At 53.2% G+C, this 52,060-nt stretch overlaps 2 protein-coding genes across 2 annotated transcripts; both read right to left on the bottom strand.

The window, feature by feature from the left end:
* Window positions 1-5,857: 5,857 nt before the first annotated feature.
* HEYL (hes related family bHLH transcription factor with YRPW motif like) lies at window positions 5,858-20,744 on the bottom strand. Its single transcript, XM_036102788.2, has 5 exons — window positions 20,611-20,744; window positions 14,328-14,394; window positions 13,216-13,299; window positions 11,844-11,925; window positions 5,858-8,792 (listed from the first exon to the last, which is right to left on the bottom strand). The coding sequence occupies exons 1-5, from the start codon at window positions 20,688-20,690 to the stop codon at window positions 8,119-8,121; spliced, it is 987 nt and encodes a 328-aa protein (XP_035958681.1). The 5' UTR covers window positions 20,691-20,744; the 3' UTR covers window positions 5,858-8,118.
* Window positions 20,745-31,352: 10,608 nt separating this feature from the next.
* NT5C1A (5'-nucleotidase, cytosolic IA) lies at window positions 31,353-51,514 on the bottom strand. The gene is made up of 6 exons (XM_036102785.2): window positions 51,251-51,514; window positions 45,148-45,315; window positions 44,590-44,719; window positions 42,818-42,940; window positions 40,358-40,542; window positions 31,353-38,845 (listed from the first exon to the last, which is right to left on the bottom strand). Exons 1-6 carry the CDS (start codon window positions 51,374-51,376, stop codon window positions 38,480-38,482), a joined length of 1,098 nt encoding a protein of 365 aa, XP_035958678.2. The 5' UTR covers window positions 51,377-51,514; the 3' UTR covers window positions 31,353-38,479.
* Between the last annotated feature and the right edge of the window lie 546 nt (window positions 51,515-52,060).

Raw genomic sequence — 52,060 nt, 5'->3', positions numbered from 1 at the left:
CCTTGCTCCATGGACTTCTCCAACATGGCCACTGACTTCATCAAACCTTCAGGGAGAGTCCCTTTCTCCAGATGGCTAAGACAGAGTCTTACGTAAGGTAAGAAAATCGTGGGGGGACATCCCATCACCTTTGCCATATGATGTAGCTTCACCATGAGAGTGACATCCCTCACCTTTGCCATATTCTATTGATTAGAACCAAGTCACAGGTTCTACCTGCACATAGTAGATGGGATTGATTGTACAAGGTATGGACACCAGGAGGCAGGGGGTCATGGGGTCATGGGGGCCATTATAAAGTCTGTCCCCACACCTGGTGATTGCAATGGAGGGAGGGATGGGACAAGGACTGAGGTTATTTGAAGGGGTGCCCTCTTAGCAAGGTAAGGAAGGAAGTGAAACCAGGAGGTGACCAATGGCTGGGAGGGGGTGGTGGGGCCAACGATTTGAAGAACTCTGTGAGGTTGGAGAATTTCTGCCATGGGAAAGCTGAGCAGAGGGAACTTGAAGGAGAGCACATGGTGGCTGGAGGATGGGATGTTTGAAATCAGGATTCTCCAGAGGAGACGTTTTTGGTGATGGTGGGTTCTGTGGGGGTGGGCAGTTGAGGTGGTGTGAAGGTGGTCACTGGAATTGGGGAGGTCTACATGGCCTGCCTGCTCCCACCCTTGTCACTCTCAGTCTCAGTCTGTTCTTCACACCATGACTCCTAATATGTATGCCAGATCAAGAGTCTTCTGGACACTAATTCTTCCATGCCTTCCTGCCTCACTCAGAATAAAATCTAACATCCTCTCATGACCTGTTCCCCACCTCTCTCCGACTTTATCTCCTGCCACTCTCCCCCTGCTGTCTACACCCCAGCTACACTGGCCTCTGGGACTAGACCTTGACCCTCCCTGCCTAGAACACCCTCCCCTCTGATGGTTGCGTGGCTCCCTCCCCCTTCCTCCCCTCCCTCCCTCCCTCTCCTTCCCTCTTCCTCCTTCCCTCAGCCTCTTTCCTCTCTCCCCCTCTCTCCTTCCTCCCTCTAGTGTCAGTTCAGACTGTCATGCTAGGTAAAATAGCACCTTCCCCCCATCACTCTCTGTTCCCTTATCCACCCCATCCTTCTTCCCCATCCAGCATTCCATGTATTTATGTATTTGTCTAGGTGTTTATCATCTGTCTCCCTCCATGAATCTGGGGCTTTGTTTTAGTTACTGCTGTATCCCAACACCTAGATGAGTGCCTGCCACACAGTCAGCACTCCCTGTGTGTTGTTAAGAAGGCAGACAGAGCTGGTTTCTATGTCCTGAGGGGTGGCTGTGTTGATACTGATGGGTGTGAAGCCAAAGCCTTGAGGTGTAAGCCAGGAGTCGTTGTGGAGGCCTGGGTACCCCTCCCACCCCAATATGGGGAAGGGGTGAACACAGAAGATGGAGCACTTAGTAGGCACTTAAGAGCTCTGCCACCTATCAGCTGTGTTACATTGGATGCGTCACTTAATCTCTCTGAGCTTCTGTTTCTTCATCTGTAAAATGGAGATAATAATAGAAACAAAACCTAAACTGTGGAGCTGTGCAGATAAACTCAGACCCCACATGTGAAGCACTTGGTACCAGGCTTGCATATGGCAAGTGCTCGGTAATGGTTGGATAATGTTACAGGACTTCTGTGTGCCTACTTATGATCCATGACTCTCTGCTGCTGTCCAAACAAGCTCTGCCATTTGCTGTTTTTCTGATCTGGGGGCAAATTATTTTGCCTGAAATATGACTGGGTTTTTTGTCTGCGTTACAGAGATAATAATTCCTGCCCTGGCTCCCTTGACCAAATTGTCAAGGGGCGTGAGTGAGGTAACCCCCTTGAAGGCACTTGAAATGTAATGTGCTCTGCCTTATGAAGCATTCCTACTGTTCCTTCTCGTTGAGTGATTCCTTTTAGCGTTGCTGGAGTTGTTCATTATTTTACTGGGGCTCCAACAGAGCATCTGGGTGCCTGGGCTGGAGTGTTACACACTGGAGTTCCTTGAGCAAAGCAGGGCAGTCCAGATCTTGCCCAAAGGCCTGAGCCAACGCTGACTTTAAAATGGCCCTTGGGCTCAGGGTTGGCCCCTGAGGTTGGCCAGACAGCCTCAGCCTTTCTGAGATTCATGGACTGAATGACACTCTTGCTTCTTTCTACTCTGACATGAAGTTTAAAAAAAAAAAAAGTCCTGAGAGCTGGGGTCTTTGGAGACCCAACGCCTGGCCCCTCTTCACCCACCACTGTCAAGTAATTAATGAGGGCCCTCTCAGCAGCCCTATTCATGAGAGACTTAACTTCCACAAACAGAGCCCACAGCTCTGTGAGGCCCCACATTTTACCAGAGCTCCAGGCAGGCTGTGTCAGTTGGAAGAGAAGCAAGCAGGACAGCCAGTCTGGGTCAGGGAAGGTATGAACATCAGTCACATCCTCCTCCCCAGTGGGGAGCCAGGATGCTGGAAGGAGGCCCTCAGGGCCCCATATGGCACACAGTCCCCCCAGGGGAGGCTGATCAGTTGTGGGTGAGGCCCACTGGTAACAAGCCCTCCTACTCTTACACTGTGTTTTCTGGGGGAGTTCTCTAGAGCACTGGGCCCAGTACAGACACAATTCCATTTGAGGGAATCTAACCTACCCTTGTGGAATCAGAGAATGGTAGGTGGAATATCTATACTTGGTTCCTTAAACTCAAAGTAAATTGACCTCCAGATCATGGGTGTGCATGTGCGCGCGCACACACACACAGACACACACACAGCAGTCATAGCTTCCAATGGCCCTGCCAGGCTGGGTGGTAAGGGCCAGGTGATAGAGACTATCTGTCAACATCCATTCACACCTATTTCAGAGAACAGGGCTAAAATGCATTTCCCAGCCTCCTTTGCAGTTTGATGTGGCCAACCATCAAAGTTCTCACCAAGAGAAAGTTGATGCACATAGACATGCCACTCCTGGGTCTAAGTTTAAAAAGACTGGTCATGCCTATACCAGACTCTTGTTCCCTTCTTGCTGGCTTGAACCTATGGAGACCTCACTTCAACCAGGTAGACCCAATGCCCTAGGGGATGGCGAGGAATCAAGATGGCAGGAATCTGGGTTCTAGAATGTCTGCACTGAGCAGAGTTTCTGGCTGACTTGCAATATTCACCAGGCATTTACACAAGAAATAAATAAGCTTCTGTCTTCTTTCATCCACTGAGTTATTGCTGGGCCTCTTTGTTACAGCAGCCAAGCTTTACTCTCCCTAGCACCGGGGAGAAAAGCATGGTGGGATGAAGGCTTCCCAGGCTAACATAATAGTCCAGCCCAAGTCCTTAAGGCCTACCACTGAATGTCGTTGGCTTTGTAACAGGAGGCATCTTGGGAAGGAAGCAGTGTACTGTACTGGTTAAGACTGAATCAGATAGACCTTCGTTTTCATTTTGACTGGAACATTGATTAGTATTGCAAATTTTGGATGCTTTCACTAACAAACTGAGTCTCAATTTCCTCTTCTGTAAAATGGGGGATAATAATGTTCTTGCTCTCTGGGCTATAGGGAAGATTATATGAGATAATGTAAGTCAAGGGCTCAAAATGTTTACTGTTATTAATGGAATCAGCTGATATTCAGGCCTGATTTTTCCTACTCTCTCTCCCCAGGAAAAAGAAAAGGAAGCTAATATCTTGAGATTTTCACAAAGTTAAAAAATACTCAATGACTCTTGATTGAATTACAAATCCCCAAAGCTTTCAACACAAAATGTTTCTTAGGGATCTACCATGGGCCAGGGACTAGGAGGGGCTTGGAGGACAGAGATGCCCTTGTGGAAACTAATTTCTGCTTTGCTTCTCAGAAAGTATGAGTTCTTTTTAGGCTCACAAACTGGAGTCCAATTCACCTACTGAATGGAAATTTATGTTGACTAGGAAAGAAATCCCAACTCTTCTTCACACCTCCTTATGGGATGTCTGGGCTCTGTTGCACACAGGTTAAATCATCATCTCTGGGGCCTGGGCAATGATGTTTTTAAAAAGCATCTAAGTGTTTCCAATGAACAGGTAGACTTGAGTCTGAAAACTCCTTCTCCCAGTCACTACCCCAAGCAAGACTTTCTTAAACGGGTCTGATCTTGGCATTTACCTTGGCATTCACCTGGCAAAACCTTCCATGGCTTCCATTGCCTATAAGCTAAAGACCAAACTCTGCATGGCACCCAAGGTTTCCCCCAGTTTGGATCTGGTCTCTTTCCATTAATGACACTAATGGGCTAAGATTGACTGTTTCATATGACCCAAGCTCTGGGGTGAAGGCTTTCTGTGTGCTACCCCATTCGATCTCCCCTAACTTTAGGAGATGGTGTCTTGGCTTAGTTTTCTCATCTGTAAAATGGGAACACTCCATGAAAAGCATTACCAACAGTGCCCAGTACAGTTACCACTCAGTTAATAGCCATTACTGCATTATCCCTATTCTATCGATGAGGAAGTTGAGGGTTAGGGTTGTTAAGTAACTTGCCCAAGACCACAACCCTGATAAGTGACAGAGGTGGAGGCTGAACCCAGGAAGCCTGGCTTCAGTGCCCAGGCTAGCCCGCCTTCCCTTTGTTCCTGAAGGCCCGTGCTCAACTTAGAACCAACTCGCAGGGCGCCCTGCAACGTCTCCAGGTCTTTGCACCGGGGTTCCCTGTTCTGGTAGAATGGCTCTTCTGGTGCTCCTTCAGGAAGTCTTCCTCCCAGCTGTCCCCCCTCCCCCGTGGCCACCCCAGGCAGAGGCAGACATCCCCCCTGGGTCCCCTCAGCCTTCTCATCACCCCTGGCTCCACCACGCCTGGCCTGGTGTGGAGCAGGCCTCTGCAAATGTGTGTAGGATTGATTGCAAGCCAGATCCATCAGGGCAGTAGTGGAGAACAATACCTGCTGGAGGGACGCCTCCCTGGTCTCAGCTGTCAGTGTGCGCTCCAGCGCGAGCACACTCGCACTTTTCTCTGGCCAGAGCCTCCCCACCATTTGCCAGAACTTCCAGTCCCTTGGCCCTGCCTCTCACTTTGCTCTCCAGCCTCCCTGCAAAGTCAGCCAGTTGGGGGGGGAGGTTCACCGCTCAAGGGCCTGTATCATCCAGCAGAGTCTGGAAGATTCCTCACCTCCCCAGTTCATTTATTCGACGAATATTTATTAAACACCAACTTAGAGCCAGGTACGGTGCTTGGCACTGGATCCAGGGTGGAGAGCAAGCCACACATAGTCTCTGGGCCCACAGAGCTTACGTGCTGGTGGGGGAGATGATCAACCAAGAAGTAAACACACATGGATGTGCAATGGCAAGTGCCTTAAGGAGGGAAAGAATATGGGGCTTGGAGATTGATGAACTAACTATTCAAGCACAGAAGTCAAGGAAGCCTTCTCCGAGGAGGTGAGTTTAAGCCAAGGGTATAAAGAGCTCAGTCATGTAGAAGGTAGGGGAAGGGCATTCTGGGCATGGGAAGAGCATATGCCAAGTCCTGGAGGTGGGAACAGGCTGGAATGTTGAGGAAATGAAGGAAAGCCAGAGTGGCAGAAGCACAGTGAGCAAGATTGGAATTGGCTGGAAGTGAGGTTGGGACAAGAAGAGGAAGAGCTTGCATTTTATCTTGGGAATAATAGGGTAATAGTGTAAGGGTTTTACACCAGAGTTGGTATGATACGATTTGCATGTTTAAAGCTCTCTCTGGTTGCCTTGAGAACTGAGTGACAAAGCAAGATGGAAGCAAGATGACCTTGTGGAGGGCAGTGATCTGGGGACAGGTGAAATGGCCAGACCAGGGTGATAGCCGGGGGCTTGGAGAGAAGTGGATGGACTCCAGAAATCTCAAGAAGTAGAATCTTTCAGAGGTTTTTAGAAGAACTAAAACAACTTTATTGGATGCCTGCTACAGCCCCAGCAAGGGGGTAGGAGTCGGGGACACCAGAAAGGCTTGGGAATAGAAACAAAAGATACAAATCCTCAACCACGAAAACAAATACATAGTCACCTTTCTCATTCACCATCTCTTGGGGAGAATGAACTCAAGATCAACTCAGATGCTGAAAGTTCTGGGCCATTTCCACCTCATTCGATGGTGTCAACAGATTCTCCTGGAATTGGGTCCTGGAAATGTGGAAATGGGTTTCCCATATTCTCAGGCTATGAAATTGCCGAACTGTGGGACTGCAGCACTGACCTGGTACCCTGGAAGCAGGGAGCCGCCAGCTGGGATAGCCCGGGAGAGGAGGAGGAGGGGCGGGAGGAAGATTAGGAGCAGAAGCAGTTCTTTCTGCCCTCTGTGACGAAGGTGAAGTTGGGCTCTTCCCTTTGTCACCTCCCTGTGCCCACCTCTCCCAACTCCTGGGAGCCTGCTGACTTGCCCTGCCCTCCCTGTCTGTCTCCGTCAGGAGCACCCCTGGCCGGTGACCCACTCCCTGGAATGCTGCCCTCGCTCCCCACAGCTGCACATCTCAGATGCATCCAGGAGGACAGAAATCTGATCGAACAAACACTGAGGACTGAAAGAATACATTAGCTCTTCATGCCTCCTGGAGGAATTTGCCTTTTCAAAAGAGATTTCTGGGTCGTTTAAATGATCTCTGCCCTCTGCCCCATTTCTCCAAAAGGGCCCTTTCCCCCAGGGTTTTAGCAAACTCTATGTCTGAGCCCAAGGATCTCCTCAATTTAGTCTCTGGGGACAGTAGTTCCATCAAAGGGTGGGCGTGAAAGAATCTTCCCAGGGGTGACATTCGAAAGAAGTATTTACCAACCAGCGTGGGGGCCTGGGGGAAAGCCACATGGGGCAGCGGGGCATTTAGAGGCCCTCAAGGGAAGCAGATATCTGCCAACAAGCACAGAAGTGGCTCTACATTTTAACGGCGGGTCTGGCAACATGGGTCCAGCTGAACGTCAGTCCCCGGGCTGCCCCAGTCCTGTCTGGCCTCTGCTGTTCTGCTGGGAATGGTGGCCACAGGCCATTTGATCCCTCCGTTAGAGGATGAGCGGCCAGGGCTGGAGCTGGGTCCTGAAATGGCCTCTGAGCAGAGCCAGCTGCACGGCATCCTGGGTGAACAGGATCTCAGGACCTTGACCCGCCGTGTGACCGTGAAGGGCCCAGCCGCCTCTGACTGTCCTTCCTCTCGCCCCTCCTTGCAGTTATTTTTGTCCAGCTGACAGCCCTTGGCTGTCCCACAGTCTGGGCTCTGCGAGCCGGATGCAAACCAGGCAGCACAAACGTCTGGTGCTGAATCCCAAGAGGGCCCCTCCAGGGGCGCCATCACATGGGAACATGACCCTCCACGCTGTGCACCCAACAGGGACCAGGCATCTGGAGGATGGTGATGGTGTGAGAGGCAGGGAGCTGGGTTCTCTGCTCAATCCCAGCTCTTGTCTGGGAGCGCTGTCCCAGGCCTGGTGGTAAGGACCCCCTGTTTTGGAGCCTTATTGCTGCCCAGAAACCTCCCATCCCCATGCAGGGAACTGGGGGTCAGCCGGAGTGTAGGTGTCTGCAGCGGGGAAGACCACCCGAGCAGGCCCTACTGGGCCCCTAACTGCTGGGCCTTGGTTGCAGTGGCAGGGGGGCCTGTCCCGTGGTTCACTGCAACGGGGTGGGCAGGGGCAGACGGGGGTTCCCCAGAGACCGCTTTGTGGTCCCTGCTCTGTTACTGTCTCCGGAAGTGAGGCAGACACTAAGTTCTGGCCCTGGGGGCCTGGGAAGGCTGCACCAGTCAATCACTGCTCAGGCTGGGTTCTGAACTCTCTAGGCAAGCAGCCGGCCTGAGGCCATTGTGCCTTTTAGGGTCAAGCTTAGTTCCCAGACCTTAGATTCATGCCTGCTGCCCCCAGGAAAGGGTCTGGGCAAAGCTTGTAGGGGCCCTCCCAGGGCTTATTTGTCCCAGGTAAGAAATGAGACCAGGCCTCTGAGATCAGAACAGCTCCAGGAGAGCTGGGTCTGCAAGCTGGGATGGGCAGTGAGGAGGGGAGATGGGCCAAAGGAGGAAGGGGCCTCTGATGGGTGAGGAAGATGCCTTCGCAGACAGATGAGCCAGGCCAGGAAGCAGGGCAGAAAACAGCACTGTTTTTAGAGCTCCTGGAAAAAGAACCCTCCTCGCTACTGGGGAAAAGCCAGCTCAGAAAGCCCCGATTTCAGTGATTTCGGAGACCCAGGAGTGGCAGAGCACGGCTCCTGCCGGCCTCCCAGCTGCCCCTGGGGAAGAGGGCCTGGGGGCAGGAACAGCCACATAAGCAGGGGACCCCACGATGCTGGGGGGCATGGGGGAAGAAGATCGTAGGAGGGGTGCCATGTGGCTGCTCCTGGCAGCCCTGATGCTGGGGGCCACGGGCAGGGGGGCGGCTGGCCTCTCCAGGGGGCGGGCCCTCCGCGTAGAAGATGCCCCTCGACTGGGCAGCAAATTCCTGCGGGCTGGCAGGACGGTACCAGCAGCTCTGCGCACAGGAGTGGTTCGGAGGGCCGGGATGGGGTAAGCGAGAGAGGAGGCGCTGGGGAGGATGGGACCGGGCACTCTTCCCAGGATGGTGAGCTGGTTGCTTGGGGCTGACAGCCCTGGACAGCTATGGAAGAAGGACCAGGGCCAGGCAGGGAAGGCCAGGGGGCCAGCGGGCGTGGGAGAAGGCTCCATCTCGGCTGCATAGCTGTTGAGGTGCGAGAGAAGACGAATCCGGACGGGGTCTGCACGGCTGCTCGGCCCTTCCAGGACCCCCAGGTACCTGATGACCTCGGTGAGGCACTCCCGAAAACCGATGCTCCGGAAGTCCACTGCCAAGGCTCGGGCATCAAAGAATCCTGCAAAGTGAGGCGTGATGAGGGTGTGTGCCAGGCGAGGGCCAAGTGCTGATCTGGGCTCAGACCTGTGTGACCTTGGGCATGCCACCTCACCTCTCTGAGTCCCAGTCTCCACATCTGTAAAGTGGGAATAATCACCCCTACCTGGGATAGAGGGGGGGGCACTGTGATGATCAAATGAGTTCACTGAACTACGAAGCATGATAAAATGTAGAGTGCCGTTTTCATTGAAATTCACGATGAACGCAGAGAAGAAACTTGGCGACTAAGATAATGTCATTTAAGTGGACACTTGCCAGGTGTGAAAGACCTGTGCCCATGGGAGGTGGCGACCACAGCCGTCAGGGCCGGGGGGGCCCCCCCCCAGAGAAGGCAGCAGAGTGTCATACTGAAGCCTGAGGTCTCTGGAAGCCAGGAGAGCTGAGTTCAAATCCCAGCTCTGCCACTTAACTAGTGGCCTGACCACGGACGGGTCTCTTAATCTCTCTAAGCCTCAATTTCCTTGGCTGTAAAATGGGCACATAGTAATACTTACTGCACAGGGCTGTGAGGGTGAAACTAAATGCAATGGTGCACAGAAATAGTCCATGAATTCAAAGTTAGCCATCATTTACACTTGACCCTTGAACAGCATGGGGATTAGGGGCACCGATCCTCCCCCAGCACAGTTGAACACCTGAGTAAACTTTTGACTCTCCGCCAAACTACTAGTAGTGAGAACCACCAGAGATCACTTTTACTGTGATAGCAATTTCCTGGAGAGAAGGACTGCTCTGGCAGAGATGATTAGTGCCACATGGGGTCTTAAGCAGATACTCGCAACCCTTGAGCTCACCACAAGGGCAACAGGAGGGGGCTAGGAAATTATTACTGGAGTACGGTATGTATATGCCACAGTTAACTTCATGCAGTTATGATTCTACTACATCTTTACATTTACATTTCTCCCCACTGCAAATGGCACCATGTGCAGTCTGAAAGGGTTTGTATGAGGAAGTTTTGCTAAATTTTAACTTCAGTAATGGATGTGTGTATATTTTATGGTAGTGAGTGATAAAACAGACTTGTATCTACATCTACTTTATGCATTCATGACATACCTAACTTTTTCTTAATTTTTTCAATATTTCTAGGCTATGTGGTGTGTCTACAATTTTTTTTCAAATGGTTGCAAATCTCCAAAAATGTTTCCACTTAATGCAAAAACTCTGCATGTAAGTGAACCTATACTATTCAAACCTGTGTTGTTCAAGGGTCAACTGCATATTACTGGCTTGGCCCCTGAAGGCATGTGAGTTTGTCCCCTAGCCTGAAGGGCAGTCAGGAAAGCAGGACCCCACTCTGGTCCTCAGCTGCCGACATCAGTCTGGGATCCTCAGTTTGGCTGGTTTCAGTGACGTCTGACCAGGTGGCCTGGCCACAGAGGTATTCGGTTCTCACTGCCTTTCCACCTGCCCCTCTCTCAATCATCTTCTATGCACAGACAGACCAGCCTCAATGGGCACTGACCTCATGACTCTGGCTGCAAATATCTGGTCCCTGGTTCATGGCCGAGGCTCCCATAGAGGGACAACTCTGCAGGGGATGGTGTTTGGAGTCAGGCCTCCTTGGAGACAAGACCTTACTCGGCTGTATACTTAGTTTCTGTGTTTGCTGTTCTTTTTCAGCTAACATTTTCTGAGTTCTTATTAAGTACTCAAATTTACATTATCTGATTTAATTCTCAGAAAAATCCTATCATTATTATCATTCCAGAGATGAGAACATTGAGGCATAGAGAAATTAAATCACTTGTCAAAGGTCATAAAGCTAGCAAGTAATAGAGCCAAATTCACAGTTCATGGGATTTGAATCAATTCAATTCAGGATTCTAACCCAAAGCCATGCTCTAAGCCAGTCCTGTCCTCCCATTAGCCCTTGGCCGGAGAAGGGTGATGCCAACAACCCCCAGTCTCGAGATTCTTGTGAGAATCAAATGAGATAACATTGGTGAAAGCATTTTGAAACTATAGAATTCTGGCCAAAACATTAGTCACTATTTTTCTTTGAATTGGATACCCATAAATGTAGCTGGAGAGCTCTCCCCCACTGGTTGATTAGAATCAGTTTTCACTGTTGGCCATGCATTCCTTTGGCAGAAGTTCTCCCAGTGACCACCTGCACCAGGGTCATCGGGCGTGCTTGCTAAACTTGCAAATTCCTAACCTTCAGGCCAGGCCTCCTGGCTCAGAATCTCTGGGGTGTGCCCTGTGACTGTCTGCCCCCAGATGATACTGTGGCTCACTGAAGCCTGAGAAGCACCAGGCTGGGTCACTTGAAATGTGACTGCCCCCTCCAAAGGTGGTCAAGTTAAGGTTTTAGGACTTAGGTCTTTGTGGCCCAGGTTTGTGGAGATTTCAAGATTTCTCAATTGTGAAATCGCCAAAATACACAGTGAGGCTTCATGCAAACAGAATTTCCATTTGTTCAGAAGTCTTTTTAAGGCCACAGTTCCATGACTTCACTGCAATGGCCCAGCCCAAAATAACGGCACGAGTTACATTTGGGTTCTACTATAATCCCACGACGGGTCTTCACTGTGAGCATGACCTCAGCACCAGTGCAGCTAAGGACGCGCATGACCTCAGCACCAGCCCAGAAGGCACACCAGTGAACATCTGTGGCTAAACATCTCAGGCAGGCCCCTCCCAGGGTTTCCAATGGGATCCCAGTGGGAATGAGTTCATTCGGGCTAAGGCTTAAGGAGGGTGGGGGTTAAGGTGGGGAACCCGTAGGGACAGGGCATCTATGCAGACCCCCTCCAAGGGCTAACTAAGGCTGGAAGGAGTGGAGTAGAGGACCAGGTGGGGACCACTGGGGACACTGACAGTGGAGAGGGTAATGCTGAAAGGGTTTGGGACAGCTGCACCTGGACCTGCTTCAGCCCCACCATAGACCGTGAGTTCCTTGAGGCCAGGGACCATGTCTACTTTGCTCACCAGTGGATCCGCAGGGCCTAGCCCCCAGATATGTGTTTCATGAATGACTCCCGGGAGAGAAGAGCATCGGTACCTGTCCCACCAGTGGCGTGGAGCATTTTCAAGTGATCCACTGTCATCTGCAGGACCTCGGCCTTCTCCAGCTTGGAGGAGCCCTGCGTGTACAGAAGACAGAAGAGTGAAGGCCTCCAGCTGACCTCTCGCTCCCCTCCCTATGGTGTCATCAGCCCTCACCGGCTCCCTGTCCCCATCTTCTTCCCACTCCACCATGGCCTGCGGGGGGGCTTCTGCTTCGGCCAAGGTTTCCCAAATGAACAGATTCTCTTCAGTTCCCATTTTAGTCCGTGTGCGCCCGCTGCATTGCTGAGCAGCCTTCCCGAAACCCCTCCTTCCCTTGACTGCCGTGACACCACTTTTTCTAGCTTCTCCTTCCACCTTATTCTGCCTGTTCCCTTAAAATGGGGCTATTCCCCAGTGGGCACTGGCTCCCTTTTCTCACTTGGCACATTGTACCCGGCAGGTCTCATCGACCTCCATGGCTTAGCGCGCCATCCCCAGAATGCCACTCCCGCGTACCCACCTGCCTCCTAGACCAGCTTCCCTGGGAATCCAACTTCACGCTCACCACGCCCCAGATCTAGCTCATCCTCTTAGCCCCACAGCACTTGCTCTTTTTCTATTCTCTCTCTTGAGCAATGCTTGCTACGCCTATAGCATCACCTGGTCTCCCAGGAGAAACCTGAGGGTCAGACTCTCCCCGTGAGCTCCTGAGGGCAGGTACCAGGTCTAGGTCACAGCTGGGCCTGTGGAAGTGTCAGTGAACGTCTGTGGAATGACCGACTTGTTCTCACCAGCATAAAGGAAGGCGCATGACCCATGACCGTGCATTGGAGCACAGGGTGGAGAATCTTTGAGACTGTCTGATTGATTCACCGTCCGACTCCCTTCCCACTGTCACCTGCTCCCCACCCCCATGGGCAGCGGCAGGGTGTTCACACCCCAGCAGCCCGTTCTGCTTTCAAACGGCTCTGGAACTGTCAGCAGTGCAGAGGGCGAGGGGGCTCTAGACTCACACAGTTCTGTGGTCCGGTTCTGTTCTGCGACTTCCTAGCTGTGTGATCGATCAAGTGCAAAGTACTTCACCTCTCTGTGCCTCAGTTTCCTTACCTGTGCAACGGGCATAATCATCCCTAACATTCAGGATCATTTTAAGGATTTCTGTCAAGGGGATGAGGGACAGAAAGCCACAACACTGGAGACACCAGAGTAAATATAAATTTCCATGCCCTTTCTCCCTGACAGATATCAGCAGGTGACAGATAGCAGCAAACGAGGTGCCAGCACTTCAAGCAGCTGCTACCAGTCAATACGACATACCACGAAGACTGGGCCGTATCTGCCACCTGCGTGGGGTGTCCTCTGGTACCATCAGGAATATCACATACCTGTTTCTCAAAGGCGGTGGGGACCAGGCGTCGCAACTCAGAAAGGCTGCTGTTGATGCGGTCTCGGCGCCGCTTCTCTATGATCTAAAACACAGTGACAGGAATTTACTCGTGGGCACTTCGCCAGCTTCCAACGTGCTTTGAGGGACATGGATTCGTATCTTCCTTCACAATATTTTTGTGAGGGAGAGAAATCTGTTCTTACTTAATGGAGGAGGAAATCGAGGCTCAGAGAGGGGCAATGACTTGCTTAAGGTCACACAGTAAAGAAGTGCAAAGCTGGGAGCGGAACTCCAATCTCTTGTCTTGGTCTGCAGGGCTGATGTTCAAAATGCACAAGGGCAGGTACAACAGGAGACCGGCCCATCAGAACAGGGACACCAGCCACAGCCCTGCAGCAGGCCCTGGAGGTTCCTGTGGGCCAAAGTTACCCCTTCAGGTGCTGGGTGGTGAAGAGGCATTGCTTCCAGCTGGGGAGGCCTCTCATTCACACGACCTCATTCTCACCTCACCCTACTGGTAGCCGAATACTGATAGCAGGGCAGACATTATGACCCCCGTTTTACAGATAAAGATGAGGGCTGGAAGGAATGGTTTGCCTAAGTGAGGGGCAGGGCTGGTCTCTGCCACATTCCCAGTCTTTGGACCCCCCGGGCAGAAGCACAGCTACATCCTGGGGACAAAGGGCAGGGGGCTGGGATGAGGCAGCAGAGAGCCAGCCAGGGAGCCTCCTTCTTCTGTTCCCCTCCCCCACCCCTCAGCACCCTGAGAGGAAATGAAAGTTCTGGGCTTGGAGAGAAGAGGGGGAAGGCTGGAATAAACAGTAAGGGCTAACTGTGAGTCAGGTGTTGTCCTGAGTGTAATTCATTTAACCTCCAAAACCGCCCTGTGAGGTACGCACCCTCATTGGTTCGGTTACACAGTCGAAGAAATGAGGCACAGAGAGGTTAAGTGGCTTGCCCAAAGTCTCTCCGCTAGCTACTGGCAGAGCCAGGACTGGCCCTCAGGCAGTCTAGATGGGGGTGAGGTTTCTGACCAGGGTTCTCGGGGCCAGGCCCCTGGGGACTCAGGGCAAAGATTCGACGGGCAGCTCTGCCGAGACAGACACTCACCCCTCTGCGTTTCTTCCTGGCTTGCATCTGCGAAGGGCTGGGGGTGGACAGCGGCCTGGCCATCTGGCTGCAGGAGAAGAGAAAGGCTGCTTTTTCAGAGCTGGGGGACCATCTCCCTGGCCTCGGCTGACCTTGGAGGAGGTGGGGATGTGGGCGGGCACTGCCCCCTCCCAGGAGGGCCGTGGTCTCCCCGGCGGCAGAGGACTCCCAGGCCGGGAGGCGGCGCAGGGCAGGCGTGGGTGGGAGCCCATCGCTCCCCCCCCCCCACCACCACCCCGCCAAGTCGCCCCTGCGCTCGGTTTCCTGCCCCAGGGCCTCGCGGCTGCTGGGGCAGGGGGTGGGGGCTGGGCTCCCGGCCCGACCCGCTCGGCCTCGCCCCCTGCCCCTCGCCCCTGGCCGCGGGCGTCGGGGAACCGCAGCGGGCCGCCGCGCTCCTGCAACCCGATCCCGGGCGGGGCGGGCGAGGGCCCGGGCGGCGGCGGCGGCGGCGGCGGCGGCGGCGGCGGGGCCGGGCCGGCGGGTTGGGTTTCAGAGGGAGCCGCTGGGAAGAGCGTGGAAAGAGCAGATGCCGCCGCTTCCCACGGGCCGGGCGCGCCCGCCGCCCGCCCTCCGCCCCGCCGGCAGCTGCCGCCTCCTCCCACGCAGCGCGGCCCGGGCGAGGGGGAGGCGGCATCTGGGTCACAGGCCCCCTCGGACTCTCGGGACGCTGCCCTGGCCTCCCCCGAAGGCTGCAGCCCCGCATCGCGTCGGGCCGCCCCTCCGCCCCTCCGCAGGCCTGGCACAAGACGGATATTTGCTCGCACTCCGGGAGTCCCCATCGCCGGGAAGAGACTCAGCCTCCGGGGTGGGGGTGGGGGGGCGGAATGGGGGGGTCTCTCTTGCCCCGACTGACCGAAATCTTCTCCAGCCCAACCGCTCGCCCCGCTAACGGTTTCCTGCTTCAGAGGCTCTCCCGGAACAGAGGGGATTCGCGGGGTTGCACGGAGGGCCATTCATTTGGACAACACCCCGGAGGCCCCATTCAGGTCCAGGGCTGGACTGGATGCGGTCCGCCAGGCCCCAGCCGACACTCAGCTCCCAGGGGGAGATGCCCTATCCACGAATAACTTTAAACAAGGGGACTCCCCTGCCATTTCCAAATACAAAATGCCACACATCTGAACTCGTACCCGTGAGCGTACCTCCACCTCCACCACCACCCCTGTCTTCACCCTGGACCCCCATCTCAGCAAAGGCATCCCATCTCCCAGTTCTGCGAGGCCCCCTGGCCACCACTACTTTTGATTCCTCTTCTGTCCTCACCCACCTCATCCAAAAGTGCCCATTCCATGTCTGAGATATGTCTCCCCTCTGTCCTGCTTATTTCCACTGCTGCTCAGAGGACCAAACCTCTATCATCTCTCATGTGGACGGCTGCAGGATTCTATTGCTGGGACCCTTTGCACCCCTTTGACCCCCTACAAACAGGCCCAGTGATCATTTAAATACACGTCTGATTTTGTCATTCTCTTAAAACTCCTCAGGGCCTTCCCAATGCTTTTAGGATCGAGGCCATCATCTTTCAGGTGGCCCAGCTGGCTCTTGTCACCTCCTAGACTCAACTCTCCTTTGCTCTGTATGCCTCAGCCTGTGATGCTCCACTCCTTCCTGTGGTAGCATATACTGCCCCCCTGGCCTAGAGTTCTCTGCTGCACCCTGTCTCCCCACCCCCAAGCCCCAGCCTCTTTTGCCTAGTACTTTCTACCACTGTTCAGATCTCAATTCAAATGCCACCTTCCTGGGGGAGCCTTTTTTGACACCCCCTTCCCACTAGATGGCCCCTGCTCTACCCTCTCCTAGCATCCTGCATTCATAGCATGTATGCCCATTTGTTGTTTTTTATGTATATGATTATTTGATTAATGTCTGTCTCTGCACCAAGTGCGTAGGCTCCCTGAGGTCATGAACCATGCCTGTCTCATTCACCATGGTAGCCCCAGTACCCAGCAAGTGCTTGGAGCATAGCAGAGCCCATGTTGAGCTCCCTCCTCCTGCCCCCATCTTTGGCATCACTGGGGAGCAGAGAAGTGATACCATAAAAGCTACCTCCCAGGCCTTTGTGGAAAGGGGGTCTATGTGGCTCACCAGGAGGGTCCCAGCCCATGTGACTACCCTCTTGGCATGAGAGGTTAGATCATTTTCATCAACTGCTCAAAGAGAGAAGGTTGCAGGAGAGTCCACATCAACTGTGATCAAATCCCACTGCTATGTCCCAGGCTTTGTCCAGCTACATCTGGAAAAGGATATCTCCTTCCAAACATCTGGATGAGAAGGGCTGGTCAGAGGCCTATGAAGCTCCTGGGAGGGATGGCCCAGCAAGCTAGGTCCAGGGCTCGGATGGCCCAATCCTGAGATCTGTAGGGCAGCTTGTTTACAAAGCTACACTCAGGACAAGCCCCAAGAGCCAAGGGATAATAAAACATGGCCTTTGTCCCCCCTAGGCTGGATAAGGAGTCTCTAGGGGTATTGGGTTAGCACTGCACACGTCACTGCCCCTCAGCCTGATCCCTCCTCGGGGACCATCTGCTGGAGGTTGACGCACCCCTTGCAGGGCACAGCGGCTCTGCCATCCCTTTATCCACTCGCCTGGTCACTTGTTCTCTGCAGTATTATCCCTCTTCCCCGACTCCCATATCTCACAGGCAAACCTCACTTCACAGTTTTCTTGGCATCGCTACATATATTTCCCTCCTTTGAGCCTAACAAAAGCCCCATTTTACAGATGAGGATGCTGAGGCTTGGAGACCGGAGGCAGCTTGCCCAGCCTACGCAGCTGCTAAGGAGCAAAGCCAGCATGGGAATCCATGTCTTCTGGCTCCAAATTCAGCATTGTTTTCCCTCTTAATTCCTATTTCCTGTCTGTCTGAATAGCCCTCCAGTCCCCTTATCCTTAAAGCTCCCAAGAGCTCAACCAGAGCTCACTTCCAGGCTGTGATCTGGCCCTGACACTGGGGGGAGGTGTGAGAGCTTCTTGTCTGACAGTCTGAAAATAAGGCAGATTTTCACGGACCCAGAGAAGATATGCTGACCACCAAGATCTGTTCCATGTGCGTCGAGTGGTCCCTAGCCAGATTTCTGGGGAGGTCTCTTGGGGTGTGGGGGAGAGCAGCTTTCCAGGTGGTCTGGCTGCCAGTCCTGATGCCCTCAGCACTCACCCTCAGGCCCCCTGGGGCACTCCGCTCCCCCCCCCCTGCCCCCCAGGGAACGCCTTTTGCATTAACCAAAGGCAGAATCATGATATCCCCAATGAAGGGTTTTCAGGAGTGTTGAGCCCACTTTTAAAATAAGGCAAATCTGAGAGGGGAAGGGTCTGTTCCAGGCCACACAGCAAATTGGAGGAAATTCCAGAACTGGAGCCAAGTCTCCTGGCTTTTAATCCAGTGCTCTTCCCAGTGCACCCCGTATCGTCACCCCTCCCCCACCATGTGTGTCACATAGCCAGTACTCCTTGTTCTAGACAGTACTTCCACATTTACTTGTCTCATTTATTGCACAATAGCCCTGTGAATTAAGTCTTTTTGGGGCTATTTCACATTAGGAAAAATAATCATTTGATAGATGGAGTGACAGAGACACAAAGAGTTAAGAATCATGCCCAGCAAATCAAGTCTTCAGGCTTCTAATCTTTTCATTAGACCCAGCTGCCTCGTGAACATGGCACCCTCCAACTGAATGAAGACCCCTTCCAGAGCAGCATTTGTTGGAAGTTACCTTGGGCTAAATCAGGGAGCTGTGCACTTTAGGTACATTACCTCATCAAAAGCTCACCCTGTGAGGTAGGTATTAGCATCCCTGTGTTGTAAAGGAGAAAACTGAAGTTCAGAAATGCCCACGTTAATGGTGGTGAGAATCAAACTCAGGTCTATCTGACTTCAAAGGCCACCATGTGCCTTAAATCATGTAGGAAAGACCCACAGGCCCCGACCCAGTGCCTGACATATGACAGGTGTTCACTGAATGTTCACAGAGGGGGAGGGGAGAGAGAGGTTATACTCTCCGTTGGGACCCAGCTTGTGTCGGCAGAGGGCGGGGGGGGGGGGGTGCTGGGTTCAGATAGGAGATCTGTGTGTGATTATCTCATATGGGGCAAGATGCCGCCATCAGGCAGATGCCCACAGTGACAATGGAATATACCCTGCTCCTTATTCTCACATCTCTGAGTGTGGGGGATTTACTCCCTGCCTCTGACCCCAGGGAGGCTGGCTGCCCCAGTCCCATGGCCCTTGCCACTGTTTATCTGGCTTTCTCTGTACACGAAGCTCTTCTTCTCTGAGAGTTCCCTGAGGGCAGAGGCTTAGCAGGATACATCTGGGCCCCCCACGCCCAGCCCAGGGTCTGGGCCACAGCAGGCATCGTTCAGCACACCCTGAATTGAAGCATTGATGTCTGCTGGGGGGAGGGCCCTTTGGTGAGTGCTACAAAGAGGGGTCTATAAGTCAGCCTCTGCCAGATGTCCAACTGCTTTCTCTGCTCTGAGAGGGTCTGCTCCTCTAAGAATCTAGACAGTCTCTAAAAATGGGCTCTGGCTAAAAGGACAAAATGCCGTGTAGGAAAAATCTGCCCACTGATCCTTTATGCCATTGCCCAAATGCCACCACCTTCAAGAAACCCTCCACGATGCCTCTGCTTGTAAGTGACCTCTCCCTGCTTGGGTGCCCTCACAGCCCACAGTCTGTCTCTCCTTCCATCTTCCATCCTGTCCATGGTCTTTGTGTGACCTGGCAGGTCACTGGCCAAACTGCAAATTCTTGGAAGACAGAGGCAGCTCTCTGGCATCAATTTCATGCCTCTGATTCATGAAGACCCAATGACATTGAATTTGAGAGCCCTCTCCACCACCAGCACATGGTGCTGGGCCCTTCCCCAGCTCCTAGCAGGCCCAGACTCAGAGAAATGCTTCTCTAAATAGCAGTTTCTGCTAAACAATTTAAGAATGCTAATAAGTTGCATAGGAAATTGTATTATATACCCCAAAACCTAATTAGTGTACAGGATGCAAGGGGGATATCTATTACCTTAGCTCCTGTTATAAGCTATAAATACTTGGAAACTGGTGGCATTTTTACTAGGCTTTGTGATTAAGGTAGGATCTCCTGGTCTCAGAAAACTGGAGTCACTGAAATGATGAAATCCCTCAAAAACATCCCTAAGGACGAACTGAATCCCCCTTTCAAATCTGTTCTAGAGAGTCAGGTTTGGATGAGCCAGGAGAGATCAGATAGCCCCCTCTCTTTCCCACTCCATGTCCTCCTTTTATTTTACTGATGGGGAAACAGGCTCAGAAAGAGAAAGCAATGGCCCAAGGTCACATGGTGAGTTGGTGGCAGACTTGGGGCTGGGACTCAGGCCTGCAGACTCCCACTCAGTCCCTGCTGCTCTTTCAGGGCTCTGGGCATCACATGTTGGGTGCCTGACACGAATTAAACATTTGCTATGTGCTAAGCCCTGTGCTAAGCTCATGACATGCATCATCTTATTTGATTTTCCCAGTAAAACTGGGATCGGTTCTATTACTTATACCCATTTCACCGATGAGGAAACTGAAGCTTAGATTGTTCACAGAACTGGGGGAAATAGCAGAACGGTACCAGTGGAGTTTGTTCCACAGGTTTGAAGCAAGTCAGAATATTTACCAAAAGCTGAAAGACATTGGCAGCAGGGTGTGCATTAGAAAGTGTTGGAATTGGAGTGTAGGCCCCTGCACTGACAAGTCAGCTATTATTTTCTTCGGTACCAAAACCTTGATTCCAAAGTCCAATTTGCTTAGTGGAGGGGAGATTTTCTTCTCCCTGGAAGCCTTTTGTGTACTACATGGAAAGTGCACCCAAGCTAAGGTAGAATAGAGAAAGTATGGCTATTCTGCCCACTCAGCGGATTCCGGACAGGGAGTGTGGAACCAATACTCCATGAGGGTTTCCTAAGATCTTCAGGGAAAACTCCGCGCCAGTCGCCTCAACCTGGCACTTCTACAGAAAGACGATCACCAACTGAACATGAGACCCCAGAGCTGAACTCCACTTCCATCCCGGCACCCTGAGCCCGAAATGGCCCAGAGCGCAGAGGATCCAGACACTCGTGCGTGTCACGGCCCACGCTGCACACGTGTCCCCCACTTGCACCCCCACCCCACACACACCTGCGGGCCGTCGCCCACACCTGCGTCTCCTGAGGCCGTACGAAGGACTAGTCCTAAGGCCCGCTGAACCCGTCCAGACACTCCCAGTATCCCCATCCCGGCCCTCACCTCAGCTCGCCCTCGCGGCCCACGTCGATGGGTCCGTCGGACTCGCTGTCAGAGCCGCTCGGCTCCCTGGGCCGCTTCATGGCGAGCGCAGGCTCTGGGTCTCCGCGCGACCGTGCGGGCTCCCGGCCGGGAAGTCGGGCCCCGCCCCCGCCCCCGCCCCGCCCAGGCCCCGCCCCGGCCCCGCCGCCCTTTCCCAGGGCCCTCTCCTGCGCCGCAGCCCCCGGCGCCCCGGCGCCCCCTCGCCCCCGCGGTGACGCGCAGGCCGAGCCGTGGGAAGGCCCCGGGCGGTCACCACCCCCTCCGACGGTTGGGAGGTCCGGCTCCGCTCCGCCGCCCTGGCCGCTGCGCGCTGGGTGGCCTTGGGCAGGTGCCCTTGGAGGCCCACCTCCGGGGAAGCCAGGGGTCCTCGTCTGTCCCTGGTTCGCCCCGGGAGCTGCGGGTCTCTGGGGGCGCCGTTCCGCGATGCCCCAGTTTCTGCAAGGGTCGAACCCGCCGGCTCCTGCCTCCTGGGGTTCTGGAGGAGGCAGACACATCGGGTTTGGTGAGGTTGGTGGGAGTGGCTGTGGCCTGATCCTTGACGAGAATCCTCCAGCAGCTTTTCCCATAGGGTCCAAGGCATGTGGAATGAGTGTGCGTTGGGCGGGCGGTCGGGGGGAGTGGGGAGGCTCCAACATGAGATAAGCGGCTGTCATCCCCCCCCAAGGGACAGCTGAAGATGCGGCGGTACCGCGGCTCTGGCCAAGAGAACTGGACTGGGTGGTGGGGGCCGGTGGGTGTCCCTGGGAATCCATTCCCAGTTACCAGAGGCAGAGCTGGCCTGGGAGGCCAAGAGCGCCAGGAGAGGGCTCCATTCCCAAAGCTGTGGCAGGGCCTCAAAAAAGGGGGTGGGGAAGTACTCTTCAGCCTCCCTTCCTGGGTCCCCACACACAACCAGACCAAACTGTTCACTCAGTGGGGACTGCAGCTGAGAAGGGAGACTCAAGGAAGATTCTCAGGGATTCACCAGCCATCCTCATAGCCCAGTACCTCAGGGAAGCCCCCAAGGCTCAGAAGGAAGCAGAATGGGAACAGCCTGCAAGGTGGACTTCAAGGGCAGGGAGGAGGAGACAGGAAGGTCTTGATGTGGTGGGTGAGACACCAGAGAAGTCTCTCCCTTTCACCTGCCCACCAGGACACAGACAAAGCCACCCCTTTGCTTGGGAGAATAGGGCTGCTCATCTGAGAATAACTGCACTTTCTGGACCTGCTTGGGAACACTTGATTACAGTAGTGTGGAATAACATTCCTGTGCCCCCTTCCACACATGTCTGCAGACACAACCACGTGGCCAAGTACACAAACACATACATACACACTCTGAGACATGGGTAGCAGGAGGAGTCAGCACCTGCTTGCAGCCTCTGCTTTCTCAGGAGGCCCTGGTGGTCACCCCAGCCACACCTGTGGACTCTTATCCCAGATGCCCTCAGCGCTCACACACCTTCTATCCCAGATGCCCACAGTGCTCACACACCTCAGTGCTCCACTGGGCACATACCAGTGGAGTGGAAATCACAACCAACATAGAAGTTGCACAATCCACGCACTATGCATTCCCTGGAAAGGCAGAGATCAAAGATGCCACCAGGTACCTGCCCTGTGTAATGACTCCAATTGCAAGGCCTGGCAGTGTCTCAGATTTGTAGGCGAAGGTGAAGGGCTCTGTTGTGGGCATGTTCGTGTGAGATGCCCCAGGTCATCAAAATGGGATGCACAGTTAAACAGGGGGTTCAGAGCTCAAAAAAGAGGTCTGAGCTGGATATTTAAATCTGGAAGTCACTAGGTAATAGGTGGCACTTAAAACTACAGGGGTAGACAGATTACCCAGAGAGAAAGTGTGGATGGAGACAGAGGAGGGGTCTAGCTAAACAGTTACTTATTACACCTGAAACTGTTTTGTAAATATTAACCCATTTAATTCTGGACAGCTCTATAAAGTAGTAATATTGTGTCATCCCCACTTTACAAATAGGAAACAAAGACCCTGAAAGGTGGAGTAACTCTATACCTACAATGGACAGGGAATAGGGGCGCCTGGGTGGCTCAGTTGGTTGAGCATCCGACTCTTGATTTCGGCCCGTTATGATCTCAGGGTCTTGGGATAGAGCCTCTGCATCAGGCTCTACGCTCGGCGGGGAGTCTGTTTGAGATTCTTTCTCCCTCTGCACCTCCCCCTGCTTGTGTTCTCTATCTCTCAAATAAATAAATAAATAAATAAATAAATAAATAAATAAATCTTTTTTAAAAAAATGGACAGGGATTAAATGGAAGGGCTGGAATTCAACAAGACAATTGGGTTCCAGAACCAAACTATTAGGCTTTATTACCTCGTATAGCTCTTAAACATTAGGCTCTCTTATCTAGTACTGAGTCCAGAGCTATACCATCAATACCATAGCCACGAGATCCATGCGGCTACTATGCACTTGAAACGTGGCTGGTCTAGGGGCGCCTGGGTGGCTCAGATGGTTAAGCGTCTGTCTTCGGTTCAGGTCATGATCCCAGGGTCCTGGGATCGAGCCCCACGTCTGGCTCTTGGCTTGGCTGGAAGCCTGCTTCTCCCTCTTCCTCTGCTCTCCCTTGCTCATGCTCTCTCTCTCTCTCTCTGTATCTCTCTGTCTCAAATGAATAAATTAAAAAAAAAATCTTAAAAAAAAAAAGAAAGAAACGTGGCTGGTCTAAATTGCTGTGTGTAGTAAGTGTGAAGTACGTACCAGCATTGAAAGAAAGAGAGAGAAAAGAAAGGAAGGTATAAAGGAAAAAAGGAAAGAAATCTCATTGATATCTTTAATATTGATTAACATGTAAAGATGATAATATTTTGTACATATTGGATTAAATAAAATATATTATTAAATTTAACTTCACTTTGCGTGTGCGTGTGCGCAAAAGAGAGAGAGAGCACGCACGAGTGGGGCGTGGGATGGGGGTGGGAAGGGCAGAGGGAGAAGCAGACTCTCCGCTGAGCAGGGAGCCCAATATGGGACTCTGGATCCCAGGACTCTGGGATCATTACCTGAGCAGAAAGCAGATGTTTAACTGCTCAGTTAACGAACTGAGCCCCCAGGCGCCCTGGGGCTGGAAAATTCTTTATTGTGTGGGGCTGTCCTATGCATTGTAGGATGGTTAGCAGCATCGCTGGCCTCTACTCACTAAATGCCAGTAGTACCTGCCCCACTTAAAAATGTCCCTAGATTGTAGGAGAGAACCACCACTGGCTGAGAAAGAGCTGCCAGAGGAGACTGAGAAGGGGCAGCCAGAGAGGTGGAGGAGAGCCAAGGGGGGTGTTACAGCAGCCCGAAGAGTGTTTCCAGTCCTTGGTCAAGATCCTTTAAAATGTCGGTCAAATCATGTCGCTTCCTGCTCAAAACCATCCATAGGTCTGCCATCACATTCGGAATAAAATGCCAACTGCCGACCGCGGTCTCCCCATAGGGTAACTATATAACTTATCATGTAAAGCTGGGGCACCCTTGAGAGGGAAAGGAGGCGATAGTAATAACTATGCGGGGACAGCCCAAGGCATCCAGATGTGTAGGGTCATCCCAGGCGCTGGCCCCTGCCCCTGCCTTGCTCACTCAGCCACGAGAGCCTTCTTGCCCTTCCACCAATATTCATGTTTGTTGCTACAACATTTGCTGTTCCCTCTATCTGGACCCCTCGTCCTCCAGATCCTCTTAGATCACCTCACTCCATCCCAGGCTTTGCTCAGATATGCCGTCCTCAGAGAGGACCCTCCCAACCTCCCATCTAAAATAGCCACCAAATCCCCGGTCACTCTGTGTCCCCTCCCTCACTTCATCTTACTTTACTGCATCTATTAATATTGCTGACATTATATTATGTATGTTGCTATATTTGGTTACTGTTCGTGTCCCTGACCAGCAGATAAACTCATCGAGGGTAGAGATCTGTCCCTTTTGTTTACTGCTGACTCTCCAGTGCCCAGCACAGCACCTGGCACGTAGTAGGTGTACAACAAATAAATACTGGCTGGCAGAAGAGTAAGCTAGGACAATAGCTGGAGGGAGATGTGGAATCCAACGTTTGTTTGCTTTTGCTTTTGTTTTGTTTAAAGATGGGAAAGAGTGCGGTCTGGATCCAGTAGGAAGGACTTTTACTGTGAAAAGGCTTCCACCTTGACTGTGAAGTTCCTGGGGATAGGAATCATTTTTGTGGTTCGCGACCATGTCCCTTCATACCTAGGAAAGTGCCTGGCACATAGTGGGCATTCTAAAATATTTATAAAATAAGTAAATGAAATAATAATGATGATGATGGTGATAACAAAATTGTATTGAACTCACCATATTAAAGTATTTTGACATCTATTAACTCATTTAAACCTCACCACAATCCTATAATAGAGGTTATTATGACTATCTATTATAGTCCCATTTTACTGAGACACAGGGAGGTTAAGTAACTTCCCCAAGGTCACACAGCTAGTAGGTGGCCGAGCTGGGATTCTACCCAGGCAGGCTGGCACCAGAATCCACGCTGGTAACCACTGCATCCTGCATTAGCGTGGGATAGACCAGGCAATGAGGACTGGGTTTGAGGGGAAAAAGAGGGAACAAACCCAAGTGATGCTGGATTCCTATCTGGGTGTCTTGAGTGGGTGAAGGTGACGGGCACCAATGGGAACACGGGAGAAGGGGAGAAGTTCAGTGTGGCCACGCTGTTTGTGAGACCCGTGAATACCCAGGAGTAGAACCCAGAGAGAGGTCTGGACTGGAGGAGAGACTGGGGACTGGTAGCTGAGGCCATTGGGGCACAGGAGCTAGTGCAAAGCAAGAGGAAAGAGACCCAGGATAGAACCCTGGGGGACAACAGCCAGAGAAACTCTGGGAAGAAGGAGGAAAATCAGGCAAGAACGGAGTGCCAGGGACCGCAGCCAGAGAGGGCCAAGAACAAGCACTTGGTCACCAGTCCCGGGACTCAGAGAGGAAGATGTGCAATCACAAGGTCACAGAGGCCTTGGCGTGAGTGGAGGAGACAAGGCAGGGGCCAAGGCAGGGAAGCGTCTGAGGGATGCAGAAGCAGTTTTAAAGAGGAGGCAGGTCAATGAAAGAGCCCCTCAGGGCCTCAGGAGGAATTTGCTTGTTGATGGGGGCGGGGGTTAGGAGTAGGCAGAAGGGTGAGCCCTGGGGAGCCCAGGAGTAGCCTCAAAGGGAGGGAGGCGGAGAGGGGACCTCTACTCTCCCCACTTTCCCTGTCCGCCTGCCCCAGAGCTGAGCAAGCAGGGAGATTTTCAGAGGCAAGTTTCAGCTCCAGCTCAATGTCTGGTCCCCACCCTAGGTCACCCCCATCTCCTCTTAGGGGCTGGTATTCAGATTCCTGAATGGACATGGCCCAGGCTCCAAATAGTTGGGTTGCACGAAACCTCTGCGGGGCCAGGCACTGAGCCTCTGACTACTGGGTGGTGACGGTATCTGAGGGGTCCCAAAGGAGAGGATGTTTGGCACAGAGACGCTCACGGCAGTGGTTGGGAGTTACTAGTTGTGCGGTAACTTCTGTCAATCTCTGGGACATGAAGGCAGGACCCAGGTCAGGTTTGCTCATCGTCCTCTCCCCTAGCACCTACAAAGCGCCTAGCAGTGTCTGGCACTTAGTAGGGGTTTGGTAAATATTGGCTGAGTGCCTAGTGATGGAGAGGAGAGCTGGGGGGCTCCTGAAGTCCTCTACCTTCTCTGTGGAGGAGGTGGTACTGGCCCCTTGACAAACAGCAGAGTCCCAGTGAGCACTCCCTTGAGCCAGGGCCTGTGGGGAGGGCTGGAGCACCTGGGTGCCTCTCAATCTTCCCTCTGCAGGGCCTTGCCCCTCCCTTTGTGTCTGGCCTTTCTGTACCTTGGTTTTCTTATCTGTAAAATACGATGATAACAAAGCTATTCACTCCATAGGCTCGTTGTGAGGGTTAAATGAGGTAAGGTGCATAGAGCAGTGCCTGGTATTCGGGGTGAAAGCTTGGAAATATTAGCATTTGGGCTAAGCCTCTCTCTCCGTGCATTTTCTCCCTGGGAGATTCATCTACTTCGTGGTTTTACCTCCTATAAGCCAATGGTTCCCAAATTTACATCTCTAATGTAGGCCTTTTTTTTTTTTTCCCCTGAGCTTTGGACCCATATATCCAACTGCCCAGAGTCCTTCTCCTTATATTCCTGTTGGTCCACTGATGTTCCAAGACCCACTGGGGTGTGCTGGGCCTGCCCGGGACCTCCCCCAGGCTCTCTGTGCCAAGGCCCACATCCACAGGGCTCCCAGCCCAGATGTCAAGCGTCCCCATCACCACTTTCCTGCTTGCTGTTCCATCCTGAGAACAATCTGAGCCTCCTTGCCTCACCCCCTCCCTGACCCCTGCTTGTCCCAGGCCCTTCCTGTCCTCCCCTTGCCCTCCTCCCCTGTTCCCCTGGGACCTATCTGCGCTCACTCCCCCCCTCACAGCTGCTGCCACAGCTGGTCCCTGACGGAATGTGCAGCTGCTGGGAGCCACATGTGCCGAACAGGCAGTGCCAGGCGGGGGTGGGGGCTGGGAGCATCTGTCTGTGTCTGTTCGTCCATCTACTACACACACACACACACACACACACAGTCCTGACCTCCTTCCCTAGTGGTGGTGGACAGTATTGATTTGGTCCCTTTCTCTGTCCCTGGGCTGCAGAGTTCATGCTCCATCGATGGGGGTCCAGTAGTCCCAGCTTGGGGTCCCTGACGGCAGACTGGCCGGGCTGGTCCAGCTGTCTTGGTGCCCATATACTCCCTGCCCCTGTGTGCGGGCAGCACAAATCTCCCCAGGAAGCTGCCGAGGACCAAAATGGCAGCCTGGGTGATCAGAGCCTCCCTTTCTCTCCCAGACCCTGGGGGGGTGGCCTGCAATGGAGGAAGCCAGAGGCCTCAGACACATTCCAGAGCCCCCCGGGGCAGCGCCTGAGGCTCCAGAGGAGTCTCAGCCCTGGGGCAGCGCCAGCAGCATCTGTCCGGGTTCCCACACTCTGGCCTCTGGAATCTCTGCGAATTTCTCTTCCATGTGTGCATGATGTCAGCAGGACAAGGACACTGGGGGTGGAGGGAGGGGAGGGACTGAGGACACTATGCTCCCTGAAGTTAGATGGCTGTGGGGAGTGGGGATGGGGGAGAGCCCACCCAATAAGGAGAGGATGACTTGGCCTCTTGCTCCCAAGCCTGACTGGGTCTGGACACTACCCAGTGCATTCCTGTCAGAGCCCCTTGCCATCTCTGGGCCCTCAGTTTCCTCATCTGTAAAACGGAAATAAGACTAGCAGCTATCTCCTAAGTGTAATATGGAGGCTATAAAATCTTGACCCTTGCTGGAGATCCTTCATGATGTAGGCACAGCTCACTCTCTCACCGCTTCCCTGACCTCTACCCCAGTCCTGCCATTTCTCATATGTTTTAGAACACATAACGTAGGTTCATACTTCTGAGTCTGTATTCTGTCCATCTTGAAAGCCTTTCCCTTTCTCTATCTGGAAACTCCTACTCAGCCTTCAGAACCCAGCAGAGGAGTCCCTCTCCAAGAAGCCTGTCCAGCCTCCCTTGGGCACTGGTACTGCCTCTTTGTACTCCTATGGGTCCTCTATGGCAGCCTCATCTTCCCATATTGTACTGTCTATTTACCTCCCCTGACTATGGCTCTCAGGGAGCTGTCCTTCCTGGGGCTGATGGCCACTCTCAGGAGCCCAGGCACAGCACCCACAACTTGTGGGTGTCATAATATAATCAGGACATGGCTCTAGGCTCATCCTGATGCTACCAGGTAGGGGTCCCCCTGCCCCCATCCCCACTGGTCTGGTCTTAACAGGAAAAGGAAGTAGCTTTGTCCTTACCAGCTGCCAAGGCATTTCTTAAACCCAGGAAAAAGCCACTGTTTGCCTTCTCCCACCCACAGCAGCCAAGCCAAAGTCCCACTCTACAGATGGGGAAAACTGAAGCCCAGAGAAGAGAAATTAGCAGTAAAGACTGAATTAGAACTCAGGGCTCCTACCCCAGTCTAAGGCCCCAAGTCCCTTTTTCCTACCCCTAACTCGCTCTTGGAGGTTGGAGCTGGGAAGTGATACTGGGGTGAAGGCAGGGCCCCACTGGGTTGAGCAGGAGACTTGGGACTTGGGAAGCAGCTGTCCCTCACCTCTGGATGTGACTGGAATTGTGTTCCACCACACTCCCTGGTATTGACAAGGAAACCTCCCTCTAGTAATGTTGGAGAATTTTAAGACCATCTAGGCGCAATGGGCATGGGCCCTGTAGCCCACAGAAGGTGTGTCAGCTCAGGTCTTCCAGGAAACAGATGCTAAGGTGAATTAGAGGTGCAGATTTATTGGGGACACTGCTTGTAAGGATAAAGGGAGGAAGCAGGAGTAAGAAGAAAGAGGCTTTTGAGCCACGGTGGAGGTCTGACACCCGTGAAGGAGAGGGAGAGGGAGGGAAGATTGTGGAAGAAGTGCCTCAGACTGCAATGCAGCTCTGACAAGGTCTTGGTAAGACCCAGAGTAGAGATTATCCATTAGGGGAGTCCCATGGTGAGCAGAAATAGCCCAGCTCTGGTCTCTCCATGGTGCCTGGTCACCAACTGGGAGCCGTCCGGGAGACCCTACCATCTGCTCCCCGAAAGTCACAGCGGCTCCAAGTTACAGCAGCTGGGGCTGTTGGCTAATGATGCTCCTCGCAGCAGCTTCTCTTGAGGACACATATGAGTGATGGGCCCCCCGGCAGCTGCCGAGGGTCCGTGCTTGGCTAAGTCACCCAGCCAGTGAGCAGGTGACAAGTTCACTACCTCCAAGCTTCAGGGTTTCATTATTAGTTCAAACTAATAACGAAAGCTCAAATTTTATGTGTGTTTTATCTTAAAATTATATACGAGAGAGTCAGTAGAGTGTAGCATTGAAGATGCAGACAACTTGAGTTTGAATCAAACTTTGCTATGGACCGTGGGTAAGTTACTTTACCTCTCTGAGCCTCAGTTTCCTCCTCTGTAAAATGGGATAATAATAGTATCTACTTCATAGGGTTATTGTGAGGATCAAATAAATCAATTTATAGAAAGTGTGTAGAACAATCTATTCTGTTTACTGTTATGATGTGAATTTGTCATTTATTCCTCGAGTTATCTGTTGATAAAAAAATTTTTTAATGGCTACTGGCAAAGAAAACCAACCACTAATAAGGAAAAAGAAAGAAAGGCAAAGGAAGAGAACACTTAGGCCTCACATCTCGGCCCTCAGGTCTTTCAGCTTTGCAGGTTGAAAAGTGAGGACCCAATAGAAGAAAAAGAATTATGTCCATGATTTCTCCCTCCCATTTTTCCAAGGTACAGTCACACTTCTTCTGTGTTTGGGGTTTTGTTACCAAATCTAGTCCGAGATCCTGTCAGAAAGTGGAGGATTCAGTTATGGCACCAGAGGGCTGAGTCTGTTCACTCGAGGCCAGGGCAGGTGAAGGTGTGGGGTCACCACCTCTCCCACCACCCCTCTGCACCCCTGCCTTTTCCCTCACCTTAGACATGGCCCATCAGCTACAACCAGCGTAAGCAGCTCTCGTACCGCTGGCCTACAGACATTATAAAAACTTCACAGTGAGACCGAGACATCTCAGAACACAAAGTTTCCATGATGTTCCCAAGTTAGGTAACCTCAGGGCCCCTGAAGGAATCTGCCGGATGGGAGGTGTGAGGAAGGATGTGAAGGAGGAGTCACATTTCTCCTTATCCCTGGTGACTGGCTGGGAAGGTGGGGAACTTCAGGTGGGAGAATCAAGGAGGCAGCCTGAATTCAATCGTTCAATTATAGGCACATTTTTTTAAATTTAAAAAGATTTAATTAATTAAATTTAATTTGAGAGAGCAAGAGAGAGCAAGGGGAGGGGCAGAGGGGGAGGGAGAGAGAGAATCCCAAGCTGACTCAGTGCTGAGTGCAGAACCGGACGCGGGGCTTGATATCACGACCCCGAGATCAGGACCTGAGCCGAAACCAAGAGTTGGAGGCTTAACTATCTGAGCCATCCGGGTGCCCCAATTATAGGCACATTTATTGACACCCACTTGGGGCTGGGGGGACACCAAAATAAAGCAGGAGATTCTCCTTTGGGTTATGGGAGAAAGAGCCACGGGCCTAAATACGGTGCACGGGAGAGAGTGATCTGTCCCTCACGCTGTACCAGGTTCTGAGGGAGCCTAGCTGAGGAAGCTGATTTGAGATAAGTCTTGACAGGGCCTCAGCAGACGGAGGGGAAGGCGGGCGGCAGGAAAAAGGAGGGTGGTGGACAGAATGGTGTAGAGGTATTGGCCCCAGGTCGGGTGGGCTGTGGAGGGGGCTGAGGTGCAGGAGGAAGGATAATGGGAGGGCTGAGGCTAGAGTCTGAGTCACCCCCTTCCTCCTCCATCTCACACCCTCTCTTATCTCTTCTCCCTCCCACTCCATCCCACCCTCCCTTGCTAGTTCCAGATGGGAACATTGAGTCCGCGCCAAGAGCACCGCTGGGAGAAGCTTGCCTTCTGATGGACTTGGGCTGCAAAATCTCCCCCCAGGGTGGTCTTCGTGTGGGGGAGGGTCGACAGGGAGACACTGGTGCCCCAGGATGGAACTGATCTCGGGCCTGCCCACTACACCCTTTGCCATTGGCATTTCTCGGGGGGACCATCAGCCAGTCAGTGGATACAACTGTGAGGAAGGCAAACAGGACAATATGAATTTATTTTAAAAGTCTTCTATTTATTTGAATGGCTTTTAAGAGGCAGAAGCCCACGTTGTGAACTTCAGTTACAGGACAAGCACGAGGAATGAGAAGCCCGCAGCACCCTCTATCATGTGACCGCGTAAGTGCCAGGAGCCAGACTGAGCGGGGGCGTGGGGAGGGCTGACTGCAGACCAAGAAGGGGCAGAACTGAGGAGGTATGAGCTGTCTTACCCCCTCTTCAGACAAGGGAACTCACATAGATGAAGAAGCACATGCTCCAACCGTTTAAGGAGGCACTTAGGAGATTTACCATAAAAAGCAACCCCAAGGAGGTTAGGTTGTAAGGAAGACCAGGGCAGCCCGTGTTTGCTAAAGATATAAATAGATCTATAAAGATATAAATAGGGCTTCTGACAGGTAGATACAAGCACACTACGTGTAAGGCTTCACTTTCGATCTTGTTCTTCACTGGAGGTGGGGGGGGGGCTGAGATGCTTTTAAGTAGAAACCAGAAGCTAAAGATACGTGTGTTAATAAAGAACTTTATATGTACACAGTTTAAAACACACAGGGATTAACTAGGATATCTCTGAGGTCTCTTAGAGACCCCAAATTCTGTGAGCCTGAGGGTAATATCCTCACACGCTCAGTTAGTCGGTTCTGAAGAACTGAGTTCACTGGGCCTGGGCCAGAGGGTGCAGACAGGAGACTCCAGGGCTGGCTGTAGCCTGCAAGATGTGTTTTGTTTGGCCTGCACGAGGCTTTCCAAATTCAAAATAGTTGCCAACATTTGAAAGTCCAGATTTTTAGCTTCCCTTGAAAACTGGGGTGGACTCTCTGGCAAAAGCACCACACATTCCCACAGGGCAGCAACCGTGTCAGACAACAGCCGTTGTATGCTCCATTATCCTAAAGACCCAGCCTCATCTCCCCACTCACTTACGTCTCCCACCTGCCCCTGGGAGGCATCAGGGTTTGCAACCAGGCCTAGGCATCCAGTCTGTGGTGACCTCACGATTTTCTACTCGGTGGCAGCTCCAAGCTTAGCCTTGAGGCCTTTCCCCTAATTCCGTGGCAGCCCCATCTTACCAGCGGGCTCATGAAGGCATCTTCACCCTCAGGCCAGGAGTGTGGAAGGCAGTAACCCTACTCTCTAGAACTTCAGTTTGTCTTACAAGGACCACTAATTCTGCAAAGATGAGTAAATGAAAAGTTGCCAGCCATACTTCACTTTCCTAAATTCAATCCCAAAGGTATCAAGGAGATATTTCCTGATCACGGTCAAGGGTTAGTCACTTCTGGGCCAGACTAGAACACCCAAGCAGAGGAAGGAATCCCAGCCTAGGCTGGGCTGGGCCAGGGAGGCAGGGAAGAAGGCAACTTTTCTAGCCATGACCATGAGATGACCAGAGCAGCCATGGGAGGCTGGCAGGTTTTGCAGGTGTTTAGAAAGCTCCACCCAAGTCATAGTGTGAATGACTCCATCTGGATTTGTGCAGTATACAATCTGCCCAACTGCACACGTTGGCCCTGGGACTATCAGCAGGAGGAAAGAAACAAATGGAGATGGTGAGGCAGGTGCAGCCAAAAGGGGTGTCCTAGCACAGATTCTGCCACTTCCTTTCCAAGGCTGCAGGGGGTAGGGCTGGGAGGCAGAGGGTTAGGAGCCAAGACCTTGTTGGCCAGAGTCTGGAAGCTGGAAAGAAAGATAAGGAACTTGGCCTCAGTGGCCCTCATGCTGCATATGTGCAAATGGCCATGAGATGATGGGAATGGCCAGAAGTAGTCCCAGGAAAGAGGAAACAGGGCTAGCCGTAAGTATGTGGGGCCCAGGATCCTTAGTTAACAGAGATAACCATCCTGTCCACTGTACACACACACACACACACAGAGTTGTCAGCAGAGATATCTGACACATTACACACCCATGTAAACACGGACACATGCAGCTTTTATCCTGTTGCACATACTGATGAATGTGTCCATACACACAGTCACAGTGGTTGCTGGTAAGAGCAATCAGCCTGTCACACAGGAGATTTTCAGAGCACCTGTAGTGCTTTTAGGCTAAGCTACCCGAGGGAGTCTAGCACAGCACCAAGTACCACGGGAGAGAAAATTAACCAGTGAAGAAAACCACGAGCTTTGGCCAGCAGCAGAGTGCTGGCCTCTAGCGCCACCTACTGATGGGAGGGGTTTTCGTGCTTTGCTTTGAGATAGTGAAACCCAGACAACACCGATGGTTTCCTAGCTAGGCACCCAGTGCTGGGAAGCCGCCAAGCCCAGGATGCCATCCTCCCTCCTCTTTGTGTCCTGCCTAAGTTGGGTGAGACCCCCACATCCTGAATGGTACCATGGCATCAGAGAGTGAACATTCAGGGCCTTGCATGCCCTCTGGAAAGCAGTACCCAACACCAATAGGGATGACAAAATAGGGTTTCATTTTCCGTGCCAACTACGACTTGCTGGTAGGGGCTGCCTGGCATGCTGGGTTGAGAAGGATTCTGAGGCCAAGTCTGGGCTTAGGGGACAAGAGTATCATGATGGAACAGTGGTGTCTATAGGTGGGACCACTTCCACGCTTGCCTTTCTTGCAGTGGATCCTGGAACCTGGGTAAACTCCTATATCTGCAGGGTCCTAGATTTCTCCTGATCCACAGTTCCACCATGAGGGTATGTGTGTTGCTCACACCCACACAGCACAAGAAGATTGCCATTTTGACTTTCACTGGAGTTTTATCTTTTGCTTAATCGGTAACTTCTGGGCCAGCTAAAGCCCTCGCTGGAACTGTCTTCATGAAGAACTTGTTCTTGCTTCCACAGAGAGCATATGGATGACTTGTTAGATTGGAGTGCTGAAGTCAACATCGGGCACTGCATTTTATCCAAAATCGGTATTTAGCTAAAGCCCATCCATCCACCAGCACTTGTCACTTCCCAAGAGGCCCCATGAGGGCAATGAGGAGCTGAGAACAAAGCCACGCCGAGCAGGTGCAGGACAGCCAGCTGGGCTCAGCCCTAGCCAGGGGTCCTGCTCCCCGCCCCTCACCCAGAAGCTGAGGAGGGCACACTCGAGTCAACTTTGAGTCAACATTTCAAATTACAACAGGCTATGGGGCACTTGGAAAGAGTCAAAACTTGACATCTGAAATCCTCTGATGCCAAGGATCTGTTGTGTTCAACATCATGGTACTCAGCTGGTGCCTGCAATTTTCTGCAGCCCTAACAATGCCTGCAGATGGGCACGGAGCCTGCACATGCTGCCCCCTTGGCGGTGAAACCAGCTTCTGCTTCCAGTGCTCAGGTGGGTATGAGCTGGTCTCTCCCACTAAGGGGCAGGCTGAGGATGTTTGCCTTAGCCCAGGGTCAGATAAATATTTTCAGCTTCTTGGTCTCTGTTGAAACAACTCAACTCTGCTGCTGTGTGCAAAACCAATGGGCATGGCTGTGTTCCAACAAGTTTCTTTACAAAGACAGGTGGTGAGCTAGATTTGGCCCATAATTTGCCAAAGCCGGCACGAGCCCCATATGAGGGCCTTCAAACTGGGTTCCAGAGAACTTGGGTGGTGTTTCAGCAGTTCTGCAAATGTCTGGCTCTAATTTAAATTCTTCCTAGCTATTTAGGACACTACAACAGCAATGTACCCACCTGCGTGTTTTAGAGCAGTTTAACGTGAAGGAGGTCAACATGCTAACTGTTGGGTAAGCTCCCTTGTCACAAAGCTTCTCTTGCCTCCTCTATGCTGTCTGGGCTGAACGGCAGAATGGCTGAGAGCCTGGGTCCCAAGAGACAGACATGGGCTCATGGCCAGTGCTGCCACTTGCTGAGTGACTTTGGGCAAGTTACTCTCTCTAGACAAGCAAATAGAGCGGACGACGGCCACTGTGCTGGTGCAACCTCCAGGATGCCCTTTTTGAATTGTGGGAAGGTGTTGTTGTCACAGTGGAGAGAGCACAGCGGAGGCCACGGAGGGGCACTCAGGGGCTCAGGCCAGCGCTGTTTAGCAACTGTTATAGAGGTATTTCAATGTTTTAATCACCAGTTTGGTGTTCGGGTGCCCACCAGTCACACCAGTTGAGTATCATTATGATGCCGGATCCCACTCGGATTTGAGCTTCTCGCAGGTTTTGATTTCTCCTGGCGCTTCCTGCTACATCCCCGCCATTCTGGTTGGGCACTCAGGGAAAGGAGGGAGCAGCTCTGCAATGATCCTCGAAGTCTCAGTGCCTAGGAACAGTGCTTGGTTTCCTGCTCAGTGGCAGTTTCCACTGGGTCTGGGGCTTTGTGGGCAAGCATTTCCTGGGGAGCGTTCAGAGGCACTTGTCGGGGAGCAGTGCTTTGGGTTCCTGGGGTCCAGCATTTCAGGAGCTGTGGCCCCCCGCCCTAGTGCTGCAGTCCAGTACAGGCTGTGATGCTCACCTGGCGTTTTAATTTGCCCAGGGATCCAATAAACAATGCTCCTTGCCTCCTCCCTCCTCACCACTGGAAAGAATCAGAACGTGTGTCTGGCCACGGCCTCCCCTGCCCTCAGGATTCTGGCCTTTTACTCCAGCTACCAAAAGCTTTTTTCCAGGCCCGAGATGTTCATTTACGGTTTCAATAATAGAACCGGACCCTAGTGTCTCTCACTGCCCAGGGCTGTCTATGTCTATTACTGGTGGCTCAAGTGAAATCTACAGCTTTTACTGCACCTTATCTTTCTGCTTCCAGCATATTTTTCTGCTTCCTGATAGACCTGGAAGAATCAGGGCTGTTTATCACCAGGTCCTGGAGGCAGGACCTCTTGGTTCTCAGAATCCCTGGAGTTTATCTTAATTAGGCGCCATCTGGTGCCTAATGTACATATCCATTCTGGTCACGCAGACTGATATCATTCTATGAACCTCGACTGTGCCAGCTAAGCAGGCTGCTTATGGCTTTGGCTGGCTCTGTGAGCCCTAGAGGCTCATCCAAGGGGGTGATTCTGACTCGGGGAAGGACAGAGGGCCTTTCATGGCTCAGCCAAGATCAAAGATGACTTTCACTCTCACTTTCTTTCCTAGAGGCTGTTCTTACCTCTCCCAGTATCTCTAGCCAGGCTTGGAGCAGAGTGAAGAACTCAAAACCAGGCCCCCTGCCCTGAGGCCTCCTCTGTTGGCCAGAAGTATCCTGGCTGTGGATGGAAAGACCTGTACAAAGACATCATCATCATATGACCCTCCCGTGATAAGGCCATCAGTGGTGGGATCTGCCCCAGAAACTCTTCATGGCCTTGACCTTCCTCCCAGGCCCAGCTTCCACACAGAGAGTGAAAACCCAGCCCGACACTCCTCTTCTGGCCCTAACTGTTGCTCATTTTGTGAACCACCTCCGTCTCCTCACTTTTTCCTCCTTTCTGCAGCTACTATCCTGCCCTACACTGCCCAGAACTTGGCCCCACTCAGATCGTGTGCTGAGTCCTCAAAATGACAAAGGTTAGGCCCCAGGTAGCCCTTCACCTCCTTTTCCCACCCTCACCAGCAGTCCAGCTCTCCTGCACACACCTCCAGGCTCCTGCTCCCTATGATGGTACCTTTGGCTTTCTTCACAAAGTGCTTGCTTACAGCTGGGATGCCCTGGGAGCCGGGCAATCAGTCGTCCTCACAGACGGCTGCTCACCCTTTCTGGGTCTTCCTGAGGGACCAGCCATCAGTGTCCCCACCCTCCCTTCAAAGAGAGAGCCAGGCTCGTTAGCAAAAGAGGAAGCTCACCAAAGAGTGAGAGCTCTCCCCTAGAAGTAGTGACAAAGGGGCTGCAGAGGCTCCTGCAAGGTGGAGGATTCACTGGTGCGCTGCTGGGGGAGGTCTCCTCATTCTGGAGTCCCTTGCACAGCATCCTGTGACAGAGAGCTCAGTCCTTCCACTCAAAGTCCCACAGCTGGAGAATCTTGCTAGTGCACCTTTCAGCTCCTTCCTGTCTAATGGGTCACTGCCTCAGACCAGACTTTCCCACGTCACCTTGGGCAGACCTTCCCTTGGGTGCAAGCAGGACGCCCTCCCACTTGAGCCACTGAGCTTTCTTCCCCTGCATTTGGGTCCACAACAGTGAACCCCAACACTCTCCCTCTTCCCCGCTGGTAAAGCCACTTGGCAGCACAGCAGAATGCAGTAACTGAAGGACTGAGGGCTGATGTGAGGGGGTTGGTAGGCAGAACAACTGAACTTTGGCTAAAAGCAAAAGCAAAGGAAGCCCTGAGCAGGCGGTCCCGAAAGCTCCTCCCGGGAAGAGCCTGCAGTGCCCCCTGCTGGCGGAAGGAGAGTTTGCGTGTAGGTTAAATTCACGCCTCTCTCCTTCCACAAACCGTGCCCCCTGGCAGCTGACCCCTGATTGGTGACTCACAGTAGAGGCTCACGGGAAGCGGACAGGTCCTCTTGTCCAGTGGCTTCCAAACGTGCAGAATTAGAGGTAGGGTTCTGCGGACGATTGTGCATTTTGCCTATTTGACAAAGGCCTCCGAGCTGAGGAGCCCGTGGGGGCTGAGTTACGGGCTACGTGCTGCTGAGCAAGCCGCGGACCCCAGCGTGGGTCTGGGTCAGCCCAGAGCAAGGGCCATCTTTTTGAAATTCATTCTCGAAGTGCTCTGCTCTAACTGCACAAAGATACCATATGGTCTAGCAGCAGCCCCAGGCAGGGCGATCTTATTAAACTACGCTTCTGCAGCTCCGGGAGAGTTTGGAAGCCACCTACAAGATGCCGGAACTGAGGCCCCTGAAAGGGAAGGACTTACCCAAAGTCATCAGTTCATGCCGGGACAGAGCTCAGAAGCCGGATGCCTTCTCTAGCAAAGCCACGGTCTCTGCACCACACTGAGCTAGTCTTCATCCCAGGCCCCCTTGGAGGCAGCCTGGCCCCTCTGACACTGTCAGCCTCGTTCCCATCGACCGCCCCCACCCCGAAACCCAGCTACTCTGCAGTCTTACTCTCCTAGCCGGGGTCGTGGCACAGTGTTTGCCCAAAAGGAGGGCTGGTGAGGATGCCGGCTCGGTCTGCATCACTCCCTGCAAGTACCTCACTCGTGGGGATGAGGGCAGACGTGCAGGACAGAGCGGTGAGGAACTAGAAGGGTCCACTGGACGACGTGGTGGAGTACGGACAGGGAGCTGTGCCTGTCTCGGGCCTCAGCTACTGCGCGCCTGGGGCCTGCTTCATAGGCGCAGGCTGCTGGGGCATCTGTGCCACACCGTAAGGCACATGGGCGGCCACTGTGCCCATCTCCTGCGCCCCGGCCACATGGAACATCTGGTCATCGAAGAAGATGTGTGGGCGGATCTTCTCAAGGAGGGGGCCCTTGGGCGCTCCTGCAAGGAACAAGGCCTCATCCGTCTCCAGGCCCCAGCTGCGCAGGGTCTTGAGAGCCCGGGCCCCCGAACTGGCTGCACTGCGTGCTGTCACCAAGTAGGTGCGGATTGGACACTCCAGCCGCAGGCCCTTGGAGTAGAACTTCTTCTGCAGCCTACCCAGTGCCTCCAGAAAGCCCTTCAAGGGGCCCTAGGAGAAGGCATGGGAACACAGTGAACACCTCTGTCTCCCAAACATTCACCCCCTCTCCAGCGGGGCTCCTCCCGAAAGCACCAGTGTCTTGCTATTTGGGCTGGGGAAGCTTTTCGAGACCCCTCAATCTCCCAGCTCTGCTACACCTGCTGGGGCCGCCGTGTGCATCAGTGGGGCTGAGGTACCTCTGTCGGTCTGGGCGTCCGTACTGCTGTGACCAGGGGTGTCTGGCTCAGAATAACCATCCCAGGGCAACTGCTGCTATGTATGTCCATCCACGTGCCCTCCAGGTACGTGGGTGTCCGCTGTAGCTGTGTACCTGGGGCCCTCTGTGCCATGTCAGCAGGGGGGTATTTCAGTAACCATGGCGCGGGCCCCCTCCAATCAGAATGGACTCCAGCTGCAAACAACTGGGCCAGACCGACCAAAGGTACCTGCCCATTGGGCACAGGTGGCTCAGGGTGTTATGTACCAGCTCTCTAGGGTCAGGGGAAAGATTTACTCTCTCCCATGCCTAGAACGACAAGGCTGAATGAGGCTGTGCGAATAAAGAACCAGATGCTGATGAAGAAGAAAACTGCATCAGTGGCTGGACATGAGGGCAGGTGGGCTTCTAATCTTAGAGACCCCTCCCTGACAGGGTGACCTGGAGCAAGGGGTGGTCTCCTGGGCCTCTGTCTGCCAGTTAGTGGTAAAACTGGTCCTGCCCTGGGTTTCCAGAGATTTCAGGGGAACTCCACAAGAACGAAGTCAGATGAATATCTGGGAGCCACAACTCAAGCCTGCTGAGCTCTTGGGGAAAGAAGTTCAGGATTACTGCACACCCAGGTTTTGGTTAAAAGCACAAATAGGAGCTCCAGAAGTCTGTGGATCCCAACACCTCCAACCCCAGGGAATTTTCTCAAAGCTCCAGGGCATAGTCTACGCCTGGGGAGACTCCAAGCAGTGGGAGGATCGCTAAGCCTCCCGGCCAAGGGACAGATGGCAGGAGGTGCAAGGGCTGGTGTGGCCCAAAGCAGGCGGGTTGCCCCAGACTCCACCCCCACCTGGGTCTCCCTGCCCTCTGAGGAGCTGCCCAGCTTTTCCTCTCCTCCAGTGAGGGAAGCAGGGGCTTCTTGAGGACCTGGGAGACCACTCAGAGGGGTGGGTGAATCTCCGAGAGGGGATGGGGGTTCCAGAGAGAAGATGGCAGCTTTGGAGACAGAGTGAGGCCTTCAGAAAGGGGAAGGAAGCTTCAGAGGGCAGGGGAGCTTAGAGAGAGAATGGGGGCTTCAAGGGTGGGGAATAGGACTGCAGTGAGGCGGATGAGGTTCAACAAGGCATAGAAGCTCACTGAGGGGGCCCCAGGGGTCAGGTGAGAGGGATGAGGGCTGGAGGCCTGGTGAGGGGACCTGGCTGGATTCTGGGCTGAGCTTGGGGTTTTGGTTCTGGGCTTGAAGTTCCAGCCCAGGGCAAGTTCTGGGGACCCGCCTCGCTCCTCTCAGGGGTTCTGGGGAGTGAGTGCAGCACCTGGGCCAGAGGTTTGTTCTCGTGGGCCTTCTCATGTTCAAAGAACCTGTCCAGCCCGTGGGCCTTGACGATGCGCTCCGACTCATCCGAGAAGAGCACAGCATCCCCATCGAAGGCCACGCGCAGCTGGTTCTGGGATACAGCCACGTCCCTGCTGGGGCTGAAGATGGTGGCGGCTGCGATCCCTGGGCAGAGAGAGGCAAGTGTTGTCTGCCTTCATCTAGGTAACAGGGGCCCCTGACACCTGCCTCAGCTGCCTGGGGCCAAGAGAAGGCCATCTCGGGCTAGCCTTGCCCCACCAGCCTCACCCAGGACACGGGGCAAGGCTAATGAGGGCTCATATTCAGAATATTTAAAAACTGGTCAATAAGAATGGACAGAGGCTTTTGCTCTGAGTAGGGCTCTCAGGGCCCTGGCCCACATCAGGGTTTCCCTTTAGTTGCTGCCTTGTGGGAAGGTCTAGGGGAGCCCCAGGAAAGAGGGGTCACTCAGAGGACTCAGGAAAGCAGCTGTTTAGCAATCAGTATGGAGAAATTTCAATTCCTTAACATCCAGGAAGGTCGTGCTGGTATGGACCAGCTGAATGTCAATCCTGACTGGAAGGAAGGGTCCCCCAGGCCACTGCTGTCCTCCTAGGAGATCTTCACAGGCACCTGATGTAGATCTACGGTGGGGCTAGGGAGGAGCCCCAACCCTGGCTTGGCCTCAGTTACTCTCTACTGTTGATTCTAGCAAGTAATCAACACCTTCTCTGGACCAAAGTAAAATTAAGGGTGTTTGAGTTCTGTCTGGAGCTGAGATCCCAGGCTGAGGTCTATGGGCACCCCCACGTACTGTCTCAATGGCACCCGGTATGCCCCACTCAGGGTTCCTTGAGGCAACGTGGGTGACCATCAAGGGCAGTACCAATGCCATCTGACTGTGTAGAGAGACTCTCTGCAACCCTGGGCTTCTCCAGGAGTCAAGGATGCCTCTGGGAGCCCAGGCCCCAGATTGGAGCCGCACTGGACAGCAGAGAGCCAGCGCTAGGAGGCTGGAGGCCTGCAGGTCTGTTCTCTACTGGTCATCTCCCCAAAGGCTGCTTCAGCCCTGCTCTTGGGACTCCAGGCTCACAAGGGCTGGGCTAGGGCAGAACTCTGGGAGGAGAGAGCAGTGCCAAGCTCCCAGCAACTTCGGCAGCCTGACGATGCTCTAAGTAGGACCAGGCCCTGGGCATCAAGCCGGGCACCTTCTCAGCGCCTGCAACACTGGAGCCAAGATGAACTAGGACCACCCAACTCTAGGCAGGGCCTCCCTCCTGACCATCCCCTGCTCGCTAGCCTCAAATTACAGACATATAGAGGCACACATTCAGGTCAGTGCCAAGGCCCCAACCAGAGGGTGTGACATCTGCCTAAGGAAACTGCTTCTGGTTTCTGGTTAGAGAAAGCCTCTTGAAGCCCAAAGCAACTCAGAGTGAGGCATTGCGAGGCAAGAGGCCAGGATTCTAGGCAGCAGACAGCATGAAAGAGGAAGAGAAAAGCGGATATCAAAAAAAAAAAAAAAGTAGGGCTCCTGGGTGGCTCAGTTGGTTAAGCGTCTGTCTTCGGCTCAGGTCATGATCCCAGGGTCCTGGGATCGAGCCCTGCATCGGGCTCCCTGCTCGTGGGGGTGGGGGGGGAGTCTGCTTCTCCCTCTGCCCTCCCCCTGCTCGTGCTCTCTCTCTCTCTCTCGTGTGTGCAAAAATAAATTTTAAAAAATCTTTAAAAAAAAAGTAGATATATTGCTGATTGATAGAAACCTGCCAGGAGTGTTCAGCCTGAGAAGCCCTCTCGGGCAGTGGGGCAGTCCTTCCTCCCCTGTGGGCCTGTTTTCTTCCATGAGCAATAGGGATACACACCTTGGCAGGAAGACCAAGACTGTGAATACCACCCTAAACTGCCCCTTGACAGGGACCCATAGAGGGAGATTCTCTTCGTCAGGACTTGCGGCTGGGTCTCCTAACCTCACCTCAGCCCTGGCCAGGCCAGCTACTGCAATGCTAGCCATTTCCCAGACCTCAGTGCTCAGGATGGACTAGATATTGACCTTCCTCCCCACTGACCCAGACGGGGGCAGAGGCTGCTTATGGTCACACAGGCATCAGAACTACGGACCTGGAGGATTCTTAGAAGGGAGTAGCCTTCTGGGCTGTAAGGAGGGTTTCCATGGGAAGAGAAGGCTGGGGGATGCTGATGAGTAAAAGCATCCTTACCATGGCAGGGCGGGAGGTGGGAGAGTGGACTAGAAAGGCAATCAGTGGAATAGGTGGGCCTTATTCTCAGAGTTTACAGGACAGGTCATAGGGATGAAGGAAGGTACGCCCTTTCCAATTACCACGGTAACCCCTAGCACCTGCTCAGAGCTTTAGGGAGAGCCCCCCCCAACCTCTGGAATTCCTTTGTCAGACTCCCCGTATTCTCCCTCCCCAGCATGACGCACCTTCATCGATGGCTTCCCGCACTTTTTCCGCATCAGCTGACAAGTAGAGGTTGGTGTGATAGGCCTTGAGGTAGCAGATGGGGCTGTTCCCACCTGTCATGCAGAACCGCTCAATGAACAGGTCTGGGAAGGAGGTAGAGAGTACCCAGGTGATGCCTGAGTCAACCGTCAGAGCCTCACAGTGGTCCCTCCGCGCCCGGTGGGCGCCATCTTGGTTCTGAGTGGTGATGGGGCAGCAGAAGGATTCTCTGAGGGATTTTAGGCCACTCTTCCCCTCTCTGAGCCCCTCCATCCTTCATCCATGAAATATGGATGATCGACCAGGAGTGACCACCTGGCCCACGGGAAAAGCCTCTCGTCAGGTAATCCCAGTACTACGAAAGGTGGGTCTCCAGGCAAAGCCTGGCCCTCCTGGGCATAGCTGATTGGATAAGGGCAGACACCTGACCCAAGCTGGGCCAATCAGATCCTCTCCAAGCCTGGCTGATAGTCACCTAGTACGCCTGCGCGCCCAGGGTGGGAAAGCTGTGCTGGTTGGTAAGTTGGTGCTCCCCTGAGCCCACTGAGTTACGCCATCACTGCCTCAGCCCCTCATGCGGCACAATCTCTGGAGGGCCGTGCTCCAGTCCTGTGGATGGTGTCTCCTGATTACTCCGTGCCTGTGTCCTAAGGTAGTTAAATATTTTGAACATCATCCTGCTCCCAGCAATTTGAAATTAGGATTACAAAAAGGCCACCGAACTCTGTTGGTTGCTTAAAACAAGAATTTGTAAACGTATACATTTTGGCCATATTCAGGAAAAGCAGAGAAACCTAGTTTGGAGAGAGAGATGGGGGTGGGGGGGATGGAAACAGACTTGCTGAGAGAAGCAGACATAAGGGCTCACGTGGCCGGGAGAGAAAAAGCCCAGGAGAGATTTCCAGTACTTGGATTCAGGCTGCTATGGGTTCAATTTTACTTCCTGCCCTGTGGTTCTAAGAGACACCCCTTTAACCTAATAAGAAATTACCGTTTTCTCGGGGCGCCTGGGTGGCTCAGTCGTTAAGCGTCTGCCTTCGGCTCAGGTCATGATCCCAGGGTCCTGGGATCGAGCCCCGAATCGGGCTCCCTGCTCCATGGGCAGCCTGCTTCTCCCTCTCCCACTCCCCCTGCTTGTGATCCCTCTCTCGCTGTGTCTCTCTCTGTCAAATAAATAAATAAAATCTTAAAAAAAAAAAGAAAGAAATTACCGTTTTCTCTTCAGCTTAAGCTAGCTCTGGAGGGTCTATTACTTTCAATCAAGAGTTTGGACTAAGACACAAAGTCCCTTCACTCTGACAACTGCACCTGCTTCTCCTAGCAGCCTTGTGAGGCCCGTGAGCCCCATTGCCGAGAGAGAAACTGAGGCACGGAGGCAGCAGGTGCCCTGCCCAATACATAGGCAGCGGGGCCTATGCAGTGGTTTGCTGGAGCTGGCTTGTATCAGCTTGCAAGAGCTGAACATTAAACATTCAGGGATTTTTTTTTGAGCCAGTTAGATTGTTCAACTGTTGATAACTTGAAATCAGCCATGGAGGGATATTCACACCCTAAGATGACAATGCTACAATCAGAGTTTTTGTTTTTTTCCTTCTGGTTTGTTTTGTTTTCTTAAGGAACCAGCTGACCAGCGTACCTCTGGGCTTCAGGTTCTAGTTGGTATTACTTACCCCCTGCAGAGATGTGACCCCCCCCCCCCCGCAACCCCAAGCGTCTAGTAGGCGTGTCCCATGGCCAAGCCCCTGATGCTCACCGTAGTGGTTGATACTGTTGATCAGACGGACACCCACTTGAGCGTGGTTGTTGGTCACAAGGACGATGTCAAAGATGTCGTCACTATCGGGGTACAGCTCCCGCAGCCGCCTGTTCACAGCCTCCAGAGCCTGGATGGGAGAGGGGACCCTCCTGCTCAGACCCCCAGGGACTGACATCTGGAGTTGGTAGCCAGTGTTGGGGAGGAGGAGTGAGCTGGGATCTAATGGGGCGGAGAGGGATGGTCAGGGACTGGCCGTGGACGTGGACTGTCTCATCCTAACCTCAGCCATCGTGCTGGTTGATTGCTGCACAGGGGGGCCTCACCACAGAGTGAGTGGGGGCCAAAATCCAGGCCAGCTCCACTCACCAAGCTAGTGACCCGGAGTTGGGCTGCATTAGCACAGAGGACAGGGAGGCTTCTTCCCACAATGGCTCTGTCCCCTTGCCAAGCTGTGTTCCTGCGGGCTGGCATCTGCCTAGAGGGGGCCCCCTTTCCTTATTCAAACACCCAGGAGTGCTTTTTCTAATTCCCACAAAGGCACTATATGGCACCCACCTTCACGAAGGGGAAGGCTGGCCCGGGACTGAAGGGCTCATTCTCATGTTCCAGCTGGTAGCGCACATACTCCTCCACGCCCTGCTCCGTGTAGATGCGCTGCTCCTCGTCCATGCGGAACAAGGCTCGGGAGGACACAGCAATGGTGACAGCATTCTGAGGCTTGGGCTGCAGAGGCGCAGGAAGAAGGCTGTTACTCACACTCCCTGAAGCAGGTCTCACGTGCCTGCCTCTCTGGGTGCCTTGGGCAGGGACAGACCTGGGTCAGGACCCCCTCCGTGCAGGACCCAGCCAGGAACTGAGGGAGATGGTGGCTCCCTACCAAGGAGCACGATCTGGTGGGAGGACATCCCCTCAGGGAGTTTGCAATCTAGTTGGCCATCTGGACACAATGGAAAAATGAATACAGTGTATGTAGCCAGAGTATGACTGATGCTCAAGATGGTCTCCAGATGGTTTCCATTATAAAATGAGAGCTACATGTTCCTTAGGAAGAAATGGTGCTCAGAAACATGGCAGTTATATAAGAAAATTTATCTCCAGCCCAGATCTTTCTCCTGAGATCCAGACTGATATATCTAATTGTCCCAGTTGACTAACAGACATTCAAACTCAACATGCCCAAGGTTGAATTCCCACCACTCCCTGCACCTCCAAACTTGGTCTTCCACCCACCTCCTCATCTCAGTGCTCAGCACCACATGGACTCAACACTGAGGCCAGAGCCCAGAAGTCAACCTCAACTCTTCCCCTGTCCTGAACTCCCCTCCCTACATCCATCCATCCATCCATCCATCAATCACCAAAACCTGTCAACTCTATAGAATCCACTTCTTTGTGCCTTCCCTGCCAAAGTCCAGTCCATCACCATCTCCCACCTCAGGTCATCCAATTTGTTGTTAGGGGATGTTTCTCAAGTTCACATCTGATGATGCTCCTCTCCCTTTCAGTGGTACCCACTCCTCTCAAACTCTGTTCCCCAGCCTTGAGTATGGAGTAAGAAGCTCTTGGAGACAGATGCCTACCTCTCCGCACTGTCACCTTTCTGCTATCCCACTTTGCTCAGTCTGACCTTTCTCATGTCTGAGCATACTTTCCTGTCTGTCCATGAGCCTTTGCACATGATGTGCCCACTGCCTGATCTGCTCTTTCCTTGGCTTTTCATCCAGCTAACTTCTCCCCAACCTGCAGGTCTCAAACTACATGTCACCTGCAGGAAGCCTTCCCTCACTCCTAGTTATGGGCTTGCTACCTCTCCCATAGATTTCCTTTTTTAGTTAAATGTAGCATGGCCCTACTTGCTTATTTAACTATTTCTATTTCTAGACAGAGTTCTGGGGAGGAAGCAGGGACCAGGCTTAAGTTCTGAGGGAGCATGAGCCAGGACTATCTTGTTCATTTAGAGTATCTATAGTGCTTAAAACTGTGCCTAGCACATAGTAGGTGCTCAGTAAATTTGTAATGCTTCTGAACTCTCACATAATCTACTTCAGTGAGAAACAGTATTTGCTATGACAGATTTAACATGAACTGGAAACTCCAGGGCAGTACCCTAATCTGTTCAGATTGCTTGACACACAGTAGGTGCTCTGAGAATATTTTTTTGGTTGATGCAAATTTTACAAACACCTACTGGTTCTTTGTGCCAGGTCCCTGGGCTCTGCCTGGGAGTGGTCCTGGTAGGGACTTGGATCTCAAATGGATCTGGATGCATTTTTTACAAATGCATAAATGGATCTCAAATTCTGGCCTGCTCCTGAGAGCACTGCGGGCCACGTACTCAACCCCACTGCTTCTCTCTGGAATCAAGCCTGGGACCCAATCAGTGGACAACATTGAGTGATTACCATGTGACAGGCACTGTGCTGGGGACATGGCAGGAAACAATAGAGACACAATCCCCACCCCTGTGGAGCTTATGATCTATCCCTAAGACAGATTTGTGCCATCCTTTAGAAGAGTATTATCCAGTAGAACTTTCTGTGATAACAGATACATTCAGTCACTTGAAATGTACTTAGTGAGACTGAGGAACTGGATTTTTAATTGTATTTAATTTCAATCAATTTAAATTTAAGTAGCTATGAATGGCTAGTGGCTAATGAAGCTTTAAACCTCAAAGTAGTAAATGGAAGACCAAAGAGTTCCCCAAGCACCTGCCGTCAGCCTCAGTTTGCATTTGACTTTTACCCCAACAAAGATGGTATATCTGGCCAGCAGGGTCAGGGAAAGGCAATGGCGAGCAGGACAGGTGCCTCTTCTCTGGGGCTCAACCCAAGTACTGTCCCAGTTGCCAGCCACCCCTGTTCGTGTGATCACGGGTTGGGTACCTCCCAACCCCCTCGGCAACTGTGAGCTTTCAAGGAAAGAATGTAAAGTAAAAGCGAAGGGGTGATAGAGGTCTGGCCAGGGATGGTAAGGGTGGGTGGGGTTGGGGGAGTGGGGAGACCACTCTCATAAACACAGGAAGCCTGCTGGGTTTACTGCCCCAGGGACAGGCCCATCACCCCTTCAAGGACAGAGAGCCAGCTGCCCTCCTGGCCCCTTCAGGCAGGTTCCCAAGCAGCCGCTCCAGCCCAGGCAGCAGGCCAAGGTCTCGCTCTTCACTTGCTGTCCCACAGTCCCTGCCAGACTTCTGCATTCTGGGTCCCCTCTGGTTGAGCTACTCAGACCCCATCCCATCCCACCTCTGGCCATCACAAGAAAGATATCCCAGTTTTCTTGGCCCCAGGAGTCTCCACTTCCTTCTTTTCCAAATGGGCAAGTAGACTCAGAGAGGGACAGAGTATTACTCTAGGTCACACAGCAAAGTCAAGAAGATCCAGGTAGGTAAGATCCCAAGTCTCTGGCCTCTAACCTGACCTCTGTCCACACAGCAGCACACCCCCCCATATGCCTTTCCTTGATAGCTTCCAGATGACCCCCAACCCCTTCTATTTCAGCCACTTCCTTGGGACACTTGCCCCATGCAGCCCTCGCCTTCTGGATTTGGGAGAAATGGTGAGGGAAACCATGCCCCCAGACTGAGGTTTCTAAGGGCAGGGCTCTCTTTCTCCTCAGAATGGAGGTCCCCAGGGCAGAAGACCTCTGCCGGCTCTTCTTGCTCTGACTCTGCACCAGGAGGGGAGGGTCTTAGGGCCCAGAGGGCATGAACTGCTGTGAGAGATACAGAAAGAGTGGCCTTTTCAGGCTCATTCAGAGCTGAAGGGACAGGCAAAGGGCTGGCCAGAGCTGGAGAGAAGCCAAGCACTTGGAGACGCCCCTGGACCTAGTTGCAGAGGGAGACCACCCTTCATGTGTTGTTTGGCATACCCAAGAACAAACAGTTCCTCCAGAACACAGAAAGAAGTCCCGATTCCAGACTGGGAATTGGGTCAGGGGGACCCTTGTCCTAGGCCGGGGACTCAGCCTGGGAACAATGGGCTCCAGGGAGCCAGGGTCCTGCCAGTTCTCTGCCTTCCACTGGTGCTGGGGGGCAGGTGGGGGGATAATGGAGGAGAGCCAGCCCTGCCTAGCCTGCCTGAGGAGCTCTCATTTAGACTGACATGATTCTGCCTGTTGGGCCCAAGAGAGGAACACAGCCAAAAGCTGTTATTTGTAAAGAGTCTTACTGGGGGAAGAACTGCTGGAGGAGAGTGGGACAAGATAGGTCTGGACTGAGGAGTCCTCTGACCTCGTGAGGTGAGGGGCTCCTATGGGCCTTCAGGGCTTAAATATTTCACTCAGGCTCCTGGGAATGAGACTACGCTCTGATGGGGCCCAGGAGGCCTAAAGCCCCCAAAATAGCCTGTGGGAGGAGGGGCTACTACAGGAAGGAGAAGGGGCCAGGAGGCCGCCAGGCCCCTTGTGTCCCAGAGGACCATGAGGCGTCAGGGGTCATGACTGACCACTAGGACTGAGCTCCCTGGCTCCGTGGTGCTTGAGGAGAAGACGTATTGGTGAGCTCCACTCACCACCCCAGCCCCAGTGTCCATCTCCTGGGCCATGGCCATGACATTAGTTAAGCTTCCTCCTCAGGCAGGGACCAGGGACCTCCTCACTGGTCTGCCTGCTGCCAGACTCCCCGTCTCCCATCCATCCCCCATGCAGCCCCAGAGTGATGGTGCTCAAATGAAATGGGACCAAGTTAATCCCCTGCTGGAAAATCCTGCTGAAAAATGGTTTTCATACTTTTAAAAAAGTAGGTTGATGTTTTATTTCCATGAACTCCTGGGCAGAACCCCAGTATGTAAATCAGATATTACTATAGTTTATTAGTATAAATTTATTTTACTAGTTTACTTTTTGATTCAAATGTATTACATGTACATGATATATTTATTATAATGTCAACCAATGGCAACAGCACAGTTGTGTAGGTGATAAACTTGAAACTAGGGGTTAGGCCGCCAGTGCAGACTTAAACTTCATCATCTAGTTAATTTGTTCCTGTGTTTGTTGGTTTGTGCACAGTAATGATAAAGTCCTGAGTCCCATCAACAAGTGGTTGCAAATGGCAAAAAATTTTTGTTTTGTGTTAAACTATAAGCCTCAAGATACTCGGCAACAATAATTGCCAGCAATCTCAAGATAAACTTCTAGTAAACAGTTCGCAGGGAAAGCTTTATCCTGAGGTTTGCTTAAAAAACAAAACAAAACAAAAAAAAAAACAACTAATCAACCTGCAGCATAAATTAATCTATTGGTGGTATTGAAGGTGCTAAGATGGCCACATAACACATTTGAGTGAATTGAGGTTTTTATTACACATTTTTAATTGTTTAAGAGGTAGTTGGAAGAAAAAAGAAAATAAATTGGATCCACATGTGTGCAGATCTCCAGAAACATGGGGCCCCAGTGGAACCTGGTTTTAAAACCCCTAACTCCACTGAATACCCAGGTTCCTGAGTATGGCATTCAAGGCCCTGGATGTGTCTCTGGCACCCCTCCCATGTATCTCCCAAAGATTCTGCATTCTCCCACTCAGTTTCAAAGACATCCCCAAGCCTTTTGCCCATCCTGTTTCCCCATCTGCCTGGGAAATACTGCCTACTCAGACTTTAAGGTGAGCTCAAACGCCATGTGAGCAAAGCCTTCCTTAGTGGGCAGTCACTCACTCCTGTATACTCTCGAGACCATGTAGGGTCTTTCATCTGAGCACTCACCATGGCCAGGGTCTCCCTCAGTGCACGGTGAGCTCCTGAGGCAGGGACTCAGCCAAATTCATCTCTCAATCCGCACTGCTGAGCAGGGCCTAGAGATACTGCAGGGAATGACTGTTGACAGGGTGGGCCTCCTGGGGAAGGGCCCTTGGAGGGAAGCAGCAGGATGCTTTAAGGTCAGGGTGGGACTGCTTGGAGGATGCCTCTGGGCCAACCTCCGTTCAGTCCCCTTCCCAAGCTCTGAGATCTGGGAAGCAGGAATGAGCAAGGCCCAGGGCACAACCGGGACATCAGGAATCTGTCTGATGGGAAGAGGAGCTCTCTCCTCTGTGTGAGTGTCCCAAAGCTGAGACCACCCCGGGGGTCACGGGGATGTTGATGCCCGCTGCGAGGGGAGCAGAGCCCGCAGCTGTGGCGGAGCGTTGGGAGCCCTGAACGCAGGGCGAAGAAGATTCCAGTGCAGCTCCCTTCCCTTAGGACTAGGGCAGAGCAGTATCCGGAGCCCAGAGCGCAGGACCCTGAGCCAGAGCCCGAACGCAGACGCTCGGGTCTGGAGCCCGATGCCCAGATGGCAGGGAGCAGAGCGCACAACGAGGAGCCGGGTTTCCAGTGTCAGGTTACCCGAGCCCGGGGCGCTTGGGCAGGCGCCGCTGACCCGCTATGCCAACAAGTGCTGCCCGCGCGCCCCTGGCTGCCGACTCGCGGAGGAGCTGGGCCCTGAGGACAGCATGGGGGAGGGGGATTCCTGGAGTGGAACCCGAGCCCCGGGGTGGGGGGGGGGGGAGAAACACCGGCTCAGAGCTCCCAAAATAAACGCGAGCCGGTGCCAACGGGCAGGCACATTCTGGTGCTGAGGAGCTGCGTCCCCTCCCGGAGGGCTGCCACGGATCCCTCTCCAGGGGGCTTACGACCCTCCCTCGGTGACCCTTCCCCTGCCCTCCGTACCCAGGCCCTGCCGTTACCGATTTGGGTTTCTTCTTGGACGTGAGGTTTTCGTAGAAAGTCTTGGTCTCCTCCCAGCACGCGGCCGCCGCGGTCTGTGCCCCCCGCTCGGGCTCGCGGGGCTCCCGGAGCTCGGCGGGTTCCATGATCTGCGGCCACCCTGCCGGCCCGAGCAGGCGGCGGCGGGGACGCGGCGCTGGCGGGGCTGCACTGCGGCGGGGAGGCGCGGCGCGGGCGTGAGAAGGGGGCGGGCCGCGGCGGGGAGTGTGCGCGCGCGAGCCGCCGGGGGTGGCGGGGGCGGGGGTTTGTTAAACTCCCTCTCGGCTGTGGGCGGGCTGCTGATGTTGGATGTGTCCTGGGGGGCAGCTGAGTCCCCAAGTGAATGCCGGGATGGGGGATGGTAACTAGCGAGGGTTTGGCCTCTCGGGCTCCCAGGAGCAGGGGCCCTGAAGCTGGGCTTGCGGGCTGCGGCGGATTCGGGATTTCAGGGATCGTGGTCTTCGCTGGTGCTCGAGGGCACGGAGAGAGGAGAGGCCTGACAACTTTTGTCCCAGGATGGTAATCCTCAAAGGAGAAAATGAAAAGCTAGCCTCCTGTCCGCCAAAAGCTAACCCGCCTTTTTGCCCTCTGGTGCCAGGACCCTGGGAATCCGATTGGCAGACCCTAGTCCGTTCTGCGGAGGGAGAGGTGGTGGTGAATGGACAGCTCCGTCCTCGAGCAAGACTCTGCTCCTAGTCGGGCGCACAACAGAGGGCCCAGCTGGGCAGCTATCCGCCCCCCCCCCAAGGCGGAAGGACCTTTAAGATTTTTTTTTTTTTTTTTTTATTTGA

Source organism: Halichoerus grypus, chromosome 5, assembly GCF_964656455.1.
Source record: "Halichoerus grypus chromosome 5, mHalGry1.hap1.1, whole genome shotgun sequence".
NCBI lineage: Eukaryota > Metazoa > Chordata > Mammalia > Carnivora > Phocidae > Halichoerus > Halichoerus grypus.
This window is presented reverse-complemented; position numbering and strand designations above follow the sequence as displayed.

What these genes read in the sequence shown, in the direction of transcription:
- NT5C1A (XM_036102785.2), bottom strand. Translation starts at nt 51,376, where the DNA reads ATGGAACCCGCCGAGCTCCGGGAGCCCCGCGAGCCCGAGCGGGGGGCA. An exon ending in CAGCCTTCCCCTTCGTGAAG is followed by an intron (nt 44,720 to 45,147) that starts GTGGGTGCCATA and finishes TCTCCCATCCAG; the next exon opens with GCTCTGGAGGCTGTGAACAG. An exon ending in CAACAGTATCAACCACTACG is followed by an intron (nt 42,941 to 44,589) that starts GTGAGCATCAGG and finishes CCTCCTTCCCAG; the next exon opens with ACCTGTTCATTGAGCGGTTC.
- HEYL (XM_036102788.2), bottom strand. Translation starts at nt 20,690, where the DNA reads ATGAAGCGGCCCAGGGAGCCGAGCGGCTCTGACAGCGAGTCCGACGGA. An exon ending in GGCCGCGAGGGCGAGCTGAG is followed by an intron (nt 14,395 to 20,610) that starts GTGAGGGCCGGG and finishes CTTCTCCTGCAG; the next exon opens with CCAGATGGCCAGGCCGCTGT. An exon ending in CCAGGAAGAAACGCAGAGGG is followed by an intron (nt 13,300 to 14,327) that starts GTGAGTGTCTGT and finishes ACTGTGTTTTAG; the next exon opens with ATCATAGAGAAGCGGCGCCG.